Source organism: Cynocephalus volans, chromosome 8, assembly GCF_027409185.1.
Source record: "Cynocephalus volans isolate mCynVol1 chromosome 8, mCynVol1.pri, whole genome shotgun sequence".
Classification (NCBI taxonomy): domain Eukaryota; kingdom Metazoa; phylum Chordata; class Mammalia; order Dermoptera; family Cynocephalidae; genus Cynocephalus; species Cynocephalus volans.
Window position 1 is genome coordinate 97,835,731 of NC_084467.1, and position 72,089 is coordinate 97,907,819.

Genomic DNA, 72,089 nt, shown 5'->3' on the forward strand with positions numbered 1-72,089 from the left:
TAGAATGAGTATGGAACAATGGCCTCTGTTTCAGTCTTTTGGAATAGTTTGTAGAGAATTGGTATCAGATCCTCTTTGAAGGTTTGTTAAAATTCTGCAGTGAACCTTTCCAGTCCTGGGCCTTTCTTTGTTGGGAGCCTTCTGATAACAGCTTAAATCCCTTTGATTCTTATTGGTCTGTTCAGATTTTCTATTTCTTCTTGGCTCAGTTTTGGTAGTTTGTGTGTCCAGAAATTTATCCATTTCCTCCAGATTTTCAAATTGGTTGGCATATAGTTGTTTATAGTAGTCTCTAATGATTCCTTATATTTCTGAAGTATCTGTTCTAATATCACCTTTTTTCATTTCCAATCTTTGTTATTTGGGTCTTCTCTCTTCTTTTTTAGTTAGCCTTGCTAATGGTTTGTCAATTTTATTTATCTTTTCAAAAAACCTACTTTTTCCTACATTGATCTGTTGTATTGTTTTTTGGATTTCGATTTCATTTGGTTCTGCTCTGATCTTAATTATTTCTTTCTGTCTACTAACCTTGGGCTTGGATTGTTCTTGTTTCTCTAGTTCTTTAAGGTGAAGTGTTAGGTTGTTCACTTGCCATTTTTCCATTCTTCTGAGGTAAGCATTTAGTACAATCAATTTCCCTCTTAGTACTGCTTTTGCAGTATCCCATAGGTTTTGGTATGATGTATCATTATTTTCATTAGTTTCAAGAAAGTTTTTTATTTCCTGTTTAATTTCTTCTTGGACACGTATATTATTAAGTAGAATGTTGTTTAATTTCCATGTGTTTGTATAGTTTCCAGAGTTTCATTTGTTACTGATTTCTAATTTCAATCCATTGTGATCTTAAAAAAATACATAGAATAATTCCAATCTTTTTGAATTTGTTGAAACAATTTGTGACCTAACATGTGATCTATCATGGAGAATGTTCCATGTGCTGATGAGAAGAATGAATATTCTGATGTTTTTGGATGGAATGTTCTGTACACATCTGACAAGTCCAATTGGTCTAATGTGTTGTTTAGATCTTGTATTGCTCTACTGATTTTTTGCCTAGATGATCTGTCCAATGTTGAGAGTGGGGTGTTCAGGTCTCTTGCTATTATGGTATTAGTGTCTATCTCATTCTTTAGGTCTAATAGTGTTTGCTTTAGTGTCTATCTCATTATTTGGGTCTAACAGTGTTTGCTTTTTCTAATAGTGGTTGCTCCAATGTCAGGTGCATATAATTTATGATTGCTATGTCTTCTTGTTAAGATACTTTTATCATTTTATAGTGGACTTCTTTATCTCTTTTTCTGGTTTTCTGTTTAAAGTCTATTTTATCTGATATAAGAATAGCTACTCCAGCTTGTTTTTGTTTCTATTTGCATGGAATATCTTTTTCCATCCTTTCCCTCTTAGTCTATGTGTGTCTTTACATGTGAGGTGAGTCTCTTGAAGGCAGCATACATTTGGGTCCACCTTTTTAATCCAGTCAGTCTGTCTGTGTCTTTTGAGTGGGGAATTTAATCCACTTATATTATGAGTTATTATTCAAAGGTGTTGATTTACTCCTGGCATTTTATTGATTTGTATTTGTATTTCTTAAGTATCTTTTGATTTACTTAAGTATTCTTTCTGATTTACTGTTTATCATCTGTGTTTATTGGTCTCTTGGGATGGTAGATAAGCTTTTTTTCTCTTTATTGTTAGCATTTTAATTTTACTGGTGGGATTTGTTCTTTCTTTAGTATTCATGGCAGTGATGGTTGATTTTCAGATACCAAACCCAGTACTCCCTTGAGAATTTCTTGTAAGGCTGGTCATGTAGTAATGAACTTCCATAGTTTCTGTTTGTCTGAGAAATATACTATTTGTTCTTTATTTTGGAAGGATAGCCTTGGCATAAACTATTCCTGGTTGGCAATTTTTGTCTTTTAGTATTTTGAATTTATCATCCCATTCTTTTCTGGCTTTTAGGGTTTCCAATGAAAGGCCTGATGTTAGCCTGATTGAGGTTCCCCTATAGGTGACTTGATGCTTGTCTCTTGAAGCTTTTAAGATTCTCTCTTTGTCTTTTTTTTCAAGTTAAGAAATTTATTTTTATTTTTATTTTATTTATTTCTTTTTCTTTTAATTTATGCTACTTATTGAATCAAAATTCATTATACATATTTTTGGAGTTGAATATCGAGATATGTTGATCAAATCAATATTACTAGCACATATGTTGTTATGAGTCATAATTATTCTTTATGCCCCATGTCCAATCTCTCCCCTTCCCCCACTCCTTCCCCTCGCCCCCCTCTAATTACCTTAGATTTCTCTCTCCTTCTGAAAGAATAATGGTCACTCTGTTAAATTGTTGCATAGATGATCTGTCCAATGCTGCGATGTGTAATCAGGTCCCCCAATATTATCATAGAGCAGATGCTTCTTCTGTCACTCTGGAATGGGCTTTGTGGAGAGAGACGTCCTCTTCTTTTCTTTATCTCTGCTGGTGACTCTCCTTGTGTGAATACACTCAAGTGGTTGGCAGACCATCTATGTGGTGACTGAGGTGTTTAGCTGCTTTCACGGCAGCCATGGTTATTGTGGTGGCTGTGGTGGGCCAACCACATGGAGGTGATGTTTTCATCATGCTCCTTGGTGCTGGTTATGTGCCTGGTTGTGGGGTGTGTCTGGTCCCCTTCTCCATGCCTATGGTCCCCAGTGGACCCTGAGGGGCTGGCACAGTTTTCCTGGTTGTGGGAGGGCAGTTTGGCCCCCTTCTCCATGCCCCAGGTCCCTGGGTGGGCCCTGAGGTGCTGGCACGGTGTGCCTCATTGTGGGATGGGGATCCAGTCCCCTTTTCTATGACTCGGGTTCCCAGGTGGTCCCCAAGGTGTTGGCATCATGTGCCTGGCTGTGGGGAGGGTGTCTGGTCCCATTCTCCATGCCTTGGGTCCCTGGGCAGGCCCTGAGGCACTGGCATGGTGTGCCTGGTTGTAGGAGAGGGGTCCAGTCCCTTTCTCATGGCTCTGGTTCCTGGGCAGGCCCCAAGGCAGTGGTCTTGTGTGCTTGGCTGTGGGAGTGGGGTCCAGTTCCCAGCTCCAAGCCTCCAGTTCCCAGGCAGGCCCCAAGGTGCTTGTGGTGTGCCTGGGCCAGAAATAAATTTTTGTCCTTTGCTTACTTCTAAAATGAGGGAACTTGCTGTGGGAACCAGTACTTGAGCTGTGTGGTTGACTTAAATTGCGGCTTTGCTGCTGTTTCCCTAGGGAAGGCTTTTTGTGCAGCTCAGGATTTAATGGATGACCTTATAGGTACTTCCAGCTCTCCAGAGACCTGGTGGATCTGTGTTGTATAGAATTTCTGATCTGGGCCTGAGTTTTTTCATAAAACTGCAACCCATGCAATTCTGCATTTAGGACCAGTCTCCTCTGAGTGGTCCTGCACTGATTGGAGGGCAGATTGGCTATCCTTGCTGTGCCCTAGTGTTCTCCAGGTGGGCCTGTCTCCCCCACCACTCATACTCCAAACACTTCCCATGGGATGGGCCCTTTGCCAGTCCCCTGTGATGACTTGACAGCCTCTGAATGGCTCCCTTTTTTCAGTTGTTCTGGCTCCTCACTCCTGTGTGGGTACATGGGAACACTATTAGTGGTCTTGCTGTCCTGGGGGCTGCCAAGGCCCACTTCTCCCCTGCTACCTCCAAGTGACTCCATCTGAAGGGCACAGCTGCAGCTTCTCCTGGCTCCTGCTCCATGTGCTCAGCAGCTCCAGCCTTAAAGCAGCTGCAGCCCAAAGTGCTCAGAGCATTTTTTTTTCTCTCATCATGGTTTCTCCTATCTTCATGAACTCTGTACATCTCTCCTCCTCTTCCCCTGAGCTCCAGTGACCACAGCTTGGCTGATGTTACATTTTTATAGTTGTAAATTGGTTGATTTATGGGAGAGAGTGATGCTGAGAACCGTCTATTCCTCCATCTTGACTAGAACTCTTCTCTCTTTGCCTTTGGGTTTTGCCAGTTTTACTATAACATGTCTTGGAGAGGACCTTTTGGGGTTGAATATGTTTGGTGATCTTTGAGCCTCCTGAATGTGAAGATCTGTGACTTGCCCTAAACATGGGAAGTTTTCTGCTATTATTTCATTGTATATGTTTTCAATGCCATTTCCTTTTTCCTCTCCTTCTGGAATACCCATGATTTGGATATTTGAGTGCTTAAGGTTGTCTGTTATCTCTCCTAGATTTTCCTCAATTTTTAAAAGTCTGTTTCTTTTTTTTTTTTGTCTGCCTGTTTTGTTTTTGTTTGTTTGTTTTTGTTTTTGTGACCGGTAAGGGGATCGCAACCCTTGGCTTGGTGTCGCCTGCACCACGCTCAGCCAGTGAGCGCACCGGCCATCCCTATATAGGATCTGAACCCGCAGCGGGAGCGCCACTGTGCTCCCAGCGCTGCACTCTCCTGAGTGAGTCACAGGGCCGGCCCCTGTTTTGTTTTGAACAGACCATCTTCAAGGTCAGAAATTCTCTCTTCTGTTTTTTGTAGTTCTGTTGTGGTTTTTATTTCACTAATTTAATCTTTCAGTTCCACAAGCTCTGCTACATTCTTTTTCAAGGCATTGATTTCTTTATACATTTCTTCTTTCAGGTCCTGTATACTTTTTCTCATTTCATCGAATTGTCTAACTGAGTTTTCTTGTATCTTACATAGTTTCCTTAGAATTGTTACTCAAAATTCCTTGTCAGTCATTTCAAGGTCTTCCTGTTCTATAAGATCTACAGCATAAGAGTTATTATTTTCCTTTGATGGTGCCGTACTTTCTTGGTTTTCCATATTTCTGGTATCTTTCCTTTGGTGTTTTGTCATTGTGGCAGAGGGTTTCACAGTCCACTTGTTCCACCCTGGTTTCTGGCCTGGATCCCACAGGGACAGCCAATTCAGCACAGCTGCCTTGGGGTCTGTGGGCCCAGCAGCTCTCGGGCTTCTTTAGGTGGTGGGGACTGGCCTGGGCATAGTGCACTATTTTGATACATGTATACAAGGTGTAATAATCAAATTGGTAATTAGCACATCTATTACCTCAAAACTTTACATCTTTGTGTTTATAACATTCAAAATCCTCTCTTCTACGTATTTGAAAAAGTACAATAAATGTTTACTGTGGTGACCCTATAGTTCTATTGAAAACTTGAAATTATTTCTCCTATATAACCATAATTTTTATCCATTAACTAAACTATTTCTATCCTCCCCCCCCCCCGTACCCTTCCCAATCTCTCGTAAGCACTATGGATAAAATATTTTAAAAATCACCTTAGAAGAACTGAAAACCTAAAAAAAAATGAGCAAACATCAAGGTCTATTTTATAATGAGAAGGGTTGGCAAAATACCTGTACTGGTAGAGGTATTAGGCATTTGGAGACCTTAAACACTTGGGCTTTGGTTCAGAGTCTTCATGGTGAGAGTGGGGCAAAAGTCAGAGGAAGGACTTACATGGATGGAAAGTCTTACTGGAGATCTTCCTCCACGTTACACTGGCACCCCAAAGGAATACACACTCAGATTAAGAGCCTGCCAGAATAAAAACCACTTCCTCCACTCCTACCACAGAGACGTTTGTTGAATAGTTACTCTGACAGAAGCAGAATATAAGAATTAGGAAAGACAGAACTGGACTTAAGAAATGGGGGCCACAGCCTGTCCCTCCCTCACTCCAGTTTACACATGGTTAGACAAAGCTTAGGTCAGCCAAGAAATCTCAGGCTGCACGTTTATTTTCAAGTGATTGCCAATGAGTGGGACCCACAAAAGCCTGGAAAAAGTAAACATAAAGCTAATCCAGCAGAAGGAATGTCTATCTGAGATCCTAAGGAGCTCTCAAAGCTAATTTTTTCAAGCTTAATTACCAGCTATCAGCCAAAGATAGAAAGGTATATAATGAATATAACAACACGAGTGAAAGCCAGTAAAAACAATAGACAGCAGAAATAGACCCACAAAAATTCCAGACATTGAAATTACCAAGTGCAGATATCTGCCAATTCCAATTGGTCTAGAGTCTTGTTTAGATCTTGTGTTTCTCTACTGATTCTTTGCCTAGATGATCTGTCTAATATTGACAGTGGAGTGTTCAGGTCCCCTGCTATTATGGTATTAGTGTCTATTTCCTTCTTTAGGTCTAATAGAGTTTGTTTTATAAATCTGGCTGCTCCAACATTGGGTGCGTACATATTTATGATTGTTATGTCTTCTTGATGGATCAGTCCTTTTATCATTAAGTAGTGTCCCTCATTGTCTCTTTTTATGGTTTTTAGTTTAAAGTCTATTTTGTCAGATATAAGAATAGCCACTCCAGCTCGTTTTTCTTTTCTGTTTGCATGGTAAATCTTTTTCCATCCTTTCACTCTTAGTCTGTGTGAATCTTTATGGGTGAGGTGGGTCTCTTGTAGGCAGCATATAGTTGGGTCCTGCTTTTTGATCCAGTCAGCCAGTCTGTGTCTTTTAATTGGGGAATTTAAGCCTTTAACATTAAGAGTTGTTATTGAAAGGTGTTGATTTATTCCTAGCATTTTATTGGTTGTTTGGTTGTCTTAGGTGTCTTTTGTTCCTTGCTTTCTGATTTACTGTTTGATTTCTTTGTTTGTTGGTTCCTTAGGTTGTAGATAGTGTTTTTGTTAGCTTGTTTTCTCTTCATGAATGCCATTTTTATTGTACTAGCGGGTTTAGATTTTTCTTAGGTTTTTATGGCAGTGGTAGTTATTTTTCAGGAACCAAACCCAGTACTCCCTTGAGGATTTCTTGTAAGGGTGGTCTTGTGGTAGTGAACTCCCGCAGTTTTTGTTTGTCTGAGAAATATACTATTTGCCCCTCATTTCGGAAGGATAGCCTTGCAGGGTAGAGTATTCTTGGCTGGCAATCTTTGTCTTTTAGTATTTTGAAAATATCATCCCATTCCTTTCTAGCTTTTAGGGTTTGTGATGAAAAGTCTGATGTTAACCTGATTGGGGCTCCCTTATAGGTGATTTGACGCTTCTCTCTTGCAGCTTTTAAGATTCTCTCTTTGTCTCTGAGTTTTGCCAATTTGACTATGACATGTCTTGGAGAAGGCCTTTTTGGGTTGAATACGTTTGGAGATCGTTGAGCTTCCTGGATCTGAAGATCTGTGATTTTTCCTATACCTGGGAAGTTTTCTGCCACTATTTTGTTGAATATGTTTTCAATGGAATCTCCATTTTCCTCCCCTTCTGGAATACCCATGACTCGGATATTTGAGCGCTTGAGGTTGTCTGATATCTCTCTCAGATTTTCTTCCATGTCCTTGATTCTTTTTTCTTTCTTTTTGTCTGCTTGTGTTATTTCAAACAGCCCATCTTCAAGTTCAGAGGTTCTCTCTTCAACTTCGACAAGCCTGCTGGTTAAACTCTCCGTTGTGTTTTTTATTTCGCTGAATAACTTCTTCAGTTCAGCAAGTTCTACTACATTTTTTTTCAGGACATTGATTTCCTTGTATATTTCCTCTTTCAGATCCTGTATACTTTTCCTCATTTCATCATGATGTCTAGCTGAGTTTTCTTGTATCTCATTCAGTTTCCTTAGAATTATCACTCGAAATTCCTTGTCAGTTATTTCAAGGGCTTCTTGTTCTATAGGATCTAGAGTATGAGATTTATTAACTTTTGGTGGTGTACTTTCTTGATTTTTTGTATTTCTGGTGTCTTTTTTTTGGTGTTTATTCATTGTGGCAGGGGGTTTCACAGTCCACCGGTTTGAGACTAATGACTAACTAGGATGTTGCTGTGGTTGCCAATTTGGTATGGCTCCCGCCGTGACTGCTCAGTTGGCCTCTAGTGTCTTGTGTGTGTGGTTGCCTCGGGTCTTGGGCTTCTCCGGGGATCCACCTTTCTGGTCAGCTTGTACTCTGCTGGGCTGGTGGATCACGCACCACAGGGTGTGTGATCTCTGTTGAGCTTTCACTTTCTGTACAGGACTTCTCCCCGTTCCGTGTGCTCTGGCCCAGGCTGTTAGATCGTGCAGTGGCGACCCCACCGGGTGTGTGGTTTCTGTCGAGTCTCCGCCTCCCTGGCCGCACGTCTCCCCCCTCTGTGCACACTGTGCTGGGCTGGGGTGTGTCTTCTGCACCCCTCGTCTATCAGCTGGGCCTTCAAGACCCTGGTCAGCACCGCCTCGCCCAGGAAGTCTACCAGGTTTCTGCTAGGCACAGACGACCGGTCTCTCTGGGTGCCTTTGTAGCACTGTGTAGATCTTTCTCGGGTCTTGTTCACCTTTGTATCCCCCCGGTATAAACCGAGTCTAGTGTCCGCCTGCAGCCTGCTCTCCGGCAGGTTCTAGCGGACCTGGGAACTCTCCTACCACACTATTCCCGAAATTCTACAGAACATTCCACCCAACAACCTCAGAATATTCATTCTTCTCATCAGCACATGGATCATTCTCCAGGATAGATCACATATTAGGTCACAAATCAAGTCTCAATAAATTCAAAAAAATTGGAATTATCCCATGTATCTTCTCAGACCACAATGGATTAAAACTAGAAATTAATAACAAACAAAACTCTGGAAACTATACAAACACATGGAAATTAAACAGCACTCTACTTAATGACATATGGGTCCAAGAAGAAATCAAGCAGGAAATCAAAAAGTTTATTGAAACTAATGAAAACAATGATACATCATACCAAAACCTGTGGGATACTGCAAAAGCAGTATTGAGGGGAAAATTTATTGCATTAAATGCTCACTTCAGAAGAATGGAAAGATGGCAAGTGAACAACCTAACACTTCACCTTAAAGAACTAGAAAAACAAGAACAATCCAATCCTAAAGTTAGCAGACGGAAAGAAATCATTAAGATCAGAGCAGAACTGAATGAAATTGAAAACCAAAAAACAATTCAAAAGATCAACGAATCAAAAAGTTGGTTTTTTGAAAAGATAAATAAAATTGACAAACCATTAGCATGGCTAACAAAAAAAAGAAGAGAGAAGACTCAAATAACAAAAATTAGAAATGAAAAAGGCGATATTACAACTGATTCATCTGAAATACAAGGAATCATTCGAGACTACTATAAACAACTATACGCCAACAAATTTGAAAATCTGGAGGAAATGGATAATTTTCTGGACACACACAAGCTCCCAAAACTGAACCGTGAAGACGTAGAAAATTTGAACAGACCAATAACAATAAAGGAGATTGAAGCTGTTATCAGAAGGCTCCCAACAAAGAAAAGCCCAGGACCAGATGGATTCACAGCAGAATTTTACCAAACATTCAAAGAGGAATTGACACCGATTCTTTACAAACTATACCAAAAGATTGAAACGGACGCAAATCTCCCAAACTCATTCTATGAAGCAAACATCATCCTGATACCAAAACCAGGTAAAGATATAACCAAAAAAGAAAACTACAGGCCGATATCCTTGATGAATATAGATGCAAAAATCCTCACTAAAATACTAGCAAACAGAATACAGCAACACATACGAAAAATTATTCATCACGATCAAGTGGGATTCATCCCAGGGATGCAAGGTTGGTTCAACATACGCAAATCAATAAATGTGATACACCATATTAATAAACTCAAACACAAGGACCATATGATCATCTCTATAGATGCTGAAAAAGCATTTGATAAAGTTCAGCACTCATTCATGACAAAGACCCTCTATAAGTTAGGTATAGAGGGAAAGTATCTCAACATAATTAAAGCCATATATGACAAACCCACTGCCAATATCATCCTGAATGGGGAAAAGCTGAAAGCTTTTCCCTTAAGAACAGGCACTAGACAAGGATGCCCACTCTCACCACTTCTATTCAACATAGTGTTGGAAGTACTAGCCAGAGCAATCAGAGAAGAGAAGGAAATAAAGGGCATCCAGATTGGAAAAGATGAAGTCAAACTGTCCCTGTTTGCAGATGACATGATCCTATATATCGGACAGCCTAAAACCTCTACAAAAAAACTGTTGGAATTGATAAATGATTTCAGCACAGTAGCAGGATACAAAATCAACACACAAAAATCAGTAGCATTTCTATTCTCCAATAGTGAACATGCAGAAGGAGAAATCAAGAAAGCCTGCCCATTTACAATAGCCACCAAAACAATAAAATACTTAGGAATTGAGTTAACCAAGGATGTGAAAAATCTCTATAATGAGAACTACAAACCACTGCTGAGAGAAATTAGAGAGGATACAAGAAGATGGAAAGATATTCCATGCTCTTGGATTGGAAGAATCAACATAGTGAAAATGTCCATACTACCCAAAGTGATATACAAATTCAATGCAATCCCCATCAAAATTCCAAAGACATTTTTCTCAGAAATGGAAAAAACTATTCAGACATTTATATGGAACAATAAAAGACCACGAATAGCCAAAGCAATGCTCAGCAAAAAAAATAAAGCTGGAGGCATAACACTACCTGACTTTAAGCTATACTACAAAGCTATAATAACCAAAACAGTATGGTACTGGCATAAAAACAGACACACTGACCAATGGAATAGAATAGAGAATCCAGAAATCAACCCACACACTTACTGCCATCTGATCTTTGACAAAGGCACCAAGCCTATTCAGTGGCGAAGGGACTGCCTCTTCAGCAAGTGGTGCTGGGATAACTGGATATCGATATGCAGGAGAATGAAACTAGATCCATACCTCTCACCGTATACTAAAATCAACTCAAAATGGATTAAGGATTTAAATATACACCCTGAGACAATAAAACTTCTTAAAGAAAACATAGGAGAAACACTTCAGGAAATAGGACTGGGCACAGACTTCATGAATACGACCCCAAAAGCACGGGCAACCAAAGGAAAAATAAACAAATGGGATTATATCAAACTAAAAAGCTTCTGCACAGCAAAAGAAACAATTAAAAGAGTTAAAAGACAACCAACAGAGTGGGAGAAAATATTTGCAAAATATACATCTGACAAAGGATTAATATCCAGAATATATAAGGAACTCAAACAACTTTACAAGAAGAAAACAAGCAACCCAATTAAAAAATGGGCAAAAGAGCTAAGTAGGCATTTCTCTAAGGAAGATATCCAAATGGCCAACAGACATATGAAAAAATGCTCAACATCACTCAGCATCCGGGAAATGCAAATCAAAACCACATTGAGATACCATCTAACCCCAGTTAGGATGGCTAAAATCCAAAAGACTCTGAACGATAAATGCTGGCGAGGCTGCGGAGAAAAAGGAACTCTCATACATTGTTGGTGGGACTGCAAAATGGTGCAGCCTCTATGGAAAATGGTATGGAGGTTCCTTAAACAATTGCAAATAGATCTACCATACGACCCAGCCATCCCACTGTTGGGAATATACCCAGAGGAATGGAAATCATCAAGTCGAAGGTATACCTGTTCCCCAATGTTCATCGCAGCACTCTTTACAATAGCCAAGAGTTGGAACCAGCCCAAATGCCCATCATCAGATGAGTGGATACGGAAAATGTGGTACATCTACACAATGGAATACTACTCAGCTATAAAAACGAATGAAATACTGCCATTTGCAACAACATGGATGGACCTTGAGAGAATTATATTAAGTGAAACAAGTCAGGCACAGAAAGAGAAATACCACATGTTCTCACTTATTGGAGGGAGCTAAAAATTAATATATAAATTCACACACACACATACACACACACACACAAATCAGGGGGGGGGGAAGAAGATATAACAACCACAATTATTTGAAGTTGATACAACAAGCAAACAGAAAGGACATTGTCGGGGGGGAGGGGGGGAGGGAGAAGGGAGGGAGGTTTTGGTGATGGGAAGCAATAATCAGCTACAATGTATATCGACAAAATAAAATTAAAAAAAAAAAAAAAAAAAAAACAAAAAAAAAAAAAAAAAAAAAAAGAAATTACCAAGTGCAGATTTTAAAATAACCGTGCTTACTATATTTGAAGTAAACTACAATCTTAAAAATACCTACAGAAAACAGGAAAATATCAGCAGAAAATGTAAAACAGGACTATTATGAATGTGTAGAAATTAAAAATACAATAAATAAAATTAAAATCTCAGTGGATTTACTTTGAAGCAGAAAGAAAAAATTAGTAAACTAGAAAATAGAACAGAATGTATTATTCAGAAAGCACATTTTAGTCTGTAGAAAAGGCAGAAATATAGTTGATATCTTTTAACATGAAGAATTCACCAAAAAGATTTAACAAATGTTTACCAGAGTTGTAAAAGAAGTGGAGAGCAATACTTAAAGTAGCAATAAAAGTGTGAGCATTTTTCAGAACAAATAAAAGATAAATGAACATATTAAAGAAATAGCAAAGCCAAGTAAATAAAAAAGAAATCCAAAGAAAGACACATTATTGTGAAACTAGAAAACCAAAGTCAATGAGAAAAAATCTTTAAATCCAAAGAGAAAAAGATTTTCATAAAAAAACCCAATGAGAATAGGCTGAAATTTTCTGAAGGCTAAATAACAGTGGAATTATAACTTCCAAATGCTTAAGAAAAATAACTGCCAAACTAGAATTCTATAAAAACAACTGCCAATAAAAATCTCTCAAAAAGGAAAGTGAACAAGAAAATGAGAAGACAAGCCACAGAATGAAAGAAAATATTTACGAAGGCACGTTTGATAAAAGACTGTTATCCAAAATACATAAAGAACTTTTAAAACTCAACAATTAGAAAATGAGACACCCAATTAAAAAATGGGCAAAAGACCTGAACAAACATCTCATCAAAGAAGATAAATAGATGACAAGTAAACATATAAAAATATGTTCAACATCGTATGTCATTATCACATGAACTGCAAGTTAAAACAACAAAGAGTTATCATGACACATCACCGAAACTCAAAACACTGCATCTAATGCTGGTGAAAATGTGATGCAACAGAAACTCTCATTCATTTCTCATGGGAATACAAAATGATACACTCACTTTGGAAGACAGTCTTGCAGTTTCTTAAAAAACCGAACGCACTCTTACCATATTATCCAGCAATCATGCTCTTTGGTATTTACACAAAGAAGTTGGACATTTATGACCTGCACATGGATGTTTATAGTTTTATTAATAATTGCCAAAATTTGGAAGCAACCATATGTCCTTTAGTAGATGAACAAAAGAAACTGTGATACATCCAGACAAAATAATATCTTCAGTGCTAAAAAGAAATGAACAATCAAGTCATGAAAAGACATGGAGGAAACATATATGTGTATTACTAAGTGAAAGAAGCCAATCTGAAAAGGCTACATACTTTATGATTTCAACTATAAGACATTCTTGAAAAGGCAAAACTATGGAGAGAGTAAAAGGATCAGTGGTTGCCAGAGGTTAGTGGGTAAGGAGGGATAAATAGTCAGAGCACAGAGGATTTTTATTGCAGTGAAACTATTCTTTTTGATACTACAATGGTAGGTACATGTCATAACATTTGTCAAAACCCATAGAACATACAAAACCAAGAGCAAGCCTTAATGTAAACTATGGACTTTGGGTGATAATGATGTGTCAATGTAGGTTCACTGATTTTAACAAAGTTTCCACTGTGGTGATGGACGTCAATAGTGAAGGAGGCTGCGTGTGGCGAGGGTGAGGGGCAAGGGGCATATAGAGACTTTGCACTTTTCACTCAATTTTGCTGTCAACCTAAAGCTCATCTAAAAAATGCTTTATTAAAAAATTATGTTGAAATAAAGACAATTTGAGACAAAGATTGTAGGAGAATTTGTCACCAGTAACTGGTCAGTTAGCTCAGTTGGTTACAGTACAGTGTTATAACACCAAAGTCAAGGGTTTGGGCCCCCTTACGACAAGCTTAGAAGAAATTCTAAAAGACGTACTTTAGGCAAGTGGAAAGTGGTCCTAGGGAGAAGGTCTGAGATGTGAGAATAAAGAAAAAGAAAAAAAAAAAAAAAGAAAGAAAAAAAAAGGGCAAATATAAATAAACATGACTGTATAAAACAATAATAATGTTTGCTGGAGTTAAAATGATATACTCAAATTCCCAAACAATGATAACATTTGAATTATGAGTAGTGTGTATGAAGTTAAAGTGTTCTGAAGTCTTTGTATTGTGTAGGAGGTGATTAAATTTTTTGATTAAGTTAAGACTTTGATAAGTTTGCATGTTGTCAGTGTTTGGATAACCACTGAAAGTACAGAAACACCACAGATAACTTCCATACTAGTAGAGGTAAAATATGAAATTATTAAAAAGAAGACTCATTTAATGAAAACATATGAAGAAAAGAGTTTTCTGTTGGTGGGACTAATAGCACAAACTAAAATGGCAAATGTAAATATTTCAATAGAAACACTAAATGTAAAATAATGAAAGGCCCAACTTTTTAAAGATTGTTAAATTGAATAAAAGCAAAATTCAACTAATGATAATAACAACTACAAAAGTTTTCTTAAAATCTGGCAAAAAATACTTTAAGGAAAACAGCATTATCATAGATAAAGAATTACTGCAATTCACCAGAAATGAATATAACAGTTAAACATTTTTATTTACCTAATTATATATTCTTAAAATATACAAAGGCAATAATTGACAGAACCACTGAGAAATAGACAAATAGATAATTATAGTGGAATATTTCTAGCAAACTTCTTTTAGTGATAGTGCTATGGTTTGAATGTGTCCCCCAAAATCAGTGTGTTGGAAACTTAATCCCTAATGCAACAGTGTTCAGAGGTGGGATTTATAAGAGATAGATTAATGCTGTTATTGCCAGAGTGGGCTCATTATTGTGAGAGTAGTTTCCTTATAAAGGATGAACCTCCTCCCCTTTCCTCTCTCTGTCTTCCATGTGATGTGCTTTCCACCATGCTATGACACAGCAAGAAGACCTCCACCAGATGCTGGTGCCTTGTTCTTAGACTTCTCAACCTCCAGAACTGTGAGAAAATAAGTTTCTATTCTTTATAAATTACCCATTCTCAAGTATTCTGTTATAGCAGCACAAAATGGACTAAGACAGGTAGATAGAACAAGCAGCTATTTAATAAAAATCAGCAAAAATAGAGAAAATTTAGGAAACATGATTAATAAAATTTACCTGACAAACCCATATAAAATGTTGCCCATCCAATGTGAAGAATATAGATTATTTTAAAATAAACACACATTATCCATTTTAAATTGCCACTCTAACAAATTTCCACAAATTTAGTGGTTTAAAATGATACAAATTTACTCTCTTAGTTCTGGATATCAGATGACCAAAATGAGTCTTAAGAAGCTAAAATCAAGATGTCAACATGTCTGGTTCATTCTTCCGGCTCTAGGGGAACTTCTGTTCCTTGCCTCTTTTGGTTTCTAGGCATTCCTCGAGGCTGTGGCATTCCTTGGCTTCTGACCACATTCCTCCAAACTCTGATTCCATTGTCACACTGCCTTATCCCCCTCTGTAGTCAAATCTCACTCTCTCTTCCTCTTTTGAGTACATTGGACCCACCTAGATAATCCGGGATAACTTCCCCTCCTCAAGATCCTTATTTTACATCTGCAATATCCCATTTGCCATGAAAAAGAACATATTCGTAGGTTCCAAACATTTGGACATAAATATCTGGGAGGTGAGACATTATTTAGTCTACCACATAAATGAACATTTACCAAATATGACCATGTATATGGGTCATAAATCAAGTCTCAATAAATATCAAAGTACACTTCTAAATATCCACACATTAAAGAAATAAACAATGGCAATTAGAAAAAATTTAAACTAAAACTCAAAGAGAATACTGTTGAGAGATAGTGGCAGAAAATTTTTCAGAAGAGATAAAGTGTATGACGTAAAGCTAAACAGTGCTAGAGTGAGATTTGTTTTCTAAATTTATATATTAGAAGAGAAAAAATATTGAATATTACAGAGTTGAGCATTTACCTCAGGAAGTTAGAACAGGATGGCAAAATAAGCTGAAAGTAGGACAAAATAAATAATAAAAATAAAAGCATAAATTAAAAATACATAACAAAACATAGTAGATAGGATCAATAAGGCTATAAAATAGATTCTCCCAAAAATAGTAAAAATGAAAAACTTCAGGTAAGATTGTGCTCGAAAAAAAGGAAAAGGCACAAATTATAAATACAAAGATTGAAAAGAAGATATCACTAGATTTCTTTTGCTGCTAGCTCATTATTGGAGTATAAAAATGCTACTGATCTTTGCATGTTGATTTTATTTATTTATTTATTTATTTATTTATTTATTTATTTATTTTTGACTCACGTGGATTTTATTTTATTTTTCTGAGATATGAAATGTTTATTTATTGAATCATAATTGATTATACATATTTTTGGGATTCAATGCTGACATGTGTTGATCAAATCAATATTACTAGTACGTATATTGTTACAAATTGTACTTATTCTTCCTGTCCCTTGTCCAATCTCCCTATCCCTCTCCCACCACTGATAACCCTAGATTTCTTCTCTCCCTCTGAAAGAGTAATGGTTGCTGTTCATTTGTTGCCTAGATGATCTGTCCAATGCTGAAAGGTGTGTTCATGTCCCCCCATATTATCATAGAGCAGATTCTTCTTCTGTCACTCTGGAATGGGCTTTGTAGAGAGAGACATCCTACTCTTTTCTTTGGTCTCTTCTGGTGACTCTCCTTGTGTCAATGCTCTCCAGTGGCTGGTGGACCATCTGCGTGGTGGTTATGATGTCTAGTCACTTTTGCAGCAGCCATGGTTATTGTGGTGGCTGTGGTGGGCCACCTACATGGAGGTGATGTTTTTCACATGCTCCTTGGTACTGGTGATGTGCCTGGTTGTGGGGGTGGGTCTGGTCCCTGGCTCAATGCCCTTGGCCCCCTGGCAGGGCCCTGAGGCACTGAGAGTTTTTTTGGAAGAGTCTATAGGTTTTTCTCTATACAGGATCATGCCACCTGCAAACAGGGACAGTTTGACTTTGTCTTTTCTAATCTGGATGCCCTTTATTTCTTTCTCTTGCCTTATTGCTCTGGCTAGTACTTCCAATACTATGTTAAATAGGAGTGGTGAGAGTGGGCATCCTTGTCTTGTTCCTGTCCTTAAGGGAAAAGCTTTCAGTTTTTCCTCATTCAGGATGATATTGGCAGTGGGTTTGCCATATATAAGTTTCATTGTGTTGAGATACTTTCCTTCTATAACTAATTTGCTAAGAGTCACCAAAAATAAAAAAAATTAAATACCTAGGTATTAATTTAACCAGGAAGTTGAAAGATCTCTACAATGAGAACAACAAATCACTGCTGAAAGAAATTAAAGGACACAAAAAAATGGAAAGACATTCCATTCTCTTGAATTGGAAGAATTAATGTTGTGAAAATGTCCACACTACTCGAAGTGATCTACTGGTTCAATTCAATCCCCATAAAAATAACAATGACATTCTTCACAGAAATAGAAAAAACAACCCTAACATTCATATGGCACAACAAAGGACCCCGAATAGCAAAAGCAATCCTGAGCAAAATAAATAAATAAATAAGTCAGAGGCATAACACTACCTGATGCCAAACTATACTATGAAACTATAGTAACCAAAACAGCATGGCATTAGCATAAAAACTGTCATTCAGACGAATGGAACAGAATAGAGAATGCAGAAATCAACCCACATACTCACAGCCAACGGACCTTTGACAAAGGCAACAAGAACCAACACTGGGGAAAAGACTGCCTTCTTCAACAAGTGGTTCTGGGAAAACTGGAAATCCATGTGTAGAAAAATGAAACTAGATCTGTACCTTTTGCCAGATACCAAAATCAACTCAAAATGGATAAAAGACAAATACAAGATGTGAAACTATAAAACTCTTAAAGAAAACCTAGGGAAAACATTTCAGGATATAGGACTGGGCAAAGACTTTACAAACAAGACCTCAAAAGCCCAGGAAACAAAAGAAAAAATAAACAAATGGGATTATATCAAACTAAAAAGCTTCCACACAGCAAAAGAAACAATTGACAGAGTGAAAAAACAACCTACATAATGGGAGAAAATATTTGCAAACTACATATCTGACAAGGAATTAATACCCGGAATATACAAGGAACTCAAACAACTTAACAGCAAAAGAACAAGTAACCCAATTAAAAAATGGGCAACAGACACACGAAAAAATGCTCAACATCACTCAGCATCAAGGAAATGCAAATCAAAACCACATTGAGATATCATCTCACCCCAGTTAGACTGGCTATTATCAAAAAGGCAGAAAATAACAAATGCTGGTGAGGATGTGGAGAAAGGGGAACCCTCCTACACTGTTGGTGGGACTGTAAATTAGTGCAGCCATTATGGAAAAGAGTATAGAGTTTCCTCGAACAACCACACATAGAACTGCCATACGATCCAGCAATCCCACTGCTGGGCATATACCCAAAAGAATGGAAATCATCATGTCGAAGGAATAGCTGCACTCCTGTGTTTATCACAGCTCTATTTACAATAGCCAAGAGTTGGAATCAACCTAAATGTCCATCAAGAGATGACTGGATAAGGAAAATGTTGTATATACACTCAATGGAATACTACTCTGCCATACAAAGGAATGAAATTCTGCCATTTGCAGCAACATGGATGAACTCAGAGAAAATTATGTTGAGTGAAATAAGCCAGGCACAGAAAGAGAAATACCACATGTCCTCACTCATAAATTGGAGCTAAAATAATGAAAGAATTAAAGGAAGAAAGAAACAATCACAATAATACGTTGATCTTTCAAAAAACAACAACAAAAGAACAGAACTGTGGTTATTAGAGGTGGGAAAGGGGGAGGGGAGGGCGGTTAGCAAGAAATTAGTTAAGTGTCACAAATATTGATTACGTTTTGTAGTCATGAGTTTACAAAAAATTATGCTGATTCGATCACCACATATTGTATACATGCATTGATATTCAATTCTGTACCCCAAATATGTACATAATCAATCATATTTCAGTAAAAAAAACTGTCAAGAAAAGATATCACTAGAGATTCTGGAGACGTTTAAAAAGATAAGTATTCTGAATAACTGTATCACAATACACTTTAACAATTAATTAAACTGAGGAAATTCTTAGGAAAATAATTTATCAAAACTCTTTCAAGTATAAAATATGAAGACTCCAGTAACCACTTAAAAAATTGAAGCCATAGTCAATATATTCTCGTAAAGAAAATCTAGCCCCAGATGGTTTCACTGGGGCTTAATATTACCAAATATTTAAGTAAGAAATTATTTTAATCTTACTCAAAAAACTCCAGAGTATAAAAAAAGATGGAATTCTCCTAAGGCTTTACTTGATACCAAAAAAGAACAATATGAGAAAGGAAAATTATAGCCATTTTCACTCCTGAGCATAGATGCAAAAATCTCAAACAAAATTCAGCAGAATTCATTCTGCAATAATGGCTAAAACATCATAATCAAGTTAAGTTTATCTCAGGAATGCATTAGAAAGTTAATGTAATTCAATATATTAACCAAGTGCTGTGGATTGAATGTTCCCCCCAAAACACATTGAAGCTTAAGTTGTGGCCCCCAAAGTTTCAGGTATTGAAAATTTCTCCTCCACTGTGACAATGTTGAGAGAGTGAGAAATCCTACTGTGATGATTAAAAGGTGGGGCCTCAGAAGAGGTGTTTAGATTGTAGGACCATACCGAAATGAATGGATTAATAATGGTGGTCATGGGCATGGTTTTGAGGGCTTAAAAAGAGAGTGCATGAGGTACTTTTTTTCTCACTGCTTCTACCATCTCACAATGTGATACCTTGTGTCTCTGAAGCCACCACCAAGAAAGATCCTCACTAGATGTGTTCCCTGGACTTTGGACTTCCCAGCTTCCAAAACTATTAGCAATAAATTTCATTTTCTTTATCAATCACCCAGTTCCAAGTATTTTGTTATAAGCAACATTAATGGACTACTACAGAAAATTGGTACCAGAGAAGTATGGTGTTGCTTATAACAAATACTTGAAAATGTGGAAGCAGCTTTGGAACTGGGTGTTAAGAAGAGGCTGGAAGAATTTGAGGCTAGGAAAAGCTTACATGCTGATGAGGAATGTTTGAAATTTCTCAGAAACTGGTTATGTGGTGGCAGCCAGCATGCTGATAGAAATAAGAACTGTAAAGACCATTCTAAGGAGGTCTCAGATGTAAATGAGAGGGGACTTACTGGAAACTGGGGCAAATATCACCCTTGCTATGAACTGGCAAGGAACTTGGCTGAATTCTGCTCATGCTGAGAAGTTTTATTTATTTTTAGCTGTATTTTTCTTCCAAAAGTTTTATGTAATGGGAAATTTAAAGGTGCTGACCCAGAATATTGGGCAGAATAAATTTCTAAGCAGCAAAGCATTCTGGAAGCTGCAGGCTACTTGCAACACCGTACACTGAGTTACGGCAGAAAAGGCATGATGTAAAGCCAGAACATATAATTTAAAGGGAAACAGTGTAAAGATTTGGGAAATTTGCAGCCTAGCCTTGTGGTAGAGAAGCAGAGTACATTTTCAGGAGAAAGATACAACGGAGCAGCCCAGCAACTCTTTGCTAAGGAGATTAGTACAGAAGAAAGGGAATGTTAAGAGAAGTGGGGAAAAGGTCTTGAAGGCACTTCAGAGATCTTGGAGGCTGTGTATTCCATTACTAGCCCAGAGGCCTAGGGTGACATAATGGTTTGGGGGAATGGGCCCAAGGCGCCCTCCACAGGCTTGCTGCCCAGGGCCGTGTCAGGATTCTGGTCCCCATACCAGCACCCAAGGTACTTTGGCTGTTCCAACCCTGGCCAAATTGACCCCAGGTGTGGCTGGACCCACAGCTTTGGAAAACACAAGCCAGAAGACTTGACAGCATCCACATGATGTTAGATCTTCAGGATGCCAAAGCTTGGTAATCTCCACCCTGATTTAAAAAGGCTTGATTTGTGAAGGCTTCACAAATCTTCACCCTGATTTGTGAAGGCTTGGGAATCTCAAACCTGATTTGAAAAGATGTATGGAAAAGCCTGGGGTCCCAGGAAGAGATATGTCAGAGGGACAGGGTCACCCCATACAGCCTTTACTACAGCAATGTGAGCAGAAATGTAGGGTCAGAGGTGCAGCAGAAAATCCCCATCAGTGCCATGCCTAGTGGAGCCATGACAGCGTGACTGCAGTGGAGAGATCCCAGACTTGTAGAGCTGCTAGCATGCAACACCAGCCGGTGAGAGCTAAAGCATCACCTGAGACCAGGAAAGCCATAAAAGTGGAGCTGCCCAAGGACTTGGAGACCCAACCCCATGCCAGTGTGAAGTGGATGTTAAGCATGGACTCAAGGTACATGATTCACCAGCTTTGAGATTTAATGCCTGCCCAGCTGGGTTTCAGATTTGTTTGGGACCTGTTACTCCTTTCTTTTGGCCTATTTCTCCCTTTTCAAACATGAACATTTTTTTCCCCACCATTGTATCTTGGAAGTAGATAACATGTTTTGATTTCACAGATGGGATTTTGGACTTTGGACTACTGAGATGAAACAAATTAAGACTTTGGAGATGAAATGAATGTATTTGTATGTGAAAACGATGAATTTAGGGGAGGCTGGGGTGGAATGCTGTAACTTGAATGTCTCCCCCAAACTCATTGAAGCTTAAATTGTGTCCCCCAAAGTTCCAGGTATTGGAAACTTGGCTCCCACTATGACAGTGTTAAGAGAGTGGGAAATCCTATTGTGATGACTGAAAGGTAGGGCCTTGGAAGAGGTGATTAAATTGTTGGACTATCCCATACTGAATGGATTAATAATGGTGATCAGGGGCATGGTTCTGAGGGCTTTAAAAGGAGAGTGCATGAGGAACTATTTCTCTCTGTGCTTCAGCCATCTCACAATGTGATGACCTGTGTCTCTGAAGCCAACACCAAGGAAGACTCTCACTAGATGTGTTCTCTGGACTTTGGACTTCCAATCCTTCCAAACTATAAGCAATAAATTTCATTTTCTTACAAATTATCTACCTCCAAGTATTTTGTTGTAAGCAACAGAAACAGACTAATATACCAAGTGAAGGAGAAAACCATATGATCACCTCAATAGAAGCAGAAAAGCATTTGATAAAATTTGAATGTTCACTAATTATTAAAAACAAACACCTCTTAATGAATTAGTAATAGAACATTTAAAAAAACCTACTGTGATGGTTAATTTCATGTGTCTACTTGGCTAGGTCATGGTGACAAGATATTTAGTCAAACATTACTCCAGATGTTTCTGTAAGTTTTTTTTTTTTTTTTTTTTTGATGAGACTAACATTTAAATCAACAGTTTGGGGTAATGCAGATTTCCCTCCATAATGTTGGTGAAGCTCATTTAATCAATTAAAGGCCTTAAGAAAAAAACTGACCTCCCCCAAAGAAGGAATTCTGCCAGTAGACTGCCTTTTGATTCAAACTACAACTATTCCCTGGGTCTCCAACTTGTGGACCTACCCTACAGATTTTGGACTCACCAGCCTCCATGACTGTATGAGCTGATTGCTTAAAATCTCTGTCCCTGTCCCTGTCTCTGTCTCTGTCTCTGTCTCTCTCCCCCCCACACACACAATTGGTTCTGTTTCTTTACAGAAACCTAATAGACCTAAAAAAGAATATTTATAAAAAATACACAACAAACATCATTCCTCATGAGGAAATGTTGAAAATTTTCCCTTTGATATTGAGGAGAAAATAATTATTTATTATCTAGAGATTCTAGAGCAAGAGAATAAAGCAAGGAAAAAAAGTGAGATAAAAGGATGAGGAAGGAAGAAACAAAACCACCATTATTTACATATGATAGGTGACTCCGTACATAGGAAATTCAAAAGCATCTACAGATAAACTTTTAGAATTAATAAGAGAGCTTAGCAAAATTGTTGAATATACAAACTACAAAAATTAATTGTATTTTGATATACCAACAACAATCAGGTAGAAAATAAAACTGAAATCAGATATTATAAAACTATTTTTTAAATCAACCAAATCAATGAATAAACATAAGAATTATATGCAGAAAACCACAAAAACATTGAGAGAAATTAAGGTAGATCTAAATAAATAAATACCCCGTTTCACGGATTTAGAAGATTGGTAAAAATGTCAGTGCCACCTAAATTGATATATGGTTTAAATATTATCACAATCAAAAGCACAATATTGTGTATGTGTAAGCCAACAGCTGATAATGCCTCAGAAGTTTACATGGAAACTCAAAGAACTGGAAATAGCCAAGATATTCTTGGTTAAGTATAAGGTAAGAGACTTGATTTATCAAATATGAAGACATTATAAGGCCAGGGTAATCAAGAAAGCACAATATTGGCATAAGGATAGTTACAAAATACAGAAAAATTCATGCATGTATAAAACTTGATATATGACAGATGTGACACTATAAAGCTCTAGGGAAGTGAGAAATTATGGATTTCTCAATATATGGTGCTGAAACGTTTGAGTATCTCTGTGAAAATAATCATACTCCAACAAATATCAATTCCTGGTGAAATAAATGCCCAACTATGAAAAAATAAAACAAAAACAAAGTTTTCAGATGTTAACACTGAAAAATTTCTTCATGATCTTGGTGTAGGTAAGGACTTTTGAAAAACATAATTCAATAAGCACATAAAGAAGAGACTGATAAATTTGATTACATGCTACTTATCAAAAAATATCCCCAAATACTGAAAGGACAAACCACAGAAGAGAAAATAACTGTATCACATATAATCAACAGAGAGCTCATATTCAGAATGTATAAATAATTCCTACAAATAGATTTTAAAAATGGACAATCTATAGAAAATAGGCAAAAGAATTGTCATGGCAATTCCCAAAAGAGAAAATTCAAATGGCCAGTAATCATGTGATAAATTACTAACTCATGACAAATCAGAGAAATAAGATAACACTGCATACATACCATTTTGGGTAAATAAATAAGTAAATTAATAAAAGAACTGGCTAGTTTCTGTGTTGGATAGGATGTAAAATGCAAGGATACTTCAAAAAGTTCTTGGAGAGTTATGGTCAAGATGGCGGAGGAGATGGTTCCTACTGTCACTCTCTCCCACAATGTGACCAACTTGCAACTATTAAAAAGCAACAACAGGAGACATGAGATCTGTGCTGGAACAGGTGGGAGCCACATGCCACAGGACCCCAGTCCAGGTGAGTGTCTGCCACCTAGAGAGGCCTGAGAGCCACGCGACCCACACACCCCAAGACAGCCAAGCAGGAAAAGGCAGGCACCATGGGACCTCCAGCTCAGGTCAGTCCCTGCTGCTTAGAGAGACTTAAGAGCCTCTGGGCCCACACGCCCTGAGACAGCTGCTCTGGAAAAGGCAGGCACCATGGGACCTCCAGCCCAGGTCAGTCCCCACCACTTTTAGAGAGACTTAAGCCCACAGCTCCCGAGACAGCTGTTCTGGAAAAGACAGGTGTTGCAGGACTCCCAGCCCAGGCTAGATCCTACTGCCCAGAATTGGCAGTTCTTTCAGGATCCAAGCCAGACATCAGTGTGAAATGAGTGGACTGTGATAACCCCTGCCATAATGACAAAACACCAAAGGAAAGATAACAGAAATATGAAAAATCAAGAAAGTACATCATCACCAAAGGAAAATAATAACTCTTAAGCTCTAGATCCTATAGAACAAGAAGTCATTGAAATGACTGACAAGGAATTTAGAGCAACAATTCTAAGGAAACTAAATAAGATACAAGAAAACTCAGTTAGACAACACAATGAAATGAGAAAAAATATATAGGATCTGAAAGAAGAAATGTACAAAGAAATCAATGCCTTGAAAAAGAAGGTAGCAGAGCTTGTGGAGCTGAAGGATTCCTTCAGTGAAATAAAAAATACAACAGTGAGTCTAATCAGCAGGCTAGAAGAAGAAGAGAGAATTTCTGACCTTGAAGACAGGCTGTTTGAATTAATGCAGGCAGATCAGAAAAAAGAAAAAAGAATTTTAAAAATTGAAGAAAATCTAAGAGAGATAACAGACAACTTTAAGCACTCAAATATCCAGATCAGGGGTATTCCAGAAGGGAAGGAAAAAGGAAATGGCATTGAAAACATATTCAATGATATAATAGCAGAAAACTTCCCAGGTATAGAGAAAGTCACAGATCTCCAGATTCAGGAGGCCAAAGATCCCTTAACACATTCAACCCAAACAGGTCCCCTCCAAGACATGTGATAGTCAAACTGGCAAAACAAAGGCAAAGAGAGAATCTTAAAAGTTGGAAGAGAGAAGCGGCAAGTCACCTATAAAGGAGCCCCACTGAGGATAGCATCAGACTTTTCATCAGAAGTCCTAAAAGCCAGAAAAGAATGGGATGATATATCCAAAATACTACAGGGCAAATATTGCCAACTGAGAATAATTTACCCAGCAAGGCTATCCTTGTAAAATGAAAGTCAAATAGTATATTTCTCAGACAAACAAAAACTGTGAGAGTTTACTGCCACACGACCAGCATTACAAGAAATTCTCAAGGAAGCACTAGGTTTGATACCTCAAAAACAACCATCACTGCCATGAATACTCAAGAAAGAACAAAACCTAACAGCAAAACCAAAATGCTAACAATAAAGATAAAATAAAGTTTATCTACCATCCAAAGAAACCAACAAATACAGAAGACAAACAGAAAACTAGGAAGAAAGGAACAAAAGGTATTTAAGACATCTAAACAAAAATCAATAAAATGCTAGAAGTAAATCAACACCTTTCAAAAATAACTCTAAAAGTAAAGGGATTAAGTTGACCACTCAAAAGACACAGACTGACTGACTGGATTAAAAAGATGGACCCAACAATATGCTGCTTTCAAGAGACTCACCTGACCTATAAAGACACATATAAACTGAGAGTGAAAGGATAGAAAAAGATATCTCATGCAAATAGAAATGAAAAATGAGCTGGAGCAGCTATTCTTATATAGGATAAAATAGACTTTAAACTCAAAACCATAAAAAAAGATAATGAGGGCCACTACATAATGATAAAAGGATTGATCCATCAAGAAGACATAACAATCATAAACATATATGGACCCAATGTCAGTGCACCCAGATTTATAAAGCAAACGCTATTAGATCTACAGAATGACATAGACACTAACACCATAATAGCAGGGGATCTGAACATCCCACTCTCAACATTGGACAGATCATCTAGGCAAAAATTCAATAGAAAAACACGAGATCTGAACAATACTTTAGACCCATTGGACTTGGCATATATCTACAGAACATTTCACCCAACAATCTCAACATTCTCCATGATAGATCACGTTAGGTCACAAAGCAAGTCTCAACAAATTCAAAAAATTGGAATTATTCCATGTATTTTTTCTGATCACAATGAATTAAAATTAGAAAACAATAACAAATGAAATTCTGGAAACTATACAAACACATGGAAACTAAAAAACATTCTACTTAATGACATATGGGTTCAAGAAGAAATTGAACAGGAAGTCGAAAAATTTATTGAAACTCATGAAAATAATGACACATCACACCAAAACCTGTGGGATACTGCAAAAGCAGTACTAAGGGGGAAATTTATCACATTAAGTGCTTACTTCAGAAGAATGGAAAGATGGCAAATAAACAACCTAACATATCACCTTAGAGATCAAGAAAAACAAGAACAATCCAAACCCAAAGTTAGTAGATGGAAAGAAATAATTAAGATCAGAGCAGAACTAAATGAAATAGAAACCCAAAAAAACAATACAAAAGATCAATGAAACAAAAAGTTGGGTTTTTGAAAGATAAATAAAATTGACAAACTACTAGCAAGGCTAACTAAGAAAAAAAGAGAAGACCCAAATAATAAAAATTAGAAATGAAAAAGATGCTATTACAACTGACACCTTAGAAATACAAGGAATAATTAGAGACTACTATAAACAACTATATGACAACCAATTTGAAAATCTGGAGGAAATGGATAAATTTCTGGACACATACAAACTACCAAACCTGAGAAAAGATGATACAGACAACCTGAACAGACCAATAACAGTAAAAGAGATTGAAGCTGTTATCACAAGGCTCCCAACAAAGAAAAACCAAGGAATGGATGGGTTCACTTCAGAGTTCTACCAAACCTTCAAAGAGGAACTGACGCCAATTCTCTACAAACTTTTTCCAAAAGATTGTAACAGAGGCCATTCTCCCAAACTCATTCTATGAGGCAAACATCATCCTGATAACAAAACCAGACAAAGATTCATCAAAAATAGAAAACTACAGGCCAATATCCTTGATGAATATAGATGCAAAAATTCTAACCAAAATACTAGCTAAAAGAATACAGCAACTCATACACAAAATTATACACCATGATCAAGTGGGATTCATCCCAGGGATGAAAGGTTGGTTCAATATATGGAAATCAATAAATGTGATACACCACATCAATAAAAGCAAAGACAAAGACCATATGATCATCTCTATAGATGCTGAAAAAGCATTTGACAAAATACTATGTACTTTCATGATAAAGACTCTCTATAAGTTAGATATAGATGGAAAGTACCTCAACACAAGTAAAGCCATATATGATAAGCCCACTGCCAATATCATTTTGAAAAGCTTTCAGTTTTTCCCTTAAGAACAGGAACTAGACAAAGATGCCCACTCTCACCACTCCTATTCAACATAGTGTTGGAAGTACTAGCCAGAGAAGAGAAGAGAAGGAAATAAAGGGCATACAGATTGGAAAAGATGAAGTCAAACTGTCCTTGTTTGTGGGTGATATGATCCTATACATTGAACAGCCTAAAGCCTCTATAAAAAAACTCCTAGAGTTTATAAATGATATCAGCAAAGTTTCAGGATGCAAAATCAACACACAAAAATCAATAGCATTTCTATACTCCAACAGTGAACATGCAGAAAAAGAAATCAAGAAATCTAGCCCATTTGCAATAGTCACCAAAAAAAAAAAAAAAAAAAACCTTAAGAGTAAAGTTAACCAAGGACATGAAAAATCTCTATGAAGAGAATTATAAACCACTGGTGAGAGAAATTAAAGTGGACACAAGAAGACGGAAAGATATCCCATGTTCTGGGATAGGAAGAATTAACATTGTGAAAATGTCCATATTACCCAAAGTTATCTACAGATGCAATGTAATCCCCATCAAAATTCCAATGACATTTTTCTTAGAAATGGAAAAAACTATCCAGACATTTATATGGAATAACAAAAGACTATACATAGCCAAAGCAATCCTGACCAAAAAATGTAAAGCTGGAGGCATAACACTGCCTGACTTTAAACTATATTACAAATCTTAATAATTGAAACAGCACGGTACTGGCATAAATACAGACACATGGATCAATGGAATAGAATAGAGAATCCAGAAATTAACTCATATGCCTACAACCATCTGATCTTTGACAAAGGTAGCAAGTCCATACACTGGGGAAGAGACTGCCTCTTCAACAAATGGTGCTGGGAAAACTGGATATTCATATGTAGGATAATGAAACTAGACCCATACCTCTCACCATATACCAAAATCGACTCAAAATGGATTAAAGAATTAAATATTCAACCTTAAACAATAAAACTCCTTAAAGAAAACATAGGGGAAACACTCCAGGAAGTAGAAGTGGGTATAGACATCATGAATAGGACCCCAAAAGCACAGGCAAGTAAAGGTAACATAAACAAATGGGATTATATCAAACTAAAAAGCTTCTGTACATCAAAGGAAACAATCAACAGAGTGAACAGACAACCAACAGACTGGGAGAAAATATTTGTAAAATATACATCTGACAAAGGATTAATATCCAGAATTTACAAGGAACTCAAAGAACTTTACAGTAAAAAAACAAATAACTCAATTAAAAATGGCAAAGGAGCTGAATAGGCATTTCTCAAAAGAAGATATATGAATGGCCTACAGACACATGAAAAAATGATCAACATCACTCAGCATCTGGAAAATGCAAATCAAGACCACTCTGAGATACCATCTCACTCCAGTCAGGATGGCTAATATCCAAAAGCCTGAGATGATAAGTACTGGAAAGGTTGCAGAGAAAAAGGGACTCTCATACACTGTTGGTGGGACTGCAATATGGTACAGCCTTTATGGAAAATCATATGGAGATTCCTCAAACAACTGCAGATAGATCTACCATATGACCCAGCTATTCCATTGCTGGGAATATACCCAGAAGAATGGAAATCATCATGCCGAAGGGATACCTGTACTCCCATGTTTATTGCAGCACTATTTACAATAGCCAAGAGTTGGGACCAGCCCAAATGTCCATCATCAGATAAGTGGATAAGGAAACTGGGGAATACTACTCTGCTATAAAGTATAATGAAATACTACCATTTGCAACAACATGGATAGACTTAGAGAAAATTATATTTAGTGAAACAAGTCAGGCACAGAAAGAGAAATACCACATGTTCTCACTGATTTGTGGGAGCTAAAAATAAATAATAAATAAACACACAAACATAGGGTGGTGGTGGGGGAGAAGACAGTACAATCACAACAATTCTTTGAACTTTTTAAGACAAATGAACAGATATTATGTAGGTTGGGGGAGGACTGGATAAAGAGTCATGAAAATCAGCTATAATGTATATTGAGAAGTTAAAAAAATTATAAAAATAAAGTTCTTGTAAAAACAGAATTAGAGATAATACTAATCTTTCTATGAATTTTTTGAAGTACCATCATAAACTGCTGATGAGTATACAAATTAACACAACCCCTTTTTACAACCATGTGTTATTGTCTATGATGCAGTAATTCCGTTCTTCACTAAGTATCCTACAGAAATGCATATTTATGTGCACAAGAACACAGGTACAAAAAATTTGTTTTATGAGAGCATCATCTGTAACAGCCAAATGCCTATCAACAATAAAATGCATAAGTTCTAGTATATTTATACAATGATATACCACACAGAAATGAAAAGGAACTAATGGATTAATCTTTAAACCATAATATTTAATGAAAAAGAACACACTAATAAGTATATACAGTATGGTTCCACTAAGCATTTTCAGAGTAATACACCACACTTCACACTAAAAAATATTTTTAATTACCATTTCTAATACATCAAAAATATCAAGCAACTAGATATAAATCTCCAAAAAGTTGCACAAGACCTTTTTAGAGAATATTTTAAAACTCATTTTAAAGGTATTACAGAAGATCTAAATAAATGGAGAAGTGTTCCATGCTTAGAGATTGCATCTCTCAATATTGTATACATGCTAGTTACCTCCAAATTAGTCTATTAATTCCATTCAACCTGTAGAGTTAGGGCCGGGTCTGGAGCTCACAGACACCTCAAGCTCATTGTCCTGACTGGGTCACAAACCCTTCACATGCAGGTCTACAAGCTAGGTAACCAGCAAAAAAGTCCTTGGAGCCTTGTTTGAAGAAAGAGTAGTCTTTATTCAGCACACACACGTCTAAGAGTTAGGCAGTCCAAAGAGAAACTCAGAAACTCAACTGGTAAGGCAAAGTCTAAAGAAAAAACTGAACAGCTGACAGCCTGAGTAAACATGCTCTACTTTTAGACACGAGCTCTCTGCCAGCCAGCCACTGCTTCACAAACTCTCAAGAACACACACTAGCAACAAACTAAAAAAGATACATGGGTGCACATGCACACTAACTCCACTCACACACAACTTGTTCACAAAGAATGTGCTGCAACACCCCAACTGGACCTGAGGTGAGAGGGCCTGACTTTTCTATTTTCTCCACAAACCCCAATACAAACAGAGCAGTCTGCATTATGGAATTTGAGAAGATAATTCTAAAATTTATATAAAGTGCAAAGGATCAAGAATGCCAAGATACTCTTGATGAAAAAGAATAAGATATAGGACATACCAAGATTTACGTTAAAGCTATTAAAACATAAGCATTCACTGAGACATAGATATACTAATGGAACCTAAGAGAAAGACCAGAAAATAAACCCGCACGTGTGAGGTTACTTCAAAAAGTTTGTAGAAAATGGAATTAAAACATAGCACAAATCTATGAGGTTTTTGAAGACTCCTTGTATATGAACACTTGCAACATAATAAAGTTGGTATTACAGATCACTCAAAAGAAAAAAAGATAGGCTTTTTAATTGAGAATGTCTAGACAATTGGTTATCCATATGGAAAGAAATGAAATTGGACTTCTTATTTACACTATTCACATGAATCAATATAAGGTGAATTAAAGATCATTCTTTGAAAGGCAAAATTCTAAAACTCTTAGAAGAAATTATTGAAGAATTTCTTTATAAAATCAGGGTAGTGTATCAGTCAGGGTTCAGTCAGAGGAGCAGCACCAGTAGAATGTGGGTTGTGGTGTGTGTGTGTGTGTGTGTGTGTGTGTGTGTGTGTGTGTGTGTGTGTGCATATGCATGTAAATTGATTTGTTCCAGGTTTGCGGTGTGTGTGTGTGTGTGTGTGTGTGTGTGTGTGTGTGTGCATATGCATGTAAATTGATTTGTTCCAGGAATCTAAGCTTCTTGCCTCTTTGTGAGGAGCCACTGTCTTCCCATCTTATCCTGAAATCTGAAGTCCACTAGGCAGGAAGTCAAGAAGAAAAGATATCAAATGTAGTATGAGGGAGAACAAGAATACTCGGAAACAAACACATCGTCACAAGCTGAAGCTTAGGAAGACAGACTGAACCTGTGTTGGTTCTTCTTGTCTCTGACCTTCATGGTAGGGTATCTTCCAGAAGTCAGAGCTCTTTGTCACAGAGCTGAACACAGTTCCCTGGCCAAGGTGTAAGAGATGCTGAAAAAGGATACAGGGGAAGATGGAGTGGTTTCAGGCATGGCCACTGCCTCATGCCAACATGAGCTGGTAGCTCAGAGACAATGTGTGTCAGCTGCAAATGGCTGCTGGCTCACTTTTCCCCTCCAAGTCTGCACAAGAATTTCTCTTGTAGTTCACCCTAACTAGAAATATACATAAAAGGATGGAGACAGGGGAAGCCGAACCCAGCCACAAGTAGGCAAGCTGCCGCCACTGCCCTGGGGCCACATGGGGGCCTGAGATATGGAGCCGGGGGAAGCCGAACCCAGAGGCAACCAGGTAAAGAGCACACCAGAAACACCATTTCCCCGCGGGTAGACTGCCGTAGCCACCGCAATTGCCACGGCTGCCACAAAGCAGCTAGGCTCTTTAGCAGCAGTCAAAGCCACCATGCAGATGGCACACCAGGCTCCCAACTGCATAGTCACAAGGAGAGGCACCAGCAGAGACCGCAAAAAATTAAAAAAAAAATAAATAAAATAAAAGAGAGAGAGAAAGAAAAAAGAGAAGAAAAGAAGGGGCCTCTCTCTCCACAAAGCACACTCCAGAGTAATAGAAGCAGCATCAGATTTACAATAATAGGGGAGGACTTGATCACACCTGTCTCAATACTGGACAGATCATCTAGCAACAAACTGACAGAGGAACAGTTAATCTATCAGAAGGAGAGAACAAATCTAAGGTTATTAGAGAGGGGAGGAGGAAGAGGAGAGATTGGATAAGTGGCATAAAGAATAAGTATGATTTATTAACAATAAATATGCTAGTAAAAAATAAATTAAAAAAAAATGGGAAAGCTCCCTAATATTACACAACTCTGAAATCATAAAAGAACAAAATCTATTTCTCACTTAAAAAAAAAATACATAAAAGGAAATTCGGGAAAATGTAGTTCGGCCTAGCCAAGTTGACATATTACAAAACCACCAGAAGTAGGAATATTTTTCTTAAAAGACACAATAAGCAGTTGTTACAGTATATATGCAAGAAATTTTATTCAAGAAGAAAAGATGAGCAATGTTTTCTGAGCTCTTGTATTTGAGTTTCTTGTATTCATTCCTTGTGTGTGTACCTACACCTTTTGTTAAAATGTGCCTAGATATGATTCTTGTGGCAGATATTAGCAGCCTACCCAGTATCCACTTTTCTTTCTTACCAACAGAAATTAAATTTTGTTTATTTGAACAGTACTGTTCCCAGCCTTCATTGTAATTAGAGGTGGCTATTTAACACAGATTTGGCCAGTGATTAATGACACATGAAAAGAAGTTTTGCTTTCCTAATATATTTCTTCCTTATTGCTTCCTTCTTTCTGTTCCAGAAACTAGAATGAGACATTGGGAGTGAAGCCTTCATTTGACTATGTATTCCTTCTCCTTTCATGTTCACTGGCGATACATCAGTGAAAAGAAAAAAGTAAAAAACTTCACCTTTTGTGTAGTTTAAACTCTACTATATATCAGCAGACAACAATAAAATTAAATAAGTACAATATTTAGAATATTGATAATAAAAAGAGCTGTGGGAAAAATGTTAAGTTTATGGAATTTCAGGAGGCTGGTGGGTGCGAAATTAAATAAGGTGATTGTGAATACTTCACTGAGAAAGTGACATTTGAGTACAGACTTTAAAAAAGTGAAAGAGCAGGCCATTCAGTTAGGTAGAGGAACATTCCAGGCAGTGGGAAAAACTATTGCAAAGGCCTGAGCTGGGAATGTGCCTGCTAAATTTAAGGAACATTAAAAAAGCAGCTTGTTGGTTGAAGTTCAGTGGTGATGAAGGACTAGCAGATGAAGTAAGAGAGGAAATGGGACATCCGCAGGGCTTTTAGGCCATTGTGTAGAATTTGGCATATACTTTGAGAGAAATAGAAAGCCACAAGAGGGTTTTGAGCAGGGGAGTGACTTGTTCTGATTCATATTTTTAACAGCTTTTGGTTTTAGACTTTTTATTTTGATCTAAATTATATTTACATAAAAATTGCAAAAATAGTACAGAGTTTCCTTATATTCTTCACTCCTTTCCCTAATCCTAATGTCTGACATCAAGAACAGGAAATTAACACTGGTACAATATTATTAAGTAAACTATAGACCTTATTTGAATTTCACACATTATTCTCATTTATGTCCATTTTCTATTCGGGCATCCTATCCTGGGTCTCATATTGCATTTAGCTGGGTGTTTTTCTTTCAGTCCCAATTTTTTTTTTTCTCCTTACCTTTCATGACCCTGACACTTTGAAAAATTACCAATCAGTAATTTTGTACAATGTCCCTCAACTTAGGTTCATCTATTTTCTCATGATTAAAAAGTGTAATGATCCACTTGTGCTGCCATACCAAAAACCAACAAAAAGCACAGATTAGGTGGTTTAAACAGTAGAAATTTGTCACAATTCTGGAGGCTGTCAAGTCCAAAATCAAATTTCTGGCTGATTCAGTTTCTGATGAGGTCTCTCTTCCTGGCTTGAAGATACCTGCCTTCTCACTGTGTCCTCACATGGTCTCCTCTGTATGCATGTGTGGAGGGGTAGGGGGTTGGAGAACAAGCTCTCTGGTGTCTCTTCTTATAAGGACACGAATTCTATTGGAACGAAGGCCAACCCTTATGACCTCAAGTAACTATAACCTTAATTTCTTCCTTAGAGGCCTCATCTCCAAGTACAGTCACACTGGGGGTTAAGGCTTCAACATATGAATTTTAAAAGGAGGACACAAATGTGTCCATAACAGAAAGATTTGTATTTCTGGCAAGACTACCACATGCAAAATTCTTTCTCTATGCATCATATCGAGGGACTCATGTTATGTCTTATTACTAGTGATGTTTACTTTGATCACTTAGATAAATTGGTATCTGCAAATTTCTCTACTATAAAGTTACTGCCTTTCCCTTTATAGTTAATAAGTACCTTTGGAGAGAGATTTTGAGACTATGTTAATCCCGTTTGTCCTCAAATTTTTACCCAGTCAGTTTAGCATCCATTAGTGAATTTTGTCTGCAACTATTATTACTGGGACATTTGCAATGATAATTTTCTACTTCCTCTTTCCATCTGCATTTATTAATTGCAATTGAGCTGTAATAAAGAGCTACCCCTTCTTTCCCCATTTATTTTATTTTTATATTAGTATAAAGTCATAGGTATACTTTATTCTAGTGGTTAAATACTATCATTACTTGTTAAAATTATTTCAACTCTGGTTATTAGGAGCTTGAGTTGTTTTTTTTTTATAACCCCCCATCTTTTTTTTGGAGCATTTACCTCTGACACCATAAGGTGTTCTAGGCTGATCTTGTATTTTCCTTGCCCAGCTCTGGAATCAACTTCTCCAATGAGCCCTGGTTCGTTATGTTGAAGAATGGTGTTTAGCAACCAAAATCTGAAGCTAGGTGTGCTCACTCTTCTGGAGCATCACTGCTTCTAGGCTGAGTTATGCAACATATGAATGTATATTTCTTAATTCCAATCCAAAATCACAGGGTGTATTTTAGTCTTCCTCCTTTCCTTACAATGTCTTTCTCCAATAGTCAGAAATCTGGCTTTCATTATCCACAATATATGTACTTACCTGTTCAGTTCTAGTATATATGTAAAGGTAGTTTCAGGATTGCTAACTCACACACCTGTGAGAAATCCTTTTACTAACTAGATTACAGTACTTAAGTACTGTTTTTTTTTTCTTTAGCCTTTTAGGGTCCAGTCAAGATACCACTCTATAGTTAACTTAGGTTAGTTATTTTCTTCCTCTCCTCCTTTAAATGTAGTTGTTATTCATTCTTAATACCATTTGCCTTCATTTGTTACTATTTGTATTCTACTTGGGGCTCCCCCTACTGCCTGGCTGGTTTTAATCATTCGTTTATTTGGGGATATGTGAAGGGTATGTGAAACATTGCTATGATTCCCAGAGTCAGAGATATATATTAAAAGATATAACCAGAGAAATGTTACTTCACTTCATTGTTGCTAACACATTTCCCTATTCTATCCCTTTTCCTGTAGGTATTCAGTCTCACTAGTTTTTGATTTATCCTTCCTGTATTTCTTTTGAACAAATGAGCAGATAACTATGTACTTTCTTATATCCCTTCTTTCTTACATGATGGGTAGTCATGCTACATACAGATATTCTTTTGTGCTTTGCTTTTTTCACTTTACAGTGTATCTTGGAAATCACTCCATATCAATTCAGAGAGCTCTTCCTCATTCATTTCTTACAGCTATTTAATATTCCACTGTGTGACATACAATAGTTTATTCAACCACTCTTCCTTGAGTGGGCACTTATGTTGTTTCCAATACTTTGCAATTAAAAATGATATTGCAATTAATAAACTTTTGCATTCCCACTAGCAATCATGAATATGCTTATTTCCCCACAGAAAAATTATACATTACAATTTAAAAAGTACTAAATGTGACCATTGTTCAGTTCTATTTTTCAATCTAAGTGTGTATTAATAAACACACAAAAAATACATTTTCCTAGGAATAACACAACACATCACTTTAAGCAAATACATCAAATGGCCTAAATTCTAAAACCCATTTTGGATTATAGAAAATTACTTCGTAAAGTTACAAAACAAGTGTCCCTCATTCTTGAGAATGTTTGAATATTTAAGTAATGCTGCTATAATACATTTTCTTTCATGGAATTAAAAAAACAACAACAATGGTGAGTAGAAGGTATAATCATTTTACGGTAAAAATACCAAGCAAGTACATATACAAACCCATGCTAAAGCTAAGTTTAGAGCTTATTTCCTCTTCTGGACTGTAGAATTTCAACAGTATACAATACTTATCTATTGTTGGAGTAACATCTGAGTAACTTAGCTAAAGATACAAACAATAACAAAAACCCTGCACAAATATTCAAACTTGGGGAATCTGAGTTAAAATAATATAAAAATATAACATTTTTCCTTCCAAAAAATGTTTCTAAGACAAAGATTCAGGTACCCTATGTAATTACTCACAAGTCATATATGAATCAACCTTTCCTGTATTCCTTAAATAAAATTTTATAATCAACTGATGAAAAAACATGTTTCTTATTCAGACTTTCAGAATGCATCTGTAATTAACTTATTAATACAAAAGTATATTTAAAAAACAGCCATTTCAAAGTCTTTAAGTATAAGACATTTTATTATTTTTGGTGCATCTTCTTACGCATTTCATCAAGAGCTGCTTCTTTCTCTCTCAGCACCTGTTTAAGTCTTCTTATTTTTTCATCTCGAATGGTTTCTTCTAAGTCTGGTGGCATTACTGGGAAAATATCTTCAGTGTAATTTTTATTAAAGGAATGACTTTGTTCGAAAGCTGCATTTGAACTCAATGTGCCTTTCTCCTGCTTCTCATGAGTATAGTGTATTTTCTCAGATCTCTTTTCTCCTCTGGTTTTGGTGCGATTTGTGAGAATGTTATGTTGAGATACATCTGAAGTTGGTAAAATACTGCTAAGAAGTTGGGAACTGCTGACATTGACTGTGTTATAAGCATTCTCAGTTTTTCTCTTCTTTGTGTGATCCATCTTCTTAATGGTTTTTACTTTTCTTTTCTTATCAAAACTCTGTTGCAACATTGAGTAAGATTCCAAAAGAAAAACAAAATGTTATTGCCATATATATGTAGTGTACTCTTAAATTTAACAAAGTTTGCAGATACAAATATTTAGCAACTAAATTCAATTCAGTGAAATTTACTGAGGACAACTACAGCAGGAAAAAAATGGTTCCCACTGTATGGTGCCAGAATAAACAGCAACATCCTAATCATATTCACTAAGAATAAGTTGGTTAATTCATATTTTTCTGCTCCAATCAAGTATTAGAAGCCATAATGACCTACCAGCAAAAATGTAACAGCACTTGTGAAGCACCTGAAAAATACAATTGATTTCATTTTTTCTTCTCCTTTGCATAGTAAGCACATGTGAATGATTTTCATTGAGAAAGTGTGAGTTCAGATTTTTAAATAATAATAAAATATTCATAAGTTGAATGACAGTAGACAAAGTTATAGGGACATTTCATTATTATTGATTGTATAGGTTGCTTAAATGTTTGTACTACATAATACTGCAGTGAACATCTGCATGCTTATAGTGTGCACTACACTTGGATTATTTCCTTTAGATAGAGTCTTCAAAGTAGGATAACTAGGGGACCGATGGTACTCAAAGGGCCACTTTCTTATATTGCTACAATGAACAACATAGATAGAAGGTGAACAAAAACACTTAAAACATCTTTTACTGTACATGCATTTTACCATTTATGCATATATGGCTCTTTTTGGTATATTACTTTGGTATAATACACACATTTGCAAATTTGGTAACAATTATCATTCATACTAATGAACAAGGCTAAAAACCAAATCAAGAAAATAAATACATTTAAGAATCTTTTTAGTATCTACAAAGGACCCTTTAAAATCTATTACCTGTTTTCTTTCTTCTTTCTTTACCACAAACTCTGTCTCTTTGTAAGTTCCACTCTTCACCAAACTGTTAAAGGAATCAAAACCTTCTCCAGAGCCCAGATGGTCAGGAATTCGAGAAAGACACACTCTCACATCTTTAGTAAGACCAAATATCTTTTTAAATTCAGCATCACTCTTCAGATATGATGCCTTATTACTTCTTCCTTGAGAATCTTTCTTGTTATTTCTTTCTTGAATACCTTTTTCTAATGTCGATGCCATCTCATTCTGGATCTGGAATTAAGAAAAGAAAACACAAACATACTGCTAATTACTCAAGTTATTTTATCAGACTAGTAACTGATTACCTCATCTTCATAAAAGAACACATCATGCTTTAAAATCCTAATTGGTTGGTTTACACTACCTTTGCCTTACCACCACTCAAAAAACTGAATTTAACTGAGTACAAATTTAAAATACCCCTTTCAGGGGATATAAACAATTCTTTATTTAATTGGTTGCACTAGAAAGGCTAACAGGTAGTCAATTCCCAAGCAACTGAAATGAAAATACAGACTAATGACAACTTAAAAATAATCTATATGACGTTATTTAGAAATTGTAGTCTTCTGTAAAAGCCTTATGCCTTTAATCAATCTTGTACTTAACACTCAGAATTTACCTCCTTACATCACCAGAGTTCAATGAATTCTGTACTGAAGGGAAGAGATGCTGACATTATTAAGTTCACCTCTAAGTGAGCAAGGAAAAGGTGGGTATAAATAATAAGCACACACACACACACATAAGTAGAACAGGCAGGTAACTATGTGAGTACGTTGGGTAATTGGAAAAAAAGAAAGAAGGGCTAAAAATAGGAAAGTAAACTTGTCCACGAAAGAACAAAAAAACCCCCCAAAACAAACCATCAATGAAAGATGTTGATAAAAATCCCATTTCCACAAATGACTGAAATGTACTGACTAGTCCTGTCCTACCCTTTCCATGGTCTACCCTCCAAAATTGCTAAGTATCTCCCCATCACCACCACCACACACACAAAAAAACCCACACAAAAATCAGTTCTTTTATATGCAGATTGACCTCTTCATATACTAAAAGTAGGCTATTAAATATATATGTGCATATATATGAATGTGTACATATGTATGCATACACACACACACACAATTTTACCAAGCTTTGAATTCACATTATCCTTCCCGAACCCTCTTAAACCTGTTCTACGATTTTTTGTTTGTTTTACTTTAAAGATTTAGCATGCCAAATGATTCAACAGAAAGATATTGTTTGACTCTTCTAACAGGACTCCTCCTCAAATACTCAGATGAAAGCTTTGACTTAAATAAGCATTCATGTGTGTATGGTACGTGTGTGGTGGGGTGGGGGACAGGGGAGAAAGTATCATAGATCACTTTGAGAACTAAGAAAGAAAAATTTTCTATATAAATATATAAAAAGAATACCCTGACATGGGAAAATTACCTTTGGTTCTTGGTCTCTGAAAACACACTGTTGTGAAGTAACAGTTGTTGCATCAACAGAGGAACTTATTTCCTCTATGCTCTGGATGATATTTCCTTTTCTGGGGGCATTTTGTCCTGTACTAAATCCATCTGGAAAGACTGGCTTTGTAAATAAAGTCTTACTCTGTTTTAAGTAGTTACTGCATTGGTTCATATTATGTGGATTTGTGGTAGAAAGAGATGGTTTCTCCACTTTTTTATTCTTCTCTGCCCTTAGATTGATCATGGAGGCAAGCTTGGTATTTGAAAGTGATTTTGTCTCCATCTGGGAAGATTTGCTTTTAGCCAAAACAATATTTACAACCTCTCTGGATATGTCTGTGACTGGGCTTGAACTCACTATCTGTGATGTGTCTTTTCTTAGAGGAATATCAGGAGAAACAGAATTCTGTTGGTCATTTGGTGATGGCAGAACATCTGTCCCCTTTTTAGCCAATAGATAGACTTTCCCATTAAACATAACTAAAGCATTATCTTTAATAGGCATACTTTTGGACTGTGTCCCACTAGGACTGATGGTACTCAATGGTGACATATTTATAGTATTATCTCCCAAACTTCTCCTGTCTACAAAAGTTTTTAAAACCTTTGAAGCCACAGTATTTGAAGACTTAACAGGAACAACAGATGGAGTACAAGGTTGTAGATTTTCATGAAAAATCCATTTCACAGGAGTAGCTTGAGAATGCTGATCACCTTTAAATTGTGTCTCTGTAGCAACATTCATTGGAAACTGTGTAGTATTTAGTATCAGTGGCTTTGCTATTTCTGTAACAGGTTTGGGGTAAATGTTTTGAAAGTTCTTGGTAACTACATTTTTCACTGTATTTACAGGAGACACGTAAATAACAGTTGGCATTTGGGAGGCCTCAACTGTTCCTGAGGTACTTGTGGTTGCAGTTGCAAGTATCTTTTGCTGAACCAAAGGAGGCAATGACGATGCTGGTACAGATTTCACTTCAGCATGGGCTGGAATCTGTAAATGATGCCCAGAAGGCAAAACTGGAGACTTCACAGTCATTGGAGGGCTCTGAGTATTGACTACAATAAAAGATGAATCATTTTGTGTTGAGGAGGGAGGAACAGCAAATGTTTGCATGGTGAGTCCATCAATTTTCACACCATGACTCTGAACTTTAGAAACTGATGAAGCAAAATGTTCAGGTCCCACTGAAGTAACTCTACCTTTTTCTGCTGAATCTACTGTCCTTGTAAGAAAATAGTTTGAAGAACTGGCTGGCTGAAAAATGGGCAATTGAACTGATGCACTTGTGGAAGAACTGGAAATCTGAGTCTGAAAAGTAACTTGAACTGGTTTTCCTGTATTCCCTTTCAAAGTATCAGACATGACTGAAGATTGAACTAGTGGTATAAGATTTCCAGAAGAATTAGGAATTGGAAGTAATTGCAGAAGATTTTTTCCATCCGAGCCAATCGTCTGAACTACTTGGTACATGCATCCTGAAACACTTAAAAGAACATTATGAGTAAATAAATACAACATACTACATGGTATATACATTTTATTTAAAAACAAATATTTGCAAATATCATTTTAAAATATTAAAATATAATAAAAGTATATAATTTTTCATTTTGAGTTTTCAAAGTGAAATGCTATAAAACAAAGATTTTGTAATAGAAGAGATTATCAAAAATATAGTTAGCTTTGATTTAGATCTTCTCAAATGATTGGCAATAGGTATGAGATATTAACATTTACTCCTAAAACGAAAAGTAGACATTTCCAAGGTTTTACCCGTATAAAATAATGCTACTAGAATAGGCTCCTCTTAAACTATTACCAGCATCCCTTCTCCTCTTACTTGACTTATTTCCTATTATTCCCCTCTTTTTTGCACTTACTGAGCAGGATTCTCATTCTTCCTCCACTTATGTTTGTTCTATTTCCCCCCAATCTGTCATCTTCCGACTGACAATGATTCGCAATTTCTACTGTCAGCCATTCTTCTTTTGCTTAAGACATCTCTTAAGGTGATACCTTAGTCTGCCACATTTTTGTATTATAGACTTAACTGAGTTATTCATATAGAAACCATTTTCTTCTTTATTGTTTCAGCGTATTTGAAGTTTGGTGCTAAATAGTCCTTGGTATAGCAATTATTTATATTAGTTTACTATCAATTGCCTATCAATCCATACATATAATATTACCATAATTTTAGCTGAATAGTTTTCAATCAATATGGAACAGAATGGAAATCAATAATTTATTTTATACCCAGCCAATTTTGATCCTCATGCTTATGAGCTATTTCTTAGTACAAACTGTCTTAAGAAATACCAACATATGCTAATTTGTGTGTATAATCAATTATGTGGGGATTACTTCAATGTAGACACCTCGAGTTATTTATACCTAAAACTATCTTTCAGCCCCTTGAAAATACTGAGCTCTCATGGGACTTAATGCCATTGCACATGCTATCACTCCACTTAGGCACTCCTTCCCCACCCAACTTTTCACTTACGTCAAGACTCAGCATAAATTATACTTCTGAAGAGATACATTCTCTGACCACCTTGACTATCCTTGCCATTCCTTCATAACTGATCTATGTTACATCTGTTAATTTCCTTCATGATACACATCACAGGTTGTCACCATATATTAACTATGCTAGTTTGCTTGTCTACAGACTGTCTCTCATGCTAAATCCTACCAACATGAGTGTAGAGTCCACATCCTACAGACCCAGTAGGGTCTTAGATGACTAAGGTCAAATGAAGAAAAAAATTCAAGGGCAAAAAATAATGATAATTATTAGGAGTCTCAAAAGCATAAAGGTGTTTTTTACTACTGATAGGTTGGTTTTAAAACTCTCAGGTAATAATAAAAATAACTGCCAAAAGTTCAATGCATCCTAGCAATTGCTGGAACTCAGTTTTACCTTTCTGCAACCCAAATAACACCATCCTATCTCTACAAAAATTTAAGTCTTCTAAACACTTCATGGTGCTTCAAAATATTATACTGACTTTAAGTAAATTGAAAGTTCATCTCTAATGAGAAGCATGAAGCCAAAGAAAAGTGTGAATTCTTGCTTTCAAGGCTTAAAGATGAAACTCCACCTTCATCACCTCCTTACCTCCCAAAAAAGCACATTTCAACTGGATGAAAACTTATTCAACATTAATGCATTAAACAAAACTTTACTGAGTGTCTGTTATGGTTTAGGCACCAGGCTGAGTTATGGGAAAAGGATCAGTAAACTATAGCTTGTATATACACACTCTCTGTATTTGTGCAGCTTACAAGCTAAGAATGGTTTTTATATTTAAAATGATTGAAAAAAATAAAAAGAATAATATTTCATGACATAAAAATTATACAATTCAAATTTCAGTATCTCTAAATAAAGTTGTACTAGTACATAGTTCACACTCATTTTTTATGTTTTGTATATGGCTGCTTTCATGTTATGATGGTAGAGTTGAGTAGTTACAGCAGAGATCATATGGCTCAAAAAGCGTAAACCTAAAACACTTACTATCTGGCCCATCACAGAAAATGTTTGCTGGCTCCCAAGCTAGATCAACCTAAAATCCCTAAAAGAACATAAACTACCAGTATGTGAACATGTAAACGGGCAATTATTATTAAGTCAGATAAGTATATGTATTTGAATGAACAACAAAATGCTTGCTCTTCTTCTTAAAACAGTCTGCTCCCAAGGCTTCCTAGATAGGACATTCTCCTACCTCTGTAGTGACAACTCAGTCTTCTTTGCTAACTCATCCTATTTGAATTGACCTTTAAATGGAGTTCACCAAAGTTCAGACAAAACTCTTCCTAGTCTGTACTCTTTTCCTAGATGATTTCTTTTATATGCATGACTTCAATTAAATTATCACTTATATATCAACAATTTCAATATTTGTATCTGTAGCTCTTTTGAGATTCAGGCATATATATCGTTTCCATTCAGAATCTCAAAGATTCCTAAAACTCAACATGACCAGAATATCTCTGCCCACCTTAACCCTTAAAATTCCTTCTCCTTCAGTATTTTCTTCTTTGGTAAATAGCATCTCATCTTTCTTAGATGTTTAAGTCAGAGCAGATAAATCCTGTTTATCTCCAATATTCAATCCATCACAAAATCTTATTGACATTATCTCCTAAATTTCTGTTGATCTGTTCAATTCCTTCCAAGTCAACTGTCACCACTGTAGTCCAAGCAAACATCATCTCTGGCTTAAACTACAACAGTAGCATCATAATTAATCCTCTTTCCTTCAGTCATATCCTCTCCCTTTGAATTCATGCAGCACACTAACGCTGGTCCTTTCATGCTTAAAACGTTAGAGTGGTAGAAGGAAAACCATCACTTCTGATGCAAAAAATTGGGCAATTCTATTAAAGTTTGTGAGATGCATGAGGGTCAATTGATGGCTTTAACATGAGCAGTTTGGTGGGGAAAGAAGTTGCTAAGGAGTGTGAATATGAATATACCAAGTATAGACAACTTTTTTATGAACTTTGTAATGAAGAAAAGAAAGACCAGCAAGAAGCTGGAGGAGAAATGGGGTCAAAGAAAGGATCCTTCTTTTTTACTTCTTTTTTTAAGTTTAGATGAACCAGAACATATGTAAATGCTCATGTGAACCAGTTAGGAGGAAGAAACTTGCGAAAAGGAGAAAGAGGGATAATCAACGAGAAGGAGGTAGGAAATGGGAACCAGAAGACATGTAGAGGGACCAAACCTTTAAGAAAACTGGAAAAATATCTCCTTCCATTGGAACTGATGGAGAGGTTAGGTACATTTGCAGGTAAACCTACAGCTTTGGTGTCAGAAAGCTGAGGTAATTTTGATCTAAGGGATTTTATTTTCTTTATAAAATAGGACAGGACATCATCTGCTAAGAATAAGAGCAAAAACAGGGAGACACTTGAGGAGAATCAGATTTGAAACAATCTTTGAGAATAAACTGACCACAGAAAATACGAGAGTTGCCAGGTAATGTTGATGGTTCAGAGAGACAGATAGTGTTTATGAATTTGTAGTGGTACCCATCTGTACTCTTGTGAGATTTTCCTTCTCTCACCAGGCATAGGCAAAAAGAAAGCATATTGCTGAGTTCATCCAAGGTTGGAGTGGCTTCAGAAGGGTACAAAAAAAATCAAAGAGAAGCAAAAGACTTTAGGATATTGGTAAGTGTTATTAAAATGATAAAACATAGGATTACTAGTCATGACAGATTAAAAGGAAAATTGTGAGCTAGGTACCAATTCAGTGATAGGAAGTTGTAGATGATGTTAATGAGCCACAATTAAGAACATGCAAGAAAGCTGTCTTGAAGCCCACTCTTCTGCAGTATATTTTCTTTCTTAGTATTCTACTAAAACCTCATTCTCAAAGATAACGAAATGTCTTCACAATTAAATCTGTCTTTACTCTATCCTCAGTCCCTAGGTTCTTTCTGTTGCAACTGATAATGCTAGCTAATTATCTATCTCTCTATCTTGAACCTCTTCCCTACTGTGGTTTTCATTGTGTACAATTTGTTTCTCTTGACTTTGTTAATGCTCCCTTTATTCTTCATTTGCTGCATCCAATTATGACTATTCCCCAAAGTACACTTCCTGACCCTATTTTTCTCCTGCAAGACAGTCTTAAAGACTGTACCAATTTTCATGGCTTCAACTATTTCCCTCAGCTATCTCCCTCACAATAACAACTCCCATAGTTATATCCTTTTATTCCTGTCCCCTAATATTGACCTTAGCTCCATATTTGTGATATCTTACCAAAAAGTTTCATTTTTAATACCATCACTTTAAATTCAACAAGTTAAAATTATTTTCTATTGAAAACGAGCACTCTATACTCCCATAAAACCAAGTGGCAGCTATACTATCTAATATAGGTTTTAAATCACCTAGTCATCTCTGACTTTTCTTTATCATCCTTCTTATTCACTTTTGATTTACCCACAGCACCTTGCACGTTTACAAAAGGTAAACATTCAATACACATATACTAAATGAATCAAGTCTATAAAGTTTTCTTTTTAACAGATCTTACCCATATTTTCTTTCTGCACCACTGCAACTTCCACCATCTAGAACAGACCTTCATGTTGTGTCTAGCACTCATCGTTTCATCCCTATACTTTAATGTGATGTTTAAACTAGTTTTTCTGACTACTGCCACTATTGACTATGCACTTCTGGCAGATTAAAATGGTTTTAATCCTGTTACTTCATAGCTCAATGTTTCAACATTCATTATTGCCAACTCAGTTTGACATGAAAATCATCTACAATCTAGCCCCAACCAATCTCCACAATAGTACTGTCTACAACTTCTCAACATGAAATCTCTGCTGTTACCAGAGAGATCTCTTTGCTATTCTGGAACATGCCAAGTACATTATTTACTCTAAGTACTCTTTATTTTTTTTCTTTTCCAACAATATAAAATGAGGATCGAATTCTATCTTCTCCATGAAATATCTGCCAGTCACTCAAACTCACATTAATTTCTTTCAATTTATAATCCCTAAAGTACTCCCATTGGTGCCACTAGTGCTGTAAGTTATATATGCCTTCTCTTTCTTACCTTTCTTAGCTAATTTTTAAAAATGAGTAAAGTATTGTTTTCCTCAGTAAGATTTAAATTCCCTGAAGGTGAGAGACTGAAGCATTTAAATTGCAATTGTTCTTCCAATAAGAAGCATAGTGGGTCCTCAGAAAATATTATATAAGAAATGATGTAGTTCTTTCCAGGTGCCATTTCAAGTCAACTGTCTGAATGCCTTTTATTGTTTACTCTCCTTTGGCTTACTCATGTACTTCATCTGTCAGTAATATCTGCCTAACAAATTAGAAACTTCAACAAAGGAGAACCCATGCCTTTACAATTATTAGAAAAGGAGCAATCATGATTTAATTAACAGGGTATTTAAACAAATTACACAGATTTCTGATATTTCACACTACATTATATGGCCTCTACATTTCTGCTTTACAAAACAAAATTTATAACTAATGTACAAACCATTTTCAAATCTAATCATTGGATTTTTCACCCTTTCTTTTCTTCTATTTCATCTCCAAAAAGAAAAGGAAAATGCAGCTTCCTTTACGTCAATATATCAGTAGAGAGTCACATAATCCACCACAGACTATAAATTTCTTAAAGGTAGGTTATCCTATTCATACCTATATCCTCTGCACTAATAGAGCAACTGGACATTGCAGACAATAATGTTAGCTGAATCGAATCCTACAAGCTGTAATAAAAAACAATCCATGATTTCCTGGCAACAAAATGGAACGAGTTCTAAAAATTAAACTGAAATGCAGTATGCTAAGGAGAGAAGTGACAAAACAGGTTGAAATTCATACTCCTTCAATCAATGTATGTTTTTTTCAGATCTAGAAGGAACCTTCCTTTTAAGATACTAACTAACTAAAACCTTACAAAGACTCTGTTTTCTTAAAGATCATATTCTGCCAGCTAATGCCAAAAGTAAAACTAGAACAAGATTCTGCATACCATGCTCTGGTCTGGTCACTTAAAGAGAAGAATCATCAACATGCTAATTACTTTACATCAGCTGTTGTTTGAACTGACAAACTACTATGGAAAAGTAATGCAGTTTAAAATTTTAAAGGAGAAAAGAGAAATACATTAGAAAAATTACAGGCTTAAATCCTGGCTCTTCTAAATACTAGTTGACTGAAAAATGTACTTAACCTCTTCGAATCTATTTCTTCATATGTCAATTGGTAAAAATAAGGCTTGCTATGAGAAGTAAATGAAATTATTCTCCAGGAGCATGACAGTTATTACCCTCCATTAAAATATGTAATTGGTTTCCAAAAACAAGGAAATGAATGAATCTGGTAAATCAAAAATATGATGGGAACTTTAATAAAAAGGCTTATTAAATATGATGATGATATTATATAGCTTCTGACATTTTTGACTATTCTAATGTTGATATAAAGGATTGGCATATTAGAAATGAAAAGACAAAAACGTTGGAGGCTAATGAATATTTTTGTGAAATATATTTTTTCAATCGCTAAGAAATTTTCCATCTTATTATCTATGATATAACATTATGTACCTACATAATGTAATATATATATATAGGGACGTATTGTAATAACATATACAATAATATATAAATATCATGTACATAATAGATAAGTTATTATAATAGTTGTCATTAACTGTACTTCTAAGCAACAACCCAGCAAGGTGGGTATTACCTTTTCCATTTTACAGTTGTGAAAATGGAGGTTTAAAAATATTAAATGACTTACTCAGAATTACAGGCTCTCCTTGAGCAAACTTATCCACTCTACGTATTCATCTTAGCATAACTCTGCCATAACAGAATCCAAAAAAATTCAAGTGCATAAACTGAGAAATTAACGACAGATTTCATTACACAGTATTGTATGTGTGTATGTGTGTATGTATGTCTCTCTCTCCCTCCCTCCCCTACACACTCACATAAATCACAAAAGTAAAGATAATAAAACTTACACTGTATACAACTAAATGCACACTGAAGTGATAATGAAACATTATCTTTCAAATCAAACCAAGCCTACTGGTGAGAACCCTAATTTTAGCTCATCATTTGAAAACAAAGGCTAGGGGAGGATAGAAGCCAATTGAAAACACATGACATCTTAATTCCTATTAATGTGGGATATATAATCATAGGCTTGTATTATAATACAAGTATCTCTAAGACAATAACTTCCAAGTCTCTATTTTCAGTTCTGATCCTGTCTGACTTTCACATTCAATTATTTCTCAGATTGCTTTCTTGGTTCCTTATCTCAGTTAATTTACCAATATCCACCCAGAAAACTTAGATCATAATTGATCCACCTTTCTTTGTGCCAATTCACTAACAAGGTGAATTGTTAAATTCCTAAATTCCTTTCCACATTTCTTTGAATCCAATCTCTACTATACATCAGCTAGTTCAGGCCCTCAGAATTTCTGAAAAGATAACTGAAGTAAAATCCTTTTATGTGGATCCCTCACCCTCATATTCGCACTGCCATCAGTTATCCAAAATGCATACTGACCATCTCTGTCATTTTCTTAAAATCCTTTTCTTAAAATCCTTTGAACAATTTCCAATAGATGAAGTCTATCTATTTATTCTACTTTTAGTACAGAATCAAGCAATTTATTACTAACACCAATTGTTAGTAATAAAACATACTCATGATTTGTTTACCGATTCCCTCTGCCTGAGCAAATTCCCCATTCATCTTTAATTTGATAGCTGATACTTAGTTTCCCAACTTGGCTGCTCCTGAAACCTTCGTACAACTCCCTTCCTCTACACCCTTACAGCATCTTGTGCAGAATGCTATCATAAAATTATTACATCTCCCCTCCCCTAGACTGTAAGGTTTCTTATGGGTAGAGCCCATATCCTATTCTTTAACCAGCCTCCCCATTTAAGCAGTGTATCAGACACATTAACCAAATGTTTAAACCGTACTGATAGCAGTAAGGGGTGAACTAGGATATGAACCTAGATGTCTTTAACTCCAAAGCTTACATTTTTCCCACTATACCATTCTGACTCCTGCTTTGCTCTTTGCTAATAAAACCCAAATCAAAATAAATGTATGCTATCACAAATATCTTCCAGATCTTTCCTTTGTACTTTAAGATTAAATTTGGACTTTCCATTTAATGCCCTGGTAAATTAGAGATACTACAAACGATAAACATCTGTATCACATTACTAAAAATTTTTAAAAAGGAAAAAAAGCAGTAATTTAAGAAAAATTCAAACATCTACAGAAAATAAATGATATATGATTGTACAGTCATTTTAACTTAAAATAAGTGTGTTAATACCATCAAAAATATTATCAAAAAAATAAGAAATCTAAGCTTCCAATAAACTAAAAGAGCTGACATTAATTACATTACTTACAAAATTATATTTGAACATCACGCAGATTGTTACTTACAAAATAGAATAGAATCAAATATACGACCAATAACCAAAGTGTCAAACAGCTTCAGAAAGACATCTAATAAAAGTCCCAAATATGTGATGTAAAACCTCAGTGACTTAAATAAATGCATTCAAAGATAATAAAAACAATAATGCATAAATCAATGAGTTAATTAACTCAAAATGACTTACGAATGTAACCAAAACATATTTCAATTTGCAATGTTATAAAAAATTCCCAATATAGCCAAAAGGATTAGAAACCAGATAAAAGAATTAAAGCACACAAGAAATAAAAATGTAAAGTTCTATAGCTATTAAAAAAGAATGTAACCCTAAAACAAATTGCCTGTAAGTTACGTTAAGTGAGATGTCACGAAACATCCAGGTACTAAAATAACATAGGAGAAATTAAACAATCATTAAATGGTAATTCTACTTTTGCATATCCATACATGGCACTATCTCTGCCTCTTCCCTCAAACTTTCACCACAAAATTAAAAAACAAAAACAAACAAAAAAACACGTACACAAAAGCTGGCTCTTTTTATGGTTTGAAATACAATGGTCCTTTCCTGGCAGTTCTTCAAAATTGTTTTAGCTCACTGCTATTAGTGACCATTTCCCTTTATAATATTTTGCATGTTTTTAAAGAATCATCATAACTTAAGCCTCCATTACAATCGGGTTGTGTATATACCTGTAATAAAAGAAATACTTCCTACGCTAAAATGTGTACAAAATTAAAGATGTATTTTTATAATAGTAATAGCTAACGTTTAAATAGAGCTTTATTCTTTTTCTACACTCAATATTCTACATATATTCATTCTCTTAATCTTCAAAATATTTCTAGGTGCTAGTATTTACAGATTCAAAACTGAGGCATTTTCATGAGTTCTGCATCTTAGTTTCCATGCTCGTTCCTTTTCCTTCTGCAGATCTATTATTTCTCACCATTTATAGTACATCCAGTAACCATGGAGACTACAAGTTCAAAACATTCTGCCTTAGCTAACATTTTGTTCCTATCTAATCTTGATTAATACAAGCTTAAAAAAAAAAACTCAGTTACTGGTAATGTGTTCTCTAAATTTAAAATTTAAGAATGTAGTTGGAATCTCCCCATGTCAAATATAGTTCCTCTACATTGACAGCCAATGAGATTCCTTCTCATTCTACCTGCTTCAAATACTGTTCAAAAGCATTGATTTTACACAATTTCTATATTTTTACTTTTCTCTCTTCATATAAAGCTATTATTTCAATTTTTAATATACTTAATTCCCTTCTTCTAAAACCATTTTTCTTCAACTATATATATCCTTTCTTTCTAACTCTATTTTCCCTAATGGTGCAGCTCCACCACCTAATCCGCGCCGACTGCTGCGTGTTTTTCTGCGTTTGCGCGAGAATGTTCCAGAAGGCTTTGGTCACACAAGAGCGTCGGCCATGCTGATTTTCCTTTCCCGTGGAGATCTACTCCGCCCATGAAACTTGAGACGCTGGAGTGCTGCAACCGAGGGAAAGGGCTGCCCGCCTCAGGCTCTAAAGAGGTTTTACATTTCCAGGAGAACGTGGTCTAGGGGCTCTAAGCGCCGGAGACAAGCACTTCCCGCTGGAGTGGCGCACCCTTACAGTGTCAAGCTCCTCAGAAGTGCAGTGTCCGGAAACGACAGGCGACTGGACACGCTGCTAAGAGACTGGGCGAGGGGCGGGCGTGTGGAGGTTTCGAAACCGGTACTTACCAATGTGAGGCGTTGCCTGAACTTTCCTCTGCGGGTTTCAGGAAGACCCTCTGCAAATTATTGGACATTTTATAGGGATGGGAGGGAACAGCTCATCCAGGAAAGTGGGTCGAGTGGGGCCGCAGTTCTCAAAGAGGCGAGAACAAGACCGAGAGAATGTTGGGCTGGAGTTGTCTGCAGCAACCAAGGGGGCGGGGGGGATTCTGTGCGGAACGGAGAGAGGAAGGTTCTCCAGAGAGCGTACTCCCAGGCTTCCGAGGGAGGTGGCGCCACCCAGAAGCCGGAAGACTCCAGGCGGGTGACGACGCCTTCTCTGCCTAACGCCGAGAGAGCCGGCCCAAGTCTCCGCCCCCCAGAGCCTACGTAATCGCCCCAGAACTCCCTGGAGCGGGCGCGGGAGGCGTGGTCGTAAGCGACGCCCCTCTGAAGGCCGTCTCAATGGTGGACGCCGTGCAACCTGGCTCTGTCGACCCCGCCCGCCAAAGCAGCTGGCGGGAGCAGAACTCAGCTTGCTGCTTCCGTGTTCGTCACATCCTGTTGCTGAGGTGACTGGTTCGGTAAAGCTCCGCCTTTATTTTGCAACCCAATGGCAAGTGAGGTTTGCAATCTCTTCTTCCGGATCGAGGAACGAATAGCAAAAGAAAATTCTCCAGACGCCTACGCAAAATAAAATGTTTCCGGGGTCAGTCCTAAATTTTCTGCGTTTGTACTCTTGCTGGTGTAAGTTGTCCTCTCCTGGCAGTGCTTTAAAAGACGTTGGCAGGGTTTTTTGGGGGTCGTCATACACGCCTGGCATGTGAGAATATTAAACGCTTGCCTGTGACCAGGGATGTATTGTTGCTACTTCTCTGAAGGTTTATCATTTTTTTCTTTCCTGAATCCTTGCCTCTAGATTTATTTAACCCTTTCCTCCACGCTCACGATCAGGCTTGGTCAAAACCATTACTTATTATCATGTAGTTAATTCGTTCATTCTCATAGTTTTGTTTCCTGTGTAAACTTTTTTTTTTTTTTTTTTTTTTTGGCAACTTTGTTTGGATCTCAAGAGAAGTCTTGAGGATTCAGAAGTCTCTTGAATCCTGCTGTTAAGTCCCTGAGAAATGGGTTCAGTTTCTGGTGAAGGGATGGAAATTCTAGTTCAGCTGGAGCTAGGAAAAAGGTGTGGGCAGAGTGGTTTTGAAGATTCAGTTTTATGTGGTACAAACAGTTCCTGTGCATAATGGTTCACACATTCAAGTTTACGAGACTGACATAAGGTAGCAATTTAAAGGTTTTTTTTGGTCTTTAAAAATGAGGGTTACTCATTCCTCTAACTTCTTAATGAGGTAATACTGATTAAAGAACTTCATATCCTGAAGTATTGACAGAAAGTGGCACTTTCTAACTACTGTCCACTCTTTGTTAACTTCAGCTGTATAAAATCCTGTATCTATAACTAGCATTTATCTTTCAGTCAAATATCTCCTGTAGTAAACAGAGGATGGGGTGGTGAGCCCTCTTGGTTTTGGTCACCCTCCTATCTGTGAAAGCAAAATTACGTGAAAGAATTTCATTTTCTCACTTACCACTCATTTCTTACCTTTTGTATTCTGGCTTCTCTTCATATCCATCACTACTCCCTGTAAATAAAAGTCAGTGTCAACAATTGGGTTCTCTGGGAAACTCTTAGAACGGACCTTGGTATTGCAGGAAGCTTATTAGAGATTAGTGTCTGTGGAAGAGAAGCAAAATAAATCAGAAGGAGAAATTAGGCTGTGATGCCCAATCTCAGCAAAGTTCTTAGCCTATCCCATGTAGAGATCTAAAACTGGGAGAGACTTTCTAAGGTTTCTCTAGTGGGGTGAAAGGAATGGGCTTTTGGGCCCTGTGGTAATCAGCTACTGAATGAGGGCTGTGTGGAGGAAAGGTTCATGCATTTTGCAAGAAGGACCTCTTTAGCCAAGGCAATTATTCAAGGAAGCTGAAAGCTGAGGCATCTCTGCTGGCAGCACTCCCAGGAGCTAGGGGAATACGACCTCCATTCCTGATGGGAGGTCTGGGAGGTACGTCACAGCATCCACTGTACTCATTAAACTACTCATTCAGTTTTCTATTGCAATTGATGCTGTTTATCTTACACTCTTTCAAAATCTTTACTCATAAGTGCTGTTATTTCATCACTGTGGATTCCAAGGCAATATACTTCCCTAGTTTTCCTAACCTTTTTGTCCATTCCTACTCAGTCTCTTTTGAAGATCTATCCCTCCCTTTTTTTATCATTAAATGAGGAAGTTCCTTAAATCTTGATCTCTTATCCTCATATTTTCTCAAACTCTTTTGCCTCCCAAGTGATATGTCCATGCCCATGGCTTGAATTACCACCTCTATCCGTTATTATACTACCAAACACATATATAATACTACGTGTCAGGCACTGTTCTAAGTGCTTTGCAAATATTAACTCAGTCCTAACAACTAGTAAGAATTGTTATATACAGATGAAGAAACTGATGCACAGAGAGGGTAATAACTTTCCAGAGGTAGTATAGCTTGACAGTTGTGGAGCCAGATTCCAAATCCAGTTTGTCTCGCTGAAGATTCCATGTACTTTACTGCTGTGCTATACTGCCATTTGACTCAACTGTATGTCCCCAGTTCTGATTTCTTCTCTGAGATATGAACCTGGATGTCCAAGTGAGTTGTTGAGATCTACTTTTGGATGTTTTGAAAGCCCCTTCAAATGAAATGTTCAGAACCAGGCTTAAGACTTTCTCCTTTCCTCTTCACCACGCATTTTCCTTTATCAGTGCTCTCCATCTACAGAAAGAACACACTCCATTCTTTTAAAGATTCTGATATTTAGGTGTCACCCTAACACTTTCCCGTTTTTCTTCCAAAATACACAATCCATCACCAAGTCTTGCAGGTTTTATCTTCTAAATATCTTACAAGTCTGCTCTTTGTTTCTATCATAACTACTCTGGACCAAGATTATTTGGACTAATGAAGCCTTAACTGATATCCTCATATCCACTCTTGTTTTCCTCCAAATGCTGTAGCCAGAGATGCCTTTTGGAAACACAAATCTGACGACATCATCCACTGCATTAAAAAAAATCAGTTTTCCCATTGCTGTTGTGATAAAGACCAAAACTCTTGATTCTAGCAGATGTTAAACTAGTATAGCTGCTGATCTCTGGAGAAATAAAGAAAGAAAAGTTTAGATTTTAGGAACTAACAGCAGCAAGCAACACATGTGCACACACACACAGACACATACATACAATGAACAGCTGTAAGAATTTCATTTTCTAGGAAGATTGAAAGCGGTTTTGAACTGGTATGTGTAAGTGTGCAGGTGTGTTACAGGCTAAAGCCAAGGGCCACCAGCAGTAGCAGAGACTGGAGGAAATCATTTGAATTTTTCTCATGCATCTTCCTCAAATTCTTTACATACAATCATTAACTGCCCCTTGAAAACAAACCTGTAGCAATAGCCGAGCTTCTGGTATAGACAGGGTAAAGTCAAGGCAGGAGAAACCCATGCTAAAGTGAGGCACTGATGAAAGTAGATGCAGGATCACCTGCCAATATTGGGAAGTCACTACTCCATCCCCCCTGCAAAACTACCAGGTCTGATGTATTACAAATAGGTAATTTGCCTTATATAAGTGCCATCTTGCACTGAAATTTAAATATAAAACTCTTACCAGGGAAATTGCCTTGTGGAGTGAAAGCCAACTGGTATGATCAGCCGTGGTTCATTAGTATTCTTGGGACATACACTTTGTCTTCTAAATTGACTGGGAAAGGTAGATCGGAGCTAAAGCATTTGACAAAATTCAAAATCCCTTCATGATAAAGACTCTCAACAAATTAGGTATAGAAGGAAGGTATCTCAACATAATAAAAGCCATTTATGACAAGCCCACTGCCAGTATCATCCTGAATGGGGAAAAACTGGGGGTCTTTCCCTTAAGAACAGGAACAATACAAGGATGCCCACTCTCTCCACTACTGTTTAACATAGTACTGGAGGTACTAGCCAGAGCAATCAGGCAAGAGAAAGAAATAAAGGGAATCCAGATTGGAAAAGATGAAGTCAAACTGTCTCTCTTTGCAGATGACATGATACTACATAGAGAAGAACCTAGCGACTTTATTAAAAAACTCTTAGAGCTGTTTAATAACTTCAGTAATGTTGCAGGATACAAAATAAGTACCCTCAAATCAGTTGCATTTATATACTGAAATAATGAACTAACAGAAAGAGAAATAAAGTAAGCCCATTTACAATTGTCACACAAAAAGTAAAATATCTATGGATCAATTTAACCAAGGAGGTGAAAGAACTCTGCAATGAGAACTACAAACCACTTCTGAAAGAAATTAAAGAAGACATGAAAAGATGGAATGCTCCTGGATTGGAAGGATTAACATTGTGGAAATGTCTATGCTACCCAAAGTGATCTACCGATTCAATTAAATCCCTATCAAAATACCAATGACATTTTTCACAGAAATGGAACAAACAATCTTACCTTTCATATGGAACAAAAGACTCCCAATAGCCAAAACAATCCTGAGCAAAAAAAATAAATCTGGAGGCATAACACTACCTTTCCTTAATACATATTGAGGGGATAGGCGATACTCTCAAGGGAAACCACAAGCTGGCAGGCCAAAATCGGTAAACATATTGAGTACACTTACTCTAAAAGGATGAGTAAAAAAACTGAATGGCATATACCATGTGAAGCAGAATTGGGTTAGATGAAGTAAAAAAAGTTAAAATAAGTATTAAGACTATTTGTAAGGAAACAAGGGATGATATTAGGTATATGAAGCAAAAACAACAATCATAAAGAAATATGAAAAGTATAATAATTGAAATCAAAACAAAGTATTGGATAAGCATAGTATGAATAAAGGCAAAGAATAAATTAATCATTGGAAAAAGATCATTCCGAATAAATCTTCCAGAAGGCAATGGAAAAGAATGGAAATAGAAAGAATGGAAATAGAAAATATAAAAGGTAAGACAGGAAGAAAAAAACATGGAGAATGAAATAACATCTGGATAATAAAAATCCCATTAAAAACATGGAAAGAAGAAAACACTTGAAGAAATAAGAAATAACAGGAAAAAATTTCTCAGAGCTAAAAAAAAAAAAAAAAAAGACCTTACATTGAAGGAGTCTTAGAGCTCCAAACGAGAGCTAAAGAAAACCCATGCTCAAGTTAATTATAGTGAAATTTAATAATATCAAAAGCAGAAAGAAAAATTTAAAAGCTTCCAGAGAGAAAGACCAGATCACCTATGAAGGAACAATAATCACACTGATATATTTCTCAACAGTGATGCTGGAAAGACAACAATGAAGTAATGTTTTTTTATGTATGCAAGATCTTTGGTTCTAAAAACTAGCCAATTGTTTGGTTTCAACCAATTGTCATTCAGTGTTGAGGGCATATTAAAATATTCTCAGATGTACAAGGTTTCACAAAGTTTTCAATACAAAGATTCCTTGGAAGCAGTCTTGAAGGAAGCAGTCAATTAGGAGACAAAAATTCAGGAGACGGTCCAAGAGACATAGGAAGTAATAAAAATCTTGATAGTTTATTGTTGACTTTAAGGGTGTTCAAGAAATAAAAAGCAAAGAGATTCCCTAATAACCCATTTTTCAAATTCTATACCTGGACCGTACAGTATTGTAACCACTAGCCATATTTAGTTATTTACACTTAAATTTAAATTACTGCAAACTAAAACTTCAATTTTTTCAGTTGCACTAGCCATATTTCAAGTGCTTAATAACCATATATGCTTACTGTTTTGGACAATAAAGTTATGGAACATTCCTACTTTATTACATAAAGTTTTGTTTTCTAGATCATACAGCATGGATAAAGGCTTGAGAATGAGACTAAAAGGAAATTAGAAAATATTGAAATATAGATCTTGTCAGCTAAAAGAGACAGTGTTAAATTTAGAAAAGAACTATGAGTAAAAAACATGAATATGGGTCTTGAAACAACCATCATAAGAGCAAATATAGAATGTAATACTTTCTAAACTGCAGAAAAAACTTATCCACTATAAGAAACAAAAGGAGAAAGAAGAGACAAAATTATACATTACAGGGAAAATATGAAATAATATAGAAGAACTGGTTATTAATATAAGAATATTTGTAATAACAGGATAGAAAAATTATATACCTGGAAAAACGAATTTAAAAACCAGGGTGGAAAAGAATCACTTATATGAAAAAAAAATAGATTTAAGGCCAAAAAATGATGAAAGACAAATAAGAACTGGTAACAGGAAAAAAAACAAAAAGATAAAACTGTATTACTTTACAAAACATCCTCACAGCATATTAAGCAACAATGGACATAAACAAGTAGATTAATATGTCTTACGAGTGTAGAGGATGATTTTGCACACAGACATCTGAGAAATTAATGGTTGAAGCAGACAAAAAATAGGCATAAATACAAATTTCCTAAGCAATACAATAAACCAGATCAACCTATTAGATATGTAAATAGCTCTGCATTCACTGGATAGTTCATATTATTTTTGAGCATATGTAGTATATGTATAAAAAAAATGAATCATGTATTAGGCTACCATGGAAGCCCCAGTAAGTTCCAAAGGATCAATATGATTCCCTATAGACTATGTTTTCCAACTATAAATCAATTAAACTAGCAATTAAGATAATAGAGAGTAGCCTTAAGACATATTTAGAAACTAAATAACCTATTAGTAAATTACTGTTGGAGTTAAGGTGAAACCTAATGGAAATTAAGTGACTTAAATACATTTGTCATGAGAATGTTAAAAGCAAATGGGTTAAACATTCAAATCAATAAATACTGACAAAAGCAACAGAAAAAAAAAGAAACAGAACAAGAATAAAAATAAATAAAATATACAACAAAGATACTACAGTAAATTAACAAAACTATAATCTGACTCACAAAAAATAAATAATAGAGATAGACCTTTAGCAAGATTGATCAAGCAAAAAACAGAGAAGATACAAGTAGGTAAAATACAGAATGAAAAGGGGGAAAATAACTATAAATACTGCAGAGATTTTTCATTGGGAGTACTATGAGCAGCAATTATAATACAACGCCTGCTGAATCCTGCTACAATGACACACTACCATGAGCTACTGGTTTGTTTCTCTAAATTATAAAAGGGAAACATATTCTAGAAATTAAGAGAAAATTTTAAAACTTGTGAAGAGACCGAAAGCTACCTTAAAATGATGAATGTATGTGGCAAACAAAGATGGTAGCTGCAGCCTGGGGTGGAGCACAGTTGTAGGATACAGTGAAAGAATGGGTTGCAGAAATGTAGTTTGAAGTGATTTCTGTTGTTTCTCTCCCACACTACCTTGGGACAATCAATGTCTGTCACTCACAGAAAAAATTTAAGAAAATATTCTAGATCCCTGATGCAAGTGTTCAAGACAGTAACATAAGTCAGGTCTGCATAACGGTACTTTTGAGGTAATGACTTAAATAAAATAGGCTACATATGATGAGACTCAGGCATTCATTTTTTCCATCAGTATAAATATGAAGCTTTCCTCAGATGCTTTCCTTCTCTCAAGGATCTTGGCCTCTCAGCTCCAGACTTCACTGGTTACTCTCTAATGCCTTTAAATAGTTGTTTTATATAGACTGTTTACTACATATATGCACACACACGTATACGTACATGCATGTATACATATACACATGCATATGTACACACATGTATATGTATGTGTATATGTATATGTGTATCTGTATGTATATGTGTGTATATGTATATGTGAAAGGGTTAGTAAAATATATGCTACTCTGTCCTGGCTAGAACTGGAAGTTTTCTCAAGAGAGTTCATTGATTCTGTAATTTCAACATTATGATTTTCCTTCCTAGGATATCTAGTTCCTTTTCAATTTTGTTTAATAGTCTATGGCTTTTTGATACATGTTTTTTTTCCCTAACCTTAATTTTATTCAGTGAGCATAGCAAATATATTTTTTATAGCTTGACTCTGATTATTTCAGTATCTAAAATTTTTGAGGAGCTTATCATGCTATCCATTGTTTCTGATTATGATTTCTGAATGTGAGATCATGTTTTTGGAACTTTGTGTTAATTTTTTAGTCTTTTTTATAAGTTGCATTCTTCCATAAAGAATTTGTATTTGCATTTAAAAATGTAAGATTTTTTAAACGTAAGTTTTACTTACATACAATAATCTATAGAAATCTTAAGTGTATAGTTCAGGAAATTTTCTTATGTACACATCCACGTGTAATATGTTCTGTACCCCAGAATGCTCCATGTTGTATCTTACCACTCAATACTCCATTAGAAAGGATAAGCACTATTTACACCTCTATTGCCATGGTTTAGTTTTGCCTGTAATTGGCTTTTATATAAATGAGATTTTACATTATAAAGTTAATATGTAATATCTTCTTTTGCTTGACATTATGTCTGTAAGCTCATTTTTTCCTTGCCACATAGTATTCCATTATATAAGACCATAATTTATTTATTCATCCTAATAATGATGGATGTTTATGTTCTTTCTAGCTTTTGGCCTTTTGCATTTTCTTTTTCTAGTTTTCCTTTTTTTTTGGTGGGGGTGGGGGGGCAGCTGCCCATGTCAGAGTACTTTAAATTATTTGCTTGAATTTTAAGACCACATAGATAACTTCAAGTTTCTCCTTACCAGTGACAAAGGTAAAACAGGCAATATTTCTTCCTAACCTTTTTACATATCTCTGAGTTGTTAACACTTATGCTGAGAGTTTATCTCTTTGAGATCCTAGCATTATGGAGGAAAGGGGTATACTTTTAGATTCCTATCTCGGGCAGGTCCTAGATTACATCTACTTTTCTACACTCCCTGAATAACCTTTACTGGGCTGAATTGTGTCCCCCCAAATTCAAATGTCGAAGGTCTTATTTGGAGATAGAACATTTAAAGATGTGATTAAGTTTAAATGAATCTGTTAGGGTGGACTCCAACCCAATCTGACTGGTGTTCTTATATGGAAGAGGAAATTTGGACACAGACATCGGGAATGTGCAGACACAGAGGGAAGACCATGTGAGGACAAGAAGGTGACCATCTACAGGCCAAGAAGTGCCTCAGAAGAAACTAAACCTGCTGACACCTTGATGTTGGACTTTTAGCCTCCAGAACCGAGAAAATGAATTTCTGTTATTTAAGCACCCAGTCTGTGGTATTTTCTTACGGCAGCGTAGCAAGTTAATAAAGCCGTCCAAATGAAAACTCAAGACTGTTGGTTCTACAGCTATTCTCAGGGAAGAAGATGGCTTCAGTGTTGCTTGTTTCTCTGGATTTCTACTTTCACTTATTTGGGGGGCCTTAGGTGATTGATTTTTTCAATTTATCAAAAATATAATTTAAAATATTTTATTAAACATCTTTTGTTATTCTTGTAAGTGAATAATTCCCAGGATGGCTTATACTTATTAATTTTAAAGATTAGATCTTTAACAATGTGATTAATAAACTTTCTTATTATTTCTAATAGTTCTGTTGATTCACTGTAATTTTATATAAACTATCATTATCACCTATGAGTAGTAAAATTTTTTTCTCTTCCATTGCCTTACCTTATTAATCAGGACTTTTAGGGCTATATTTAATAGTAGCTGTAAAAGCAGAATACTTTTATTGTGCCCAAATTTAAGGGGAACTCTTTAAATGATTTGTTAAACTACATGTAATGTTGAGTAAGTAACTTGTATAAAGTTAAAAAGTTTCTTCCTACTACTAATTTTTTTAGTATCTTCTCATCACACACGTTGTAACAGTTAATTTTATGTGTCAATTTGACTGGATCAGGGTAAACCTAGATATCTACTTAAGCTTTATTTTGGGGTGTGTCTGTGAGGGTGTTTCTGGATGAGACGAGCATCTGAATTGGGTAGACTCAGTAAAATGGATTGCTCTCTCCAATGTCGGTGGGCATCATCTGATCTGTTGAGAGTCTGAATAGAATAAAAGGCATAGGAAGAAAGAATTCACCTCCACCCCTTATTTTTATGCCTCACTATTTGAGCTGAAACACCTCATGTCACCTCCTGCACTAGGGCTGGGATATATGTCATTGTCTCCCTTAGTTCTCAAGCCTTTGGACTTCACTATTGGCTTTCCTGGGTCTCTAGCTTGCGGATGGCAGATCTTGGAACTTCCCAGCCTCCATAACCACATGAGCCAACTCCACTAATTAATCTCCATTTATATACGTGTATATATAAACACATATATACATATATACATATAAATACATATACACACATATATAAATGGAGATTAATTATGTGAACTTAAGTCATATATACGTATCTACATATACACGTACACACACATACTATTGGTTCTGTTTTTCTGGAGAACCCTGAGTAATACACACAGACAACCCTATCAAATTTTTCTTGGAATCAACTGAGGGATTATGTAAGTTTTTTCCTTAAACAATTAATGTGATAAGAGTTTTATTAATGTATTTTACTGTGGTAAGAACACAACATAAAATCTACCTATGTAACATATTTGTAAGTGTACAATACATTATTGTTGACTATAGGTACAATGTCATACATCAGATCTCTAGTGTTTATTCATCTTGCTTAACTGAAACTTTATGCTGTTGATTAGTAATTCCTCATTTTCCTCTCCCTCTGGCCCCTACCATGATTCTACCCATTGATTCTATGAGTTTGACAATTTTAGATACCTCATACAAGGGGAATAATGCAGTGTTTGTCTTTCTGTGATTGGCTTATTTCACTTAGCATAATGTTGTTAAGGTTCATCCATGTTGTTGCATATTGCAGAATTTTAAGTCTGAATAACATTTCATTGTGATGTATATACCTCATTTTGCTTATGCATTCATCTGTTGATGAACGCTTGGGTTGCTTCCATATTTTTGCTATTGTGAATAATGCCACCATAAATATGGTGTACAAATAAATATCTCTTTGAGACCCTGCTTTCAATTACTGTGAATATATGCCCAGAAGTAGGATTGATGAATTATATAATAATTCTATCTTTCATTTTTTAAGGAACTTCCATATTGTTTTCCACAGCAAATATACAATGTTACATTTATACCAACAGTGTATGAGGGTTACAATTTTTCTACATCCTTGACAATATTTATTAATTTCTGTGTTTTTTAAAAAAAATAGGGCCGAGCCCGTGGCGCACTCGGTAGAGTGCTGCGCTGGGAGCGCAGCGACGCTCCCGCCGCGGGTTCAGATCCTATATAGGAATGACCGGTGCACTCACTGGCTGAGTGCCGGTCACGAAAAAACGACAAAAAAAAAAAAAAAAAATAGTAGCCATCCAATCCAAATGGGTATGAGGTGGTATTTGCTGTAGTTTTGATTTGCATTTTCCAGTGATTAGTGAGTGTTGATCGTCTTTTCATGTGCTTCTGGCCATTTGTATATCTTCTCTGGAGAAATGTCTATTCAAGTACTTTGCCCATTTTTGAATCAGGTTGTTTTGTTGTTGAGTTTTAGGAGTTCTCTACGTATGTTTTATTCTAAGAGTGTATAGTTTAAAAAGTTTTACATTTAGGTCTTTGATTCATTTTTTAGTTGATTTTTTTGCATGAGGCATTAGATAATGGTCGAACTTCATTCTTTTGCATGTGGATATCCAGTTCTCACAGGACTGTTGAAAAGACTGTTTTTTTTCCCATTGAATGGTCTTGGCATCCATATAGAAAAACATTTTAACATATATGTGAGGGATTATTTTGAGATTCTTTATTCTATTGCATTGGTCTTTGTGTTTTTCTTTATGTTAGTACCACACTGTTTTGATTACTGTAGCTTCGTACAGTAGTGTCCTCTGATCAGTGGTTTAGCTTCTTTTAGTTTGTTATCTGTGGTCAACTGCAGTCTGCAAATATTAAATGGAAAACTCAAGAAATAAATAATTCACAAGTTTTTAATTCCATGCCCTTCTTGGTAGCATGATAAAATATCAAGCCATCCTACACTGTTCTGTCCAGGACATGAATCATCCCTTTGTATGCTGTATATGTTATCCACCCACTAGTCACTCAATAGCCATCTAGGTTATCAGATCAACAAATTACAAGAAGAATGAGTACGGTACAATAAAATATTTTGAGAGAGAGACCACATTTATTCACATAACTTTTAATACAGTATATTGTTACAATTGTTCTATTTTATTATTAATTATTGTTAATTTCTTCCTGTGCCTAATTTATAAATCAAACTTTATCATAGGCATGTATATGTGGGAAAAAACATAGTGTATATAGGGCTCAGTATTATTTGTGGTTTTAGGCATCCATTGGAAGTTGGGGAATATTCCCCATTGTCAAGAGGGGGGACTACCGTAGTAATTTCAGAAATTAGAAAGCTGAGTTCCTCTAGCTTTGTTCTTTTTCAGAGTTGTTTTGGTTATTAGAGGCCCCTTGCAATGCCATATGAATTTCAGGATTGAATTTTCTATTTCTGCAAAAAATGTCAATGGGATATTGATAGAGATTGCATTAAATCTGTAGATTGCATTAGGTAGTATTGATATCTTAACAATATTAAGTCTTCCAGTCCATGAACATGGGTGTATTTCCTTTTTATTTATGTCTTTAATTTCTTTCATTTATGTTCTTTAGTTTTCATTCTACAAGTCTCTCACCTCCTTAGTTAATTACTAAGTATTTTATTCTTTTTGCTGCTATTATTTGCTGTTTTCTTACTCCTTTTTAGATTACTTGTTAGTGTATAGAAATAAGACTTATTTTTGTATGTTTACTTTGCATCCTGCTACTTTGCTGAATTTGCTTATTAGATCTAACTTTTTTGTGTTTGTGCAATCTTTAGGTTTTTCTACATCAAATTTCCCATCATCTGTGAACAGAGATAATATTATTTCTTCATTTCCAATTTGGAAGCCTTTATTTCTTCTTCTTTTCTAATTGCTGTGACTAGGATTTCCATAACAACATTGAATAGAGATGTCATAAGAAAGCAGCCTTGCCTTGTTCTTGATCTTAGAGGACAAGCTTTTAGTATTTCACCATTGAGTATGATGTTTTCTGTGGATTTTTTATGTATAGATTTTATTACGTTGAGGTAGTTTCCTTCTATTTTTTGTTTTTTTAAAGTTTTTAAAAATCACAAAATGGTGTTAAACTTTGTCAAATGCTTTTTCTGCATCAGTTGAGATGATCATGTGTTTTTTCCCTTCACCTGTTAATGTGAGGTATTACAGTGACTGATTTTTGTATGATGAACTATCTGTGCAATCAAGGAATAACTCACACTTGGTCATAGTGTATAATCCTTTGATATACTGCTGTAATTGGTTTGCTAGTACATTGTTGAGAATTTTGCATTAATGTTCACAAAGGATATTGATCTGTAGTGTTTTGTCTTGTAGTGTGGTTGTCTGGCTTTAGTATCAGGGCAATGCTGGAATCATAAAATGAGTCAAGAATTGTTCCTTCCTTTGCAGTTTTTTTGGAAAAGTTTGAGAAGGATTGGTGTTAGCTATTCCTTAAATGATTTGGAAAATTCCCCAGTGAAGCCATCTGGTCCTGGGCTTTTCTTTCTGGGAGATGTTTATTTATTCAGTTCTTATTAGGTATGGGTCTGTTCAGATTTTTTATTTCTTCATGGTTTCATCTTGTTAAGTTTTGTGTTTCTAGGAATTTGTCCATTGCATCTAGGTTATCCAATTTCTTGCTGAAAATTGCTCCTGTACTCTTATAAAGTCTTTTCATTTTTGTAGAATTAGTGTTAATATTTCCACTTTTATTTCTGATTTTAGTCATTTGAGTGTTCTCTTTTTTACTCTTAGTCCACCTAGCTTAGTCCATGTAGAGGTTTGTCAATTTTTTAATCATTCAAAGAATCAACTCTTGGTTTTGTTAATGTTTTCTGTTATTTTTCTAATCTCTATTTTAGTTCTTTCTGCTATAACCTTTATTATTTCCTTCTTTCTGGTACCTTTGGGTGTAGTTTGTTCTTCTTTTTGTAGTTCCTTAAATAGGAAAATTAGGTGGATGATTCAAGATTTTTCTTGTTTTTCAAATATAAGAATTTATAGCTACAAATTTCCCTGTTAGCACTTGTTTCACTGTATCCCACAAGTGTTGGTATGTTGTGTTTTCATTTTCATTGATCTGTAAGTATTTTTTAACTTCACTTGTAATTTCTGTTTTGATCCATTAGTTTTTAATAGTGTGTTATTTAATTTCTACAATATTGTGAATTTTTCAGTTTTCCTTCTTAATTTCTAACCTTATTGTGTTGTGGTCAGAGAAGATACTTTGTATGATATCTATTTATTTAGATGAATTAAGACTTAAACTGTGGCTTAACACATGTTCTATTCTGGAAAATATCCAATGTATGCTTGAGAAGAATGTTTATGCTGTTGTTGTTAGGTAGAGTGTTTTGTATACGCATTTAAGGTCTAGCTGGTTTATTGTGCTGTTAAAGTCCTCTATTTTCTTACTTATCTTTTCTATTAAGAGTGGAGGTATTAAAGTCTCCAAGTTTTATTGTAGATGTTTTCCTCCCTTAAATTCTATTGAGTTTTGCATCATATATTGATGTTCTGTTACTAGGTGCATAAATGTTTACCATTGTTATATCTTGCTGTATTGAACCTTTTATTAATAAATAATGTCCTTGTTTGTATTTTGTAGACATTTTTGATTTAAAGTCTGTTATGTGTGATATTAGCATAGCCACGGTTGCTCTCTTTTTGTTACTGTTTCATGGATTATTCTTTTCCACTCTTTCACTTTCAACTTATCGGCCTGTAGTTTTCTTTTTTGGTTATATCTTTACCTGGTTTTGGTATCAGGATGATGTTTGCTTCATAGAATGAGTTTGGGAGATTTGCATCCGTTTCAATCTTTTGGAATAGTTTGTAAAGAATCGGTGTCAATTCCTCTTTGAATGTTTGGTAAAATTCTGCTGTGAATCCATCTGGTCCTGGGCTTTTCTTTGTTGGGAGCCTTCTGATAACAGCTTCAATCTCTTTTATTGTTATTGGTCTGTTCAAATTTTCTACGTCTTCATGGTTCAGTTTTGGGAGCTTGTGTGTGTCCAGAAATTTATCCATTTCCTCCAGATTTTCAAATTTGTTGGTGTATAGTTGTTTATAGTAGTCTCAAATGATTCCTTGTATTTCAGATGAATCAGTTGTAATATCGCCTTTTTCATTTCTAATTTTTGTTATTTGAGTCTTCTCTCTTCTTTTTTTTGTTAGCCATGCTAATGGTTTGTCAATTTTATTTATCTTTTCAAAAAACCAAATTTTTGATTCATTGATCTTTTGAATTGTTTTTTGGTTATCAATTTCATTCAGTTCTGCTCTGATCTTAATGATTTCTTTCCGTCTGCTAACTTTAGGTTTGGATTGTTCTTGTTTTTCTAGTTCTTTAAGGTGAAGTGTTAGGTTGTTCACTTGCCCTCTTTCCATTCTTCTGAAGTGAGCATTTAATGCGATAAATTTTCCCCTCAATACTGCTTTTGCAGTATCCCAGAGGTTTTGGTATGATGTATCATTGTTTTCATTAGTTTCAAGAAACTTTTTGATTTCCTACTTGATTTCTTCTTGGACCCATGTGTCATTAAGTAGAATGCTGTTTAATTTCCATGTGTTTGTATAGTTTCCAGAGTTTCGTTTGCTATTAATTTCTAGTTTTAATCCATTGTGGTCTGAGAAGATACATGGGATAATTCCAATTTTTTTGAATTTATTGAGACTTGATTTGTGACCTAATATGTGATCTATCCTGGAGAATGATCCAGGTACTGCTGAGAAGAATGAATATTCTGAGGTTGTTGGGTGGAATGTTCTGTAGATATCTGCCAATTCCAATTGGTCTAGAGTCTTGTTTAGATCTTGTGTTTCTCTACTGATTCTTTGCCTAGATGATCTGTCTAATATTGACAGTGGGGTGTTCAGGTCCCCTGCTATTATGGTATTAGTGTCTATTTCCTTCTTTAGGTCTAATAGAGTTTGTTTTATAAATCTGGCTGCTCCAACATTGGGTGCATACATATTTATAATCGTTATGTCTTCTTGATGGATCAGTCCTTTTATCATTAAGTAGTGTCCCTCATTGTCTCTTTTTATGGTTTTAGTTTAAAGTCTATTTTGTCAGATATAAGAATAGCTACTCCAGCTCGTTTTTCTTTCCTGTTTGCATGGTAAATCTTTTTCCATCCTTTCACTCTTAGTCTGTGTGAATCTTTATGGGTGAGGTGGGTCTCTTGTAGGCAGCATATAGTTGGGTCCTCCTTTTTGATCCAGTCAGCCAGTCTGTGTCTTTTCATTGGGGAATTTAAGCCTTTTACATTAAGAGTTATTATTGAAAGGTGTTGATTTATTCCTAGCATTTTATTGGTTGTTTGGTTGTCTTAGGTGTCTTTTGTTCCTTGCTTTCTGATTTACTGTTTGGTTTCTGTGTTTGTTAGTTCCTTAGGTTGTAGATAGTGTTTTTGTTTGCTTGTTTTCTCTTCATGGATGCCATTTTTATTATACTAGTGGGTATTGATTTTTCTTAGGTTTTTATGGCAGTGGTAGTTATTTTTCAGGAACCAAACCCAGTACTCCCTTGAGGATTTCTTGTAAGGGTGGTCATGTGGTAGTGAATTCCCGCAGTTTTTGTTTGTCTGAGAAATATACTATTTTCCCTTCATTTCGGAAGGATAGCCTTGCAGGGTAGAGTATTCTTGGCGGGCAATCTTTGTCTTTTAGTATTTTGAAAATATCATCCCATTCCTTTCTAGCTTTTCGGGTTTGTGATGAAAAGTCTGATGTTAGCCTGATTGGGGCTCCCTTATAGGTGATTTGACGCTTCTCTCTTGCAGCTTTTAAGATTCTCTCTTTGTCTCTGAGTTTTGCCAATTTGACTATGAAATGTCTTGGGGAAGGCCTTTTTGGGTTGAACAGGTTTGGAGATTGTTTGACCTTCCTGGATCTGAAGATCTGTGATTTTTCCTATACCTGGGAAGTTTTCTGCCACTATTTTGTTGAATATGTTTTCAATGGAATCTCCATTTTCCTCCCCTTCTGGAATACCCATGACTCGGATATTTGAGTGCTTGAGGTTGTCTGATATCTCTCTCAGATTTTCTTCCATGTCCTTGATTCTTTTTTCTTTCTTTTTGTCTGCTTGTGTTATTTCAAACAGCCCATCTTCGAGTTCAGAGGTTCCCTCTTCAACTTCGACAAGCCTGCTGATTAAACTCTCCGTTGTGTTTTTTATTTCGCTGAATAACTTCTTCAGTTCAGCAAGTTCTGCTACATTTTTTTTCAGGACATTGATTTCCTTGTACATTTCCTCCTTCAGATCCTGTATACTTTTCCTCGTTTCATCATGATGTCTAGCTGAGTTTTCTTGTATCTCATTCAGTTTCCTTAGAATTATTACTCGAAATTCCTTGTCAGTTATTTCAGTGGCTTCTTGTTCTATAGGATCTAGAGTGTGAAATTTATTAACTTTTGGTGGTGTACTTTCTTGATTTTTTTGTATTTCTGGTATCTTTTTTTTGGTGTTTATTCCTTGTGGCAGGGGGTTTCACAGTCCACCGGTTTGAGACTAATGACTAACTAGGATGTTGCTGTGGTTGCCAATTTCGTATGGCTCCCTCCGTGACTGCTCAGTTGGCCTCTAGTGCCTTGTGTGTGTGGTTGCCTCGGGTCTTGGGCTTCTCCTGGGAGCCACCGTTCTGGTCAGCTTGGACTCTGCTGGGCTGGTGGATCACATACCACAGGGTGTGTGATCTCTGTTGAGCTTTCACTTCCTGTGCAGGACTTCTCCCTGTTCCATGTGCTCTGGCCCAGGCTGTTTGATCGTGCCGTGGCAACCCCACCGGGTGTGTGGTTTCTGTCGAGTCTCCGCCTCCCAGGTCGCACGTCTCCCCACTCTGTGCGCACTTTGCTGGGCTGGGGCATGTCTTCTGCGCCCCTCTTCTATCAGCTGGGCCTTCAAGACCCTGCTCGGCACCGCCTCACCCAGGAAGTCTACCAGGTTTCTGCTAGGCACAGGCGACCAGTCTCTCTGGGTGCCTTTGTAGACTGTGTAGATCTTTCTCGGGTCTTGTTCACCTTTGTATCCCCCCGGCATAGATTGAATCTAGTTCCCACCTGCAGCCTGCTCTCCGGCAGGTTCAACTGGACCTGGGAACTACCCTACCACACTATTCCCAACCAGGAATTGGTTAGGCTTTTTTCCGAACTGGTGGCTGCAGAGATGGTATCTGCCTCCCAGTAACAGGAAGTTTACCTGGGGGCCGGAGTCCAGGGTGTGTGGGAGTGACAGTCGGCCCGCCAGTACTTCCTTGGCCTCCCAACACTGGCCGGGGACGCCCATGCCACCAGCCCCACCAGAGAACCATGCAGGGAGTGGGAGGGGAGGCCAGCCCGCCGGGCCAAGCAAGTAGGAAGGCTCAGTGAGGGCCGAGCCGGGCGGAGCTGCCCGCACCTGGGAAAATGGAGGCAGTCCTGGGGCAGTGAGTGGCCTGGTGATGCAGGCGGGGGCCGCGTGGGCGTAATCCCCCCAACAGAACTGGGCCAGGGGTCACTCACAGGGTTGTGCCAGGTCAGGTGTTCACTCTCTGTCTCTGGTTTGTCGCCTTCCTTGTTCTTGGCCACTGCCACCTCGGGCTGTTCAGTCACAGTGCGGCTCGGGCGCTCCCAGGAATCTTCTTTAATGCCGACCTGAAACCTCGAATCCTGAATAGGCCAGCTGGCTGCCTTCAGCGCGGCCCTGGCCTCCGGGATCCTGTCTGCATCCACAGCAGCCCTGGCGCCGTGTTCCCTGTTTCAGGACTCGCTGTTGCAGCTAAGAAACAGTTCTTTTCCTGCTCCACACTTCAAAGCTGTTTCCTGTAAATGAAGCAGCCTCTCCTGCCGGGGGCAAAGTATCGGTCCGCCCCCACGACCGGTCAGCAGCAGCGGTCCTCCTGGATGACAGGTTTTCCCTGGAGTCTCTGCCCAATTGCTGTCTTCTTTTGTGTAGTTGCTTTTTGTAGTGAAAGATTTAAAATTCTTTCTCTTTTTCTTTTGTGCATATTCTTTACCTGTTTAATTTGTAGTTAACATGTGGATTACATTTAACATTCTAAAAATGTAACACTCTAATTTGAATTTATATTATCTTAACTTCAATAGCATTCAAAAACTCTACTCCTTCAAAAATTCTTTCTCCATCCCTTTCTGTTGTTCATATCAAAAAATTGCATTTTTATACACTATGATTCCAAAACCACTAAAACTTTTAAATATATTGTCTTTTAAATTACATAGAAAACAAAGTGTGGAGTTACAAACCAAAGTTATAACAATACTAAATTTTAGGCTAATAATTTTTGGTCTATTGGTCTTTCAGATCATGTAGAAAACAAGAAGTGGAATTACATATCATTGTTACAGTAATACTAAATTTTATAATTGTAGTGGATTGAATTATGTACCCCCAAAACTCCCTGAAACTTGAATTGTGTCCCCCAAATTTTATGTATTAAAACTTAGCCCCCACTGTGACTATTAAAAGGGTGAGAAATCCTATATGGTAACTGAAATGTCGAGTCTTGAACAGGTGATTGGCTTGTACGACCATGACATAGCAAATGGATTAAAAATGGTGGTCAGGGGCATGGTTCTGAGGACTTTAATAAAAGAAGAGGGTCTGTCTTGCTTCCTCTGCTTCCACCATCTTGTAATGTGAGACTCCTGGGTCACTGTCACTACCACCAGATGGACTTTGGACTTCTCAGCCTCAGAAACTGAATCCAATAAATTTCATTTTCTTTATAAATCACCCAGTTCAGTGTACTTTGTTATAAGCAACAAAAATGGACTAATACAATAATTATGTATGTATTTACCTTTACTGAGATCTCCAGTTCTTTATACAGTTTCAAAATGCTGTCTATTGTCCTTTCATCTTGTTGGGTGGATCTCAGATCCTTCTACCCCTTCCTGTGCAGTCCATGATTCAAGGAATTGAAAGAAGATTCTCACAGCTTTATGCAAAGTAGATTCTTCAGCTGTGAGCTTCACAGACATGCTTTATCTTCAGACATGAGCTCTGCCAACCAGCGGCTCAGAGCAGTTACCTTTTTGCTCTCAGTGCACAATAGCAGCTACAAGCCCAGCATTACATAATTACAACAGTCGTGCTGAATAAATAAATGGGCACACATGCACAGTTACACTGCTTTTATAAGTTGTTTCTAGTGAATGTACTGAATCTTGCCCATTTGTAACAGATGCAAGGTGAGAGAGCCTGAGTAAATTTTTCTACTTTCCTTACACATCTCAACGTGCAGTATTTAATTTAGCATTTCTTGCAGGGCAGCTCTTGTGGTAACAATTCTATCAGCCCTTATTTATCAGGGGATGTCTTAATTTTTCCTTTGCTTTTAAAGGACAGTTTTGCCAG

At 36.4% G+C, this 72,089-nt stretch overlaps 1 protein-coding gene across 3 annotated transcripts; it reads right to left on the reverse strand.

Moving 5' to 3' along the window:
• Window positions 1-36,085: 36,085 nt before the first annotated feature.
• On the reverse strand, window positions 36,086-51,934 carry LRIF1 (ligand dependent nuclear receptor interacting factor 1). 3 transcript variants are annotated; one of them, XM_063105110.1, is made up of 4 exons: window positions 51,594-51,934; window positions 39,826-41,335; window positions 38,338-38,610; window positions 36,086-37,462 (listed from the first exon to the last, which is right to left on the reverse strand). In XM_063105110.1, the coding sequence occupies exons 1-4, from the start codon at window positions 51,659-51,661 to the stop codon at window positions 37,040-37,042; spliced, it is 2,274 nt and encodes a 757-aa protein (XP_062961180.1). In that variant the 5' UTR covers window positions 51,662-51,934; the 3' UTR covers window positions 36,086-37,039. The 3 variants fall into 3 exon arrangements, with proteins under 3 accessions (XP_062961180.1, XP_062961181.1, XP_062961182.1); XM_063105111.1 differs by having other exon boundaries at window positions 39,826-41,327; window positions 51,594-51,661; XM_063105112.1 differs by lacking the exon at window positions 39,826-41,335 and having other exon boundaries at window positions 51,594-51,682.
• Window positions 51,935-72,089: the final 20,155 nt, after the last annotated feature.

Excerpts from the sequence above, each read along its gene's own strand:
- LRIF1 (XM_063105110.1), bottom strand. The coding sequence starts at position 51,661 with ATGTCCAATAATTTGCAGAGGGTCTTCCTGAAACCCGCAGAGGAAAGT. Across the intron at positions 41,336-51,593 it reads TCAGGCAACGCCTCACATTG|TGTTTCAGGATGCATGTACC; the intron begins GTAAGTACCGGT and ends TGTTCTTTTAAG. Across the intron at positions 38,611-39,825 it reads TCAGAGACCAAGAACCAAAG|ATCCAGAATGAGATGGCATC; the intron begins GTAATTTTCCCA and ends TCTTAATTCCAG.